General features: G+C 45.9%; 4 protein-coding genes and 2 pseudogenes across 5 annotated transcripts in view; 2 read left to right on the forward strand and 4 right to left on the reverse strand.

Moving 5' to 3' along the window:
* LOC123155901 (disease resistance RPP13-like protein 4) overlaps positions 1-5,058 on the forward strand; it is a 7,305-nt pseudogene extending 2,247 nt beyond the window's left edge.
* Positions 5,059-13,974: 8,916 nt separating this feature from the next.
* On the reverse strand, positions 13,975-24,239 carry LOC123158846 (putative disease resistance protein RGA3; annotated as a pseudogene).
* Positions 24,240-31,194: 6,955 nt separating this feature from the next.
* LOC123155903 (putative disease resistance protein RGA1) lies at positions 31,195-36,834 on the forward strand. Of its 2 annotated transcripts, XR_006477667.1 has the most exons (5): positions 31,195-31,389; positions 31,519-31,673; positions 31,843-35,741; positions 35,857-36,101; positions 36,209-36,834. XR_006477667.1 is itself a non-coding variant. In XM_044574054.1 (4 exons), the coding sequence occupies exon 3, from the start codon at positions 32,246-32,248 to the stop codon at positions 36,062-36,064; it is 3,819 nt and encodes a 1,272-aa protein (XP_044429989.1). In that variant the 5' UTR covers positions 31,195-31,389; positions 31,519-31,673; positions 31,843-32,245; the 3' UTR covers positions 36,065-36,101; positions 36,209-36,834. The 2 variants fall into 2 exon arrangements, 1 of the variants encoding a protein (XP_044429989.1); XM_044574054.1 differs by having other exon boundaries at positions 31,843-36,101.
* A 2,742-nt stretch (positions 36,835-39,576) lies between these two features.
* On the reverse strand, positions 39,577-45,368 carry LOC123155905 (disease resistance RPP13-like protein 4). The gene is made up of 5 exons (XM_044574055.1): positions 45,102-45,368; positions 43,946-45,010; positions 41,100-43,218; positions 39,862-40,851; positions 39,577-39,735 (listed from the first exon to the last, which is right to left on the reverse strand). Exons 2-5 carry the CDS (start codon positions 44,990-44,992, stop codon positions 39,602-39,604), a joined length of 4,290 nt encoding a protein of 1,429 aa, XP_044429990.1. The 5' UTR covers positions 44,993-45,010; positions 45,102-45,368; the 3' UTR covers positions 39,577-39,601.
* A 5,820-nt stretch (positions 45,369-51,188) lies between these two features.
* LOC123155907 (putative disease resistance protein At1g50180) lies at positions 51,189-53,484 on the reverse strand. Its single transcript, XM_044574057.1, has 2 exons — positions 52,442-53,484; positions 51,189-51,660 (listed from the first exon to the last, which is right to left on the reverse strand). Exon 1 carries the CDS (start codon positions 53,459-53,461, stop codon positions 53,051-53,053), a length of 411 nt encoding a protein of 136 aa, XP_044429992.1. The 5' UTR covers positions 53,462-53,484; the 3' UTR covers positions 51,189-51,660; positions 52,442-53,050.
* A 9,192-nt stretch (positions 53,485-62,676) lies between these two features.
* The window catches only part of LOC123155908 (putative disease resistance RPP13-like protein 1), a 4,201-nt gene continuing 2,563 nt past the window's right edge, over positions 62,677-64,314 (reverse strand). The window contains exon 3 of the mRNA XM_044574058.1: positions 62,677-64,314. This exon is cut by the window's right edge and continues 374 nt beyond it. Within this exon, the coding sequence (XP_044429993.1) occupies positions 63,504-64,314 (811 nt within the window). The 3' untranslated portion in view covers positions 62,677-63,503.

Raw genomic sequence — 64,314 nt, forward strand, 5'->3', positions numbered from 1 at the left:
GTATGTTCACAGGTATGCTCAAGTGAGATAGATGAAGACCAGATCAATATGCTAAAGGATATCGGACTGAAAATTATTCAGAAATGTGGTTGTTTACCAATTGCTGTTAAAGTGATGGGAGGACTCTTGCGTGAAAGAGGAGGGCTACGTCGTTACTGGCAGCAGATTTTCGATGATTCTAAATGGTCAACAACTAAAATGCCCGATGATCTCAACCACACAGTATACTTAAGCTATGAATATATGCCATCTTACTTGAAGCAGTGCTTTTTATACTACTCTTTTCTTCCTAAGAGTAGACGTTTTCATATGGATAAAGTCGTGGCAATGTGGATAAGCGAAGGATTTATTCATGGAAACTATAGTGATTTAGAAGAACTGGGAAGAAATTACTACATGGAGTTGGTATCTAGGAACCTTATAGAGCCAAATAAATTGTATGCTGATATATGCTTTTGCAGCATGCATGATGTTGTTCGCTCATTTGCTCAGTATATGACTAAAGATGAAGCACTCGTAACTCAAGACGGAGACAATGATATTTTTGGTAAACTTGGTTCACAAAAGTTTCTTCGGTTGTCCATAGAAACTAATCAATCACAATCAGGTGAACTTGATTGGAAATCTCTACACGCGCAACAATCAGTGAGAACATTGATCTCAACTGTCCAGATTAAGATGATGCCCGGTGATTCATTGGTTACCTTTTCTAGTTTGCGGACTCTACATATAGAATCTGCGGATATGGCTGTAATTGTTGAATCATTGTATCAACTCAAGCACCTGAGGTATCTAACACTAGTAAATGTTGATTTATCTGTACTTCCATGGAACATTGGCAAGATGAAACTGTTGCAATTCCTTGATCTTGGTGGATGTACAAAATTGGTGAATCTTCCTGATAACATTGTGAAGCTTGGCCAGCTGAGGCTTCTTTCACTTCCAGAAGGATGTATGGTACCCAGAGGGTTTGGTGGTCTGACAAATATGAGGAGACTTGGTATGTTTGGAACCCACATGGATGGTGATTGGTGTAGTTTGGATGAGTTGGGGCATCTTTCACAGCTTAGTTTTCTTGCATTAACTGAATTAGAGAATGTATCTGCTGCCTCGTTTGCTTCTAATGCTAGGCTCGATGAGAAGATGCATCTTATCAGGCTATTCCTGGACTGCACCAGTAAACTGGGAGATGATGGGTTTGTCAAAGAGAAGGAATGTGTCTCTGAGGAAGAGCAGCAACGAATTGAGAAGGTTTTCAATAAGCTCTGCCCTCCATCTGGTGTAGAATATCTTGAAATCAAGGGGTATTTTGGTCGGCAACTGCCGAGCTGGATGATATCCACATCAATGGTGCCCCTCGACAACTTGAAAACTATATTTTTTCATGATCTGGCTTGTTGCACACAACTTCCCAATGGGTTGTGTCAGCTCCCCAGTCTGCAGGTTCTACAGGTCTGTCGTGCTCCATGCATCAAACATGTAGGGACTGGATTCTTGCATGGGGCAGCAGCTTCATTTCCGAGGTTAAATGAAATGATCTTGGACGGAATGGTGGAATGGGAGGAGTGGGAGTGGGAGGAGCAAGTACAAGCCATGCGCCGTTTGGAGAGGCTTGTGCTCAAACTATGCAGACTGAGGCATGTTCCTCCGGGCCTTGCCTCCAATGCAAGCTCTTTGAAAATATTATGTCTACGAGCTGTCAAGCACCTCAGCTACATTGAGAGCTTTCCTTCTGTTGTTGAGCTTCTAGTGAATCAATGCCCTGACCTGGAGATTATCACCAATCTCCCCAATCTGCAGAAGCTTACCATCAAGAACTGCCCAAAGTTGATGGTGTTGGAGCATATCGCTTCACTCGAGAGGATGGTCCTGGAGGATTACAACATGGAAAAACTCCCAGAATACATGCGAGACATAAAGGCAAGGCATCTGCAGTTATTCTGCAGGCTATGGTTGCTCTATGCGGTTGCCGCAGGACAATCTGGCACTGAGTGGGACAAGTTCAGCCAAGTGGATCATGTCAAGGCATATGCACATGATGGAGACAACCCAAGAAAATGGTACGTTTTGTACACGAGAGGAGACAATTGCAAGTTGGATTCAAATATTAGCCACTCTAATGTGTTTGAAGGTACTGCCTTCATTTGTTTGGGCACTTTGACTGTGCTTGTTTATAAGTTCATTTCATTTTATCCATATATATGTGCGGCATGATGACTGAATATATCATGTATAGGACATGCAACTAATTAAGTTTTAGCCACACAGCTGTACATGTGGATTCTTCAATTTATGTTAATTTTGTTATGTGGCTATCATTTTCTGAGTTGGTTGCACTCCCTTGTGTTGCCTCCTAGGTTACCTTGAGTCTAACAAACCTAGAGCAGTAACGAGAGGCAGACTGGGCCTAGCTGTACTAGTCCGAGCAGCACTCCAACTAATAACTGAGTAGTATTACCTGTAGTACACCAAGTCGGATACTAGCTACTACTCCCTCCGTTCCAAAATAGATGACCCAACTTCGTACTAACTTTGTACTAAAGTTAGTATAAAGTTGAGTCATCTATTTTGGAACGGAGGGAGTAGTATGCAAGCACATGAGTAGTATTACATGCATGTATCCCTCACCAAGAATTTGATTGATCAGCCAACCACTAGTATGCAAGTGCATCAGTTTGCAACTTTGCATTGGCACCGGAAAACTTAGTATACTTGATGCTCTGATCACGGGATTAATTGTTTTTCTCCAATTTGAGTACATAGAAATAGAGGATGAAATGGATAATGGGGCTGAGTGCATTTTCATACAGGCCCATGTCATCTTAATTTCATCAGCTTTTGTGGTGGTGTTATTTCACTACTACGGTTCAGCCCTGGTCATGCCCGAATCCTGGGTCCACCACTGAGAGTGATATATGTTTGCTCTTTCCTTACTAATTAGAGATTGTGTATAACATGTTCTGTGTTTGTCTTTTCCATGCAGAAACCCTGTCATCTCGTATGGTGGACGCACAAGGATTTGAGAAGTACCTTCAGTTACGTCTGCGGCTTGGTGAAGATCCCATTTTTCGAATACATGATGTCAAAAGGTCACACCTTTGCTGACGGGAAAATGATGTCTTTACAAGATGTTGTGGCCATCGCTCTGAGAATGCTGAACTCCGGTGAGCCATCTGAGGCTGTAGGATCCTCTCTTGGTTTGAATGAGTCAATTGTCTCTCTGGTAACCCAGGTGTTTGTTGAGGCTATGTGCCAGCGAGCAACGAACCACTTGGAGTGGCCAGGCTATGCTAAAATGGAGAAGATCAAACACAAGTTTGACAAGATTCATGGCCTGCCAAACTGCTGCGGTGTTGTACATGCAGCTCAAATCACGTTTGGATCACAAGACCATGACCATGAGGAGAACGGCGACGTCCTACTGCAAGCCGTTGTTCATCCAGATATGAGGCTCGCAAACATTTGGTGGAATCTCTCAGCAGGTAGCATGAACCAGTCGATCATTTTGCAGGACTCCAGTCTCTTCAAGTCCAGCGAGAGGGGTGCTGGGCTGAATGGTAGCAAGCTGAAGGTATCATCTCGTGGTGGATTAGAAGTCGGGGAGTACATCATTGGTGATGCTGGATATCCTCTTCGACCCTGGCTCCTCACACCTTACCCGCTAGAGAATGACCGCTCACTCTCAGACTCCAAAGTCGAGTTTAACTGGAGACACTCTGCAGCTACAGCCGTCTCGCTGCGGGCATTGGCAAGTTTTAAAGACACATGGAAGTGCATGCAGGGAGAAGGCTGGCATCCAAGTAATAAAGATGAAGTGTTCTGGAAAATCAAAACGTGCTGCATCTTGCATAACATAGTGATAGACATGGAGGAGGAGGAAGAGGAGGAGGAGGGTGCAGGCATGCCGAGCGATCATGAGTATAATTACATCAAGCAAGTACGACAGGTAGCAGAAGAGGACGCTGTTGGGGTGAGGGATGCACTGTCCCAGTACTTGATTGAATCTAGAGGTAAACTAACGCAACTTTAATGTATTTTTTCAGATTAGTGTTTTATCTATTCGCTTTATTTGTTTCATCGTATCCTATTGTTCAATCTTAACTTGCTCTGCTTGGTTAGTCCTCACAGTGGCTGCAGAGGAGGAACAACAATCAGCAGCAGTTGCATCTGGTTCAGGAGATGGAAGCAAGGAACAGGACGTGCACCGACAACGAAAGGCAGATCGAGGAAAGGAGAAGGTGGATGATAGCTAGATATGGAGATCAGCAGATGGCCCTCTTCACCTAGTGATTTTGGTATATATTGTTTCTCTGATATCAACAGTTCTTCAAGTCGCAGTTCCTGTTCCTAGTTCCTTCTTCTGCTATGACACTGCTTAATTTATGTCACTAGGAAACATATTATATCCTTTGGTGATACATTAAACTAGCTGGAAAGAAACTAAGTCCATGAATACTTGCATTTATTAGCAATATGCCGAAGCAAAACCTATAAACTGACTGTCAACTATATATTTTCTTCCTGTATTGGCTATATAATGCTTAGTGTCCATTCGCTCATTAACACTGCATGATCTGAACAATCAAGCTAGCAGCTTTATAGTACCAGTATATACTTTGACAATGGGAATCCTTGATATATATGACTTAGAACTGCGCATGAAGTGTCGGTCGCGTCTCTCATGCATGTACTTTTAATCTTATGTGAGCAGGTGGAAGGGGATGTCTAGTTACAGCACATGGGGGAGGTCCAATCCAGTCACACAGAGAGTTCAGCTTGCACCAGGCAACCAGCCCATATGAGATATTATGTACTGTATCCCTAGTTATCCCTAATAGTTCAGAGTATTAGTTTAGAAGTAAGAATTTGGACATGGAAAGGTTCGTCCCGAAGAAGGTTTTCCTGCTGTTTTCAAATTCAGTTAAGAGTTGTTTCCTTTTAATTCAAGTTGTAATTGGCTTTATAAACCCACTGTAGTTGTACCAAGAAAACAATTTAATGATGTAACTGCATGGAGACAGAGTGTCTGTGATTTATATTCTTTCAGTTGCTTTGCTGCAACCTGAAGAAACTGTAACTGTAATGGCTGTGAGTTGAGTCTTGTGCAAACTTCGTAATGAAAATCCACTTTCATAATGAAAATGGGGGCTGTGTAGCCTCTTTGCTCTAAAAACAAATGGTTCTCAGAATTCTGCTGCTTGTTTTCTTTCTCCTTGTGCAAACTTGTTCTCGCTAGTTGCGGGGTCACTTTTATAATCGCCGCACGGCCTTCTCCTGCTAGCTGGAGCTGCTGTGGCCTGAACGACGACCAAAGAGGTCAGGAGAACATGTTCTTTGTCATCGTCGTCAAGCCAAGCCCCGGGCTTCTTCTTGGGAGAACAATGGCATAGCAGGCACCACCGTTGGTAACTAGCTTAGGCTAAGTTTTTCTGTTTTACCTTTTTCTGATGGTCTTTTCTCGGTGGAGAATGGTCACTGTAGATGTGTTGAAGGTGGCATCTTGCTTGTTTGCAGTTGTTATGGTTGTATATGATGGTGCGATCATATGGATGTCGACTGGATGCATGTTCAGTTTACAGTTACACTCATGGAACTGGTTGATTCAGAAGAAAATAATGTGCGACATTGAAACATTGACATGATCTCACAAGAAAGAAGGGAGCAGAGTTGAATCCCGCGCCGATCCGCCCGCGCGGGATTCCGCGCCTGTGCCGTGGCCCGCATTGTTGGAGCCACCTAGGCCCCGCCTCCTGTAGCAGACAGGCCGACCGCCGAATCGGGACTCGCCTGCACCCATGGCACGCGGCCACGCGGCAGATGATGGTTGGTGGGAGGCTGGGGCCGCATCTCGACGAGTGGGAGAACTCCGCGCGTCCGCCACGGAATCGGAGGTAGCGGCGCTTGCGCCTGCGCCTGGTCCGCCTGGTCCGTCTGCGGCAACAGATCCCGAGGAGGATCTGATTCTCTGGCCTGGAACTGATCCCGAGGAGGATCTGCTTCCTGATTCAGGACACATGAAATGAGGCCGAAGCTTTGCACTATTTTCATCATTTTGAGCTGCATTTTCTGCAGTTTCTTCGCTGTTCGCTCCTGTATCATCACAATGCTCATGCACACTATCAGTGGGATTAGTCAATAGTTAATCATCAATATTGTTCCCCCCTTGATCAGAACCGGTAAGGTGTGAAAGGTAAAAGGAGAATTTCTTGGCGAAGAAGCGCACCGGCGTTTGGATGGAGATCCGCAAAGGGAAACTTAGTTTCGTCAAAGACAACGTCACGGGATATGTAGACACGGCCCGTGGAGACATCTAGGCATTTCACTCCTTTGTGTTGAGCACTATATCCAATAAAGACGCATTGTTTGGAGCGAAACATAAGTTTGCGATTATTGTATGGACGGAGATTAGGCCAGCAGGCACATCCGAACACACGGAGAGACTTGTAGTCAGCTTTGATGTGGAGAAGGCGTTCGAGGGGTGTTTCATTCTGAATGACACGACTAGGAAGCATATTGATAATATGCACAGCAGTGAGGAACGCTTCGTCCCAAAACTTGAGTGGCATGGAAGCTCATGCTAACAGGGCAAGTCCAACCTCGACAATGTGGCGATGCTTGCGCTCGGCCGAGCCATTTTGTTTGTGAGCGTGAGGGCAGGAAACATGGTGTGATATGCCAAGAGTTTGGAAGAAGGAGTTGAGTTTTTTGTACTCCCCCCCCCCCCAATCGGATTGAACAGCAATAATTTTACTATTAAACTTGCGTTCAACAAGAGCTTGAAATTTTTTAAAGACTTGGAAAACGTCTGATCTCTTCTTAAGGAGATAGATCCAAGAGAATTTGCTGTAATCATCGATGAAACTCACATAATAGGTGTGTCTACTCACAGAACTAGGGGCGGGACCCCAAACATCAGAAAAAATTAATTGCAAGGGTTGTGTGGAGACACTAGTAGATATAGCGTATGGTAACTGATGACTCTTAGCACGTTGACATGAATCACAAATAGTTTCAATATGCCGCTCACCAACAAACGGGAGCTTATTTTTCCTAAGCAATTTTTCAACTAGAGAAAATGAAGCATGTCCTAGACGATCGTGCCACCGTGTTGACGAAAGCTTGACAACACCATAGGCTTGTTTATTGAATCTTCTACACTCCGGAATCAACGGGTAAAGCCCTCGAACACATCTACCTCGATAGAGGATTTTCTTCGTGGCCTGATCCTTTATCAAAAAGAAATAAGGATGAAACTCGAGGAAGACATGATTATCAATGGCAATTCTATGAACGGAGAGAAGATTTTTATCGGCACTAGGAACATGTAGAATTCTCCTAAGATGAATTTTGCATTTAGGGGTACTAAAAATTGAATGACCAACATGACATATCCGCATACCTTCGCCGCTGGCAGTGTGGATCTGGTCCTTGCCGCGGTATTTTTCTTTCATTGTCACCTTCTCGAGCTCGCTGGTGATGTGGTTTGTAGCGCCGCTATCGACGTACCAGTTGGTGTCGATCCCATAGGAGCCATCAGCTGCGTTGGCGACCTTGTCCTCGTCCTGGGAATCGTCTTCGTCTTCGTCGTAGCGGTACCAGCAATCTTTTGCTGTATGTCCCGGCTTGCCATAGATCTGGCAGCGAGGACTGTCCGCCCGAGCGCGACCAGAGCCACGACCGCGGCGACCCCTGGTGCCCGAGCGCCCGCCTCCGCCACCGCCTTGCCCGCCACCTGAGGACCGCCCTTTGCCACGAGAGGAGCCACGGTAGTGGGAGCCACCACCACGGCCCCTAGAAGCAGCGTTTGCAGATGACTTGAAGCCGCCGCCGCCGGAGTCGTGGAACTGAGCCATGCGTTGATCGAAGTTGCTGAGCATGGAGAAGATCTCGTCGAGGGAGGCAGGGGTGACACGGGCATCGAGGGCCGAGACCAGGGGCTGATAGTCCTGGTCCAGTCCATGAAGGATATAGGAGATGAGTTCATCGTCCTAGATCGGCTTGCCGGCCGCGGCGAGTTCGTCCGCGAGGCCGCGCATTGAGGCGAAGTAGGAGGCGACGGACTGAGTGCCCTTCTGGGCGTTGATGAGGCTGGTGCGGATGTTGTTGACGCGGCTTAGCGACTGCGACGAGTACATGGTCGCCAGAGTCGTCCAGAGCGCAGCCGCCGTGGTGACCGTGGTCACCGTGATGAGGACTTCCTTGGAGAGGTTGCTCAGCAGGTAGCCGAGCACATGTTGGTCCTCCCTGACCCATAGTGGGTGGAGAGGGTTGGGCTCAAATGTCTCCTTGCCTTCCTTGTCCTTGGCGGCGAGGAGCTTGGCCGGTTCCGGCAGGGTGCCATCGACATAGCCGAAGACCCCGGCGCCACACAGCTGTGGGATGATCTGTGTGCGCTATAGCACATAGTTTGTGCGGGAAAGCTTCTCGGTGACCTGACCGCTGAGGGTAGGCTGGGAGATAGCGCCGGATGAGGAAGACATGGCTAGGCACAGATTGGAATCGTGGAAAGCTTGGATGGGAAGAGGTTAGGCTCTGATTACCATGTGCGACTGGCAGAAACGTCTTACCCTAGCTTGGGCGACGTGTTGCGTGTTATATAGCAGGGGCGCAATATCCCTGACAGCGCATACATCGTTCGGTTACAAGGAGATAAGATACATCTTGGAGAGAAAGAAAAGAGGAGGAGATAGGTTTAGTTACAACAAGAATATCTAGCCTAAACTACCTCCTGAACTTTATCCCATGCGCAAGGCATATCTCCTCTACGTGACAGTAATGCGCCTGGTTTAACATGATGTTCCTCGTTGCTCACCACTACTCGGTGCGGACCGGCTGATCTTGGATGACGCGTATCATCCACCTTTTAAAATTCTAGCAATAACTTCAGCTAAATATCTAACGATTCGACAAGTGCCGGGAGGCAGAATTGGGACAAAAAAAATACAGTTCAATATTTTTTAGTCAGGTTACTCTGCTAAATTTTTTTAGTCAGGTTACTCTGCTAATTCTTTTAGGGGTTGCTCTGCCCAATTTGCTTAGTGCAGACGAGCAACTGGGTTTCTACCGCACACATGAATGTTCAGTTTCAGGTTCACTAGATGGCAGTTTCTTGTACTACTAAGCAATATCAAAGTTTATTCTGATGTCATTCTTGAAAACGAAAGTTCAGTCTATTCTGATGCTTGTCACTGAGAGAAACAATCATGCATGCTGTCAACTTATTCAGAAAGCAGTCGAGCTGATACACCTAATTAAGCTACTGCTTCCTTCAGCTGTCATGCTTTGGACCTGGGATCTGGTATACTTGCAAAAAACTGTCAGCACAATGGTGGCCGTTTTTTGAAAAAAAAAACCCCAAGGTGGTGGTTTTTTGCAATTTACTCCTCAGACTCAGACTCGGAAGTAGAGTTCAGTAAGAGAGTAAACTGTGCAACAACGAACATGAAGTACGCCGACGATTAACAATAGATCATGGAAAGGAGAAGGTTCATGATTGCTAGCTCGAAAATCAGATCAGGTCGCCCTCTCCATCGAATTAATCTGGTATTCATTTTGCTCTGCTATTAACAGTGCTTCAAGCCGCATTTCTGTTCCTAGCTGGTTGCTATATATGGTGCTAACTAATTATTCTCAGTGGGAATCATTACATCCTGTGGTGATATGTTGTTAAATTTACTTGGAAAGAAACTAAGCCGGTCAGTTTGATGCACCTATTGTATTAGCAATGTGCGAAGCAAAACGAGCGTTACCAAGACTGGCCCTCATGTATTTCCCGTTGTGTACGTGCAGGCCCTGCCTGTAGACTGGAGTAGAAAGAATAGGCAATGCACCTTGGGTGCTGCCGATGCATTCATCAGTGTATATATGGAGAGTTACAACATAGGGCGCGGGGCGCCGGTCGTGGCTACGTGCATGGGATCGTGGAGATCGTGCATGCGGTATGAGCGCTGGAGAGAGAGAGGAGGGGGCTGACTAGCTAACTACTAACACCCCGCCGCAGGTTGAGCGTCCGGTGGACGGATGCACAAGCTGGACCGGAATTCCTCGAACGCTGTCGTAGGGAGCCCCTTGGTGAGCACGTCGGCGAACTGCTGTGTAGTGGGTACATGGAGCACACGGAGCTCGCCCAGAGCAACCTTCTCGCGAACGAAATAGATGTCGAGCTCTATGTGTTTTGTGCGCCTGTGATGAACCGGGTTCGCAGCCATGTAGACCGAGGAGATGTTGTCGCAAAACACCACACTCGCCTGGGACAGCGGCATCGCGAGCTCGACGAGAAGTTGGCGAAGCCAGCAGCATTCGGCGACGACATTGGCGACGGCGCGGTACTCGGCTTCAGCGCTCGAGCGGGACACCGTTGCTTGCCGTTTAGACGACCAGGAGACGAGGGAGTCGCCAAGGTACACCGCGTACCCGCTGGTGGAGCGACGCGTGTCGGGGCAGCCGGCCCAGTCCGCGTCGGAGTACGCGATGAGGTCGAGCTTGGCGTTTCGCCGGAGATGCAGCCCGTGGGAGGTGGTGCCGCGGAGGTAGCGAAGCACGCGTTTGGCCAATGCAAGGTGCGGGGCACGCGGGTCGTGCATGACCAGGCAACACTGTTGGACGGCATAGGCGATGTCGGGCCGTGTCATGGTCATGTACTGCAGCGCGCCGACGAGGCTGCGGTACTCAGAAGCGTCGGTGACCGGCGCCCCATCGCCTGCAGAGAGCTTGGAGCGCGTGTCCACGGGCGTCGGGGCAGGTTTGCAGGACTGCATGTTGGCGCGCTCCAGTAGCTCCTCGGCGTACTTGCGCTGCGAGAGGAAGAAGCCCTCGGCAGTGCGCGTGACGGTGATGCCGAGGAAGTAGTGGAGGGGTCCGAGGTCCTTCATGGAGAACTTGGCGGAGAGCACGCGCTGGATGTGGTGTAGGAGCTCTGTTGTCGAGGCGGCGAGGATTATGTCATCGATGTAGAGTAGGAGGTACGCCGAGCCGGCACCGCTGCGTAGAACGAACAACGACGGGTCCGCGCGCGAGGTGATGAAGCCGATGCCGCGGACGAAGTTGGCGAACCGAGCGAACCATGCGCGCGGCGCCTGTTTCAGTCCATAGAGGGACTTGTCCAGGAGGCACACATGATCCTACTTGTCCGTGTCAACGAAGCCGACCGGCTGTTGGCAGTAGACCTGCTCAGAGAGAGTGCCGTGGAGGAAGGCGTTGTTGACGTCCATTTGATGCACGGGCCACTGCTGCGACGCGACGATGGTGAGGACGACCCGGATGGTGGCAGCCTTGACGACGGGGGAGAAGGTTTCGTCGAAGTCGACCCCGGGGCGCTGGGAGAAGCCACGAACAACCCAACGCGCTTTGTAGCGCTCGAGCGTACCGTCAGCTTTCAGTTTGTGCCGGAACAGCCACTTGCCGGTGACGATGTTGGCGTGGCGCGGTCGCGGGACGAGGCGCCAAGTCTTGTTCTCCATCAACGCCCGATACTCCACCTGCATAGCATGAAGCCAACAAGGATCCCGTAATGCAGCACGCACAGTCTTGGGGATGGGTGAGATGGCTTTGGTGGTGACAGTGAGGTTCTGTTGGTACTTAGGGTTTGGGAAAAACTTGCCGGCATGTGCTCGTGTGATCATGTTGTGTGTGGTCACTGGCACGGAACGGCCGCGAGCAGGTGGAGAAGGCGAGGTGATGGGGGAGACGGTGGGAGTGCCAGCGTCGTCGGCGTCAGGTGTGAGGTTGGGAGAGGTGGCTGCCACGGCTGCGGGTGCGTGGCTAGATGGCGAGGGCGTGGGTGTAGGTGTTGGCACCAGGGCGGGGCGTGGTGAAGGTGTTGGCTCGGCTACGGGGTTGATGCGTGGATGCTGTGTGCGAGGCTGGCGCGGAACGGGCGGCATGGTGGCGAGGGCTTCGTCGAGGAGAGAGTCGACAGGCGGGCTGAGTGCAGTGGTGGCATGGAAAGGAAACGAGTGCTCGTCGAACACGACATGCCGAGAGATGACGACACGTCCTGTGGTTGGGTTAAGGCAGCGATAGCCCTTGTGATCGGGTGAGTAGCCGAGGAAAACGCATGGGGCTGACCGAGGGGCAAGTTTGTGCGGTGTGGTAGCGGTGAGGTTGGGATAGCACAAACACCCGAACATGCGTAGAGACGTGTAGTCAGGGTGAACGCCATAGAGTAGGTAGAAGGGAGTGTGGTCATGGCGTGGGCGGCAAGGTCGCTGATTGAGTAAGAATGTAGCAGTTTGTAGAGCTTCAGCCCAGAAGGAGTAGGGCGTGTGGGCGTGCGAAAGCAGGGAGCGGGTGATGTCGTTGAGCGTGCGCAGAGCGCGCTCGGCGCGCCCGTTCTGTGGAGAGGTGTGAGGGCATGACATGCGGAGTTTGGTGCCAGTGGCCGAGAAGAGAGCGTGTGTGGCAGCACTGTCGCGATGTCGGTTTGGATGGTAACTATGGGTAGGTTGAACTGGGTGATGGCAAAGGCGAAGAAGGAGCGTAGTGTGGGGAGAACGTCAGATTTGTGGCGTAACGGAAAGGTCCACGCAAAATGACTGTAATCATCAAGCAAAAGCAAATAGTACTGACATCCAGAGTTGCTAGGGGACGGCGAGGTCCATACATCACAGTGCACAAGTTGAAACGGAAAGTAAGATACATGATCTGATGATCGAAACGAAAGCCTAGTGCTTTTCCCTAATTGACAGGCATGACAGACGCCGGCGGACGCAGGGGTGTCGGTGATGTCAGAGCAACGGAGAGTGCGGTCGAGCGCGTCGCCAGACAGGTGACCGAGGCGCTGGTGCCACAGCGCGCGCGAGACCGCAGTGAAGGCGTGGTGAGCACGGGGTGGTGGGGCGGGCGACGGCGTCATGGGGTAGAGCTCGTCGTCAGCAGAGTTACATCGGAGGATCACCTTCCTCGTGCTTCGGTCCTTGACAGAGAAACCACGATCGTCAAATTCTACATTGAGAGGGTTATGGCGAGCAAGGGCCTTAACAGAGAGAAGATTGCGTATGATGTGCGGGGAAACGAGTACGTTGTTGAGGTGGATGGGTGAGGAGGAGGTGGGGATGGTGGTGTGGCCAATGTGCGTAACTGCAAGAGAGGTCCCGTCGCCAACAACTATGCGGGAGGAGTCGTACGGGGAAGAAGAGGAGAGCATACCTGGGGACGACGCCATGTGGGAGGTGGCACTCGTGTCAAGGTACCAGGGGCCTGGGGATGACGCGGGCTGCTGCTGCTGGAGTGACATGTTGTTCAGAGCGGCGACAAGCGCGGTCTGATCCCATGCCGGCGTGGTGGGCGCGCCACTCGGGGGCGCGCCAGGCAGCGGGAACGGCGGGAATAGGCCGGGCTGCCAGACCACAGGAGGAGCGTTGCTCGGGACGCCTGGAGGAGCCGCGTGGTGGGACGCCGTGCCGGCAAACACGGAGTCGTGCCGGCTGGTCGCGGCCCAAGGATGCCGGCGCCAGGAGCATGGGGGCGCCACGGCATAGGCCAGGCATGCACCACACCGGTCCATGGGGCGGCGGTTGGAGCAGCAGGGCGCGGTGCAAGCGCGCCCCCGCCGGACTGCGAGGACTGCCCCCCGCCGGAGTTGGGCGCTCGCCCCCGGCCCCTGTTGCGACCGCCACTGCCGCGGTTGTTGCCACCGCCCGGTGCGCCGCCAGGCCCCCCTTGGTTGGAGGGGACGCGAGCGGCATGCAGGGCGATCTCAGAGTTGGAGTCGGCGGAGAGGCGGCTCTCCTCAAGCAGCAGGAAGGCACGGCAACGCAGGAGCGTGGGGAATGGTGTCTGCATAGTCAGGATGGGGACGGCGTAGCGGAACCGAGGATGAAGACCGCGGAACATGTTCAGTACCTGCTCGCGGTCGGTGACGGCGGCGCCGAGCTCGGAGAGACGATCGGTGCACTCCTTGAGATGTGCGAAGAACGCGAGGATGGAGGACGAGCCTTGCTCGATGCGCCGGAACTCGGTGGAAAGGAAAACCACCTAGTGCTCGGCGTTCTCGAGGAACAGGGTGCGGATGGCCTCCCAGACGGCGGCAGCAGTGGCGCCGCGCTGATGGATGAGACCGAAGACCTCGGGGCTGACGCGATTGTAAAGCCAGGAGACGATGTGAGCATCATCTTGCATCCAGGCAGGGTCGAGGGAGCGCGCAGGGCCGACGATGTGATCCAGCACCGCATGCTTCTGGAACATGACCTCGAAGAGAGTGCGCCAGTAAGAGAAGTTCGGCGGGTTGAGCTGAAGGACGATCGGGACGTGGTGGTTGATGAACACGCCGGCGAGAGGGGAGAGGTGTGGGTTTGTGGTGGAGGAGGAGGCAGTGGGATCGGTGACGAAGAGTGTGCCGCCGCGGGAGAAGGCCGAGGGGGTGAGCAGGACCTGAGAGCGAGTCTGGGAAGCAGGCGTAGTGGGAGTGCCGCCAGCAGAGACAGGGGGACGTGGTGGCGGCGGCGGCGGGATCGCCATGGCGATGCGGTGCAGAGAGGGCAGCGGAAGCGGTTTACAGGCGCAGGAGATGACCAGCGTCTGATACCATGTAGACTGGAGTAGAAAGAATAGGCAATGCACAACTTCAAAAAAAAAAGAATAGGCAATGCACCTTGGGTGCTGCCGATGCATTCATCAGTGTATATATGGAGAGTTACAACATAGGGCGCGGGGCGCCGGTCGTGGCTACGTGCATGGGATCGTGGAGATCGTGCATGCGGTATGAGCGCTGGAGAGAGAGAGGAGGGGGCTGACTAGCTAACTACTAACACTGCCTGTCAATGGAGGCAAGTTTATGCTGCAGCACGGATTAAAAGCTGGATCCGCGAATTTGTGTTGTTTGGTTTTGTCATACCTTTGGAAAATACACGGGGTTTGTATTGTATATAGTATTAGCCGTATGCTTTGATGCGTTGAGACAACAACTAATAACATAGTCGCATAGTGTTGTTTGGTTTTGTCATACCTTTGGAAAACGTATATAAGTGATTTGTATATTGTATGTATACTATTGGCAGTAAGCTTTGATGCGTTGACACCACGTGTGTGCAGGCTCTGCTTTAATAACGTAGCTGCATAGAGGATAAAGGCTATTTGTGATTTCTGTATATTCTTTCGGTTGGTTGTTGTCACCACTCCTGTAATCCGAAGGAAAAATCTGCAAGCAAAAAATGCGGTGAGGGTGTCATGTGTGTGTGTTTATGCACGATATGTGTTTGGTCATGATTCATTCATTCATTCAGCTGCAGCAGGAGTTAGCGCTAACCGCATTGTCGATGATATTGTCATCGTAGTCTATTTTCTTCTGTCACAATTTAGAGAAGACAGTGCAGAGTTTTCTTAACAGCTGTTGAAGAACAGAGTTTTGTGCCTTCCGCAGCTTGTTTTCCTTGTCAGTGTGCCAACTTGTTGCCGGATGTGAGGGCTTGAGCACCCTCGGTAAATAAATATAATAGCGTTAAGATCAGTAAAGCAGTGATCTAAATGCTCTTGTATTAATTTCTTTACGGAGGGAGTAATTGACAGAGCATCATCCCAGAGAGTATTACATTATATAATTGACAGAGCTCCTTCTCCTGCTGCTGACTGGAGCTGTACTCAACAGAAACCAAAGAGGAGAGGAGAAATATAGCATAGCAGTCACCACCGTAGCCAGCTAGCTTAGGTTCACTTCTTTTTTACGTTCTTATGATGGTCGATTATCCGTCGGGAATCGTCATGGCATATGCATGTTTCATCACTGTGCATTGATAGCATTTGATTTTAAACGAACTGCTATTGAATGGGTAATGCTATTGAATTGTGGTTGTACATACATGATGGTTGGATCATATGGATGCGAACTGAATGTATACACCAAATGGAACAGGATTCAGAAGAAGAAAAAACGCTGTCTCTGAGTTACTATATTATTTAGTTAGCCTCTTTTTTTTTTGGAATAGGCGTGAAAGTGTAGAGGGTAGAAATGGTAACTGAATGGGTGCTCTCTTTTTACGCAAGTATTCTCCTCCTGATCTTGCTATTTATGCATGTCCATATGTCATTGGTATTCTTCCGATTTGCATTGATTATAGGAAGCGAGCGTACGCATGAGTTGAAATTGTTCTACTGATTCCTTGATGCTCTGTTCATGGCTTTGTTCTTATTTTATCCTTCTTTCTTTGCTTTGTTCTTTCCTACAAGAAGATGCCGAATTGTGTAATATGTTCAAAGAAGAGAGAATCGGCATTTATGAATGATTTCTTCTTTCTTCATTGTTACCTCAAGTTAGTGAATTTAGTTAAGTTTTACTGAGCAGCTTCATACGCATGGTTTCTCCATCTACACATCTTATTCAGTCAAGAGGCCATTAAGATCTTTTGCCTTTTAGAAAAAGGGAGATGCCATTTAGACCTTACTCTGTCCAACTTGATCTTTAACTTGCTACTATACATTATTCCCTCAATCTGTTTATACGCTGTAGAATTGATGCTTACTTTAGACGCCTGCTTCTCAGCTGCTATATATATATATATTCTTGTCAGCTGTTGGTGGAGATTGTTCATTCTCAGCTGCTGCCGATGCACCTGGGTTCTTAAGTGTATCACAGAACAGTTCAGGTTCAAAGTATCAGGATTTTTCACTTTCCATGTCTACATCAGAGCAGCTGGTATCTTAATTGCTGCAAATAAGTATAGTACGTAGCTTCTTTCTGAACAAGTTGAAATGATATTGCTATAATCCAATAGGCTATACACTATTTATGTCTCTTACTCAATTTTTGTTAGGGGTTGCTCTGCTCAATTTGCTTAGTGCAGACGAGCAACTGGATTTTACCGCACACATGTTCAGTTTCATGTTTAGTGGTTGGCAGTTTCTTGTACTAGTACCCAACCACCATATATATTGCTAAAAGCTAGGTGTGTCAGGTTAACTTTCTTCTCAAGAAGTTGACAAAGTTCAGAAGAATTCAGAGATAATAAGTTGAGCACTATAGCATGAACCAACAACAAGTTGCAATCTGTGCCATAAGATGGGAGGCCTGTTCTATAGTGTCGATTTCTTTGGAAACTTTTCAGAGTTTCAGCTTCTCACAGAGAGTACGTAGTCATCTCTGTCCACCTCTGCAACCACTGTGCAGTTGGCAAGATACAAAACGGAACCCTTCCAGGTGAATGCCAAATCTGTTGACCTTCGACTGTTACAGATACGCTACTACACAACGTAGTACTACAAGTGACATGGCTCAGTCAAAAACTTCAAGTGAACACATCAGTCAAAAACTTCAAAACACAAGTGACATGGCTCACTCAAAAACTTCAAACCTGAAAAAACTGTTCATTCCAGGAAAGAAAAATGCCCCGCCATGCATACGAGGTGAACACATCAGCCACAGACAGTGGATCAATAAGTATTTTTGCAACCACAACATCAAAACCCTGTTTCGTTTGTGCAGGCCAGTTGCTAGTACCTGTTGTAGCATATACAGAATCAGGTTTCATGACAATAGTAGGCACAGCAACAGTTTCAGTCCGCCCGCATAAAAGAAAAAAAAAACAGCAGTTTCAGTTTCTTCGGCTTACACCCTGATGGTCAATTCTGTCATCAGGTTACAGAAACCAACTCAAAGAATGTAAACACAAACACAAGTGCTCTGCAGTCTCTGTGCAGCTACACTATTAACTGTTCTCACCTGAAAACACGCCTCACTTGTCTTAACCAAACATTTGGAGAAAAAAGAAAAACCAAAGAAACAAATTCACCGATGCAACTTTATGTTTAGTGGTGTAGATAGCCGCATCCCTTCCGCAGGTGGCGATTTGATTTGATGTAGCCGAGCAGCAGGATGAAGATCCGTCTAGTACAAGCTACTCTCCCTTCGGCCTGCTCACATGCATCAACATTTAAACTGGATGAGATACTAGTAAATGACTCTGCATGCATACTGGACACTCAAAAGTTATACAGCCGGTCAGTTAGGGGCTGTTCGACATCGCTCCGCTCCACAGCTCCCGGAGCGGAGTTGGCGGAGCTGTAGGTCAAAATGGTGGAGTTGCCATTTACCCGCTCCGCAGATTCCAGGAGCGCGGACCATTACCGAACAGGGCCTTAATATGCAGTGTGTTCTACTGACCATATTGCTAACCAGGTGCATTGATAAGACTAGTTTCTTTTGCCAACAGGTGTATTATCAGCTCACTACTCTCTTTCCATCAAGTAACTTAACAAATCACCAAGGGAAATAGCAAAAGAATGAACTAACAACAGAACTGCGACTTGAAGCACGATTAATATAGCAGAGAAAAAAGAACAGTAGAGTACAATCTGCTCTCACCTCCAAAGCTAGCTATCTATCATGCACTTTCTCCTTTCCCCGATCCGCTGCTGTCTGTGGTCGGCGTGCACCCTGTTCCTTGTTTTCATCTCCTGAACTGGATGCAACAACTGCTGCTGCTGCTTCGTTTTCCTCCTCTGCAGCCAAGCGGGTGAAGTGAAATTAGCATGTTCATCTCAAATAGAGTAGCAGGGAATTGCAAAAGGAGAAATTAAGAGAGACAAAGCTAGAGTCAGAACAGACACAATAACAGCCGTGCTGATTTACCTCTAGATTCAATCAAGTGCTTGGCCAGTACGTCCCTCACCCTCACGGCGTCCTCGTCAGCTAACTGCCGCACCTCCTCCTCCTCCTCCATGCCTGCAACTTCCTCCTCCTCCTCCTCTTCCTCCCCCTCTTCCTCCCCCTCTTCCTCCCCCTCTTCCATGTCTATCACTATATTATGCAACATGCAGCACGCATAGATTGTTTCAACAAGTGGACATGAACCAATCGCTCTGTCTAGGATCCTCCAATCGGCTTTCAACCTCGTGAGCGCAGCAGTCATGATGGTTGACGCTGCAGCGTGTCTCCTGTTGAACTCGGCTTGATAAGGCAGAACATCTGGAGAGTGGTCCTTGTCTTCCAGGTTATAAGGTGTGAGGAGCCAGGGGAGAAGAGGGTATCCTGCATCACCAATTATGTATTCCCCAACTTCCAAGCCATCTGATAAATTCAGCGTACTGCCATTCAGCACAGTACCCTCCTGGCAGGACTCAAAGAGCCAAGAGTCGTGTAAAACGCTCAATTGGTTCATGCTACCCGACGGCCCCAACCAAATATTTGTGAACCTCATATCTGGATCAACCATGGCTTGCATTAACGTGCTGTCATTCTCCTCATGGTCACCGCTTTGTGATCCAAATGTGATGTGAGCTGTTTGTACAATGCCACAACAGTTTGGCAAACCATGTATCTTGTCGAACTTGCGCTTCATCTTCTCCATTTGAGCGGAGCCAGGCCAGCTGATGTGGTGAAATGCTCGCTTCCATAAAGCCTCAACAAACACCTTAGTTACCAGCAAGATAGTTGACTCATTCACACCAAGAGAGGATCCTATGCTAACCGGAGAGTCACCAGAATTCAGCATTTTCAGAGCGACAGCTACTCTGTCTTGTAAAGACAACACTCTCCCATCGACAAAGATGGGCTCCCTTGCCATCATATCTTCATAAAATGGGATCCTCACCAAGCTGCAGACGTAACTAAAGGTGCTTCTTCTCATTTTATACATAGACTCAAATCCTTGTGCATCCACCATAGAAGATGATAAGGTTTCTGCATGGCAAGAAAAACACAAAACTGGTTACATGATATTCTAGATCTGTTAAACTCGAGAAAACCTAGAAGAACAAGTAAGAAGACAAATACTGAGCAAGATGCACACTAGGAAGGTACATAACAAATACGGTCATCATGCAGCATATATGGACGAAAAGCAAGAGATAAAATCAAACGACCATATAAACTGGCAGAATCAGAGTGGTCAAACAAATTAAGAGAAAGCTTGTATGTATGTTTGATTTTCTGTACCTTCAAATATGCTAGAGCTGCTGATATTTGAATCCAACTTGCAGTTGTCTCCTCTGGTGTACAAAACGTACCATTTTCTTTGGTTGTCTCCGTCACGTGCATATGCCTTGACATGCTCCACTTGGCTGAACTTGTCCCACTCAGTGCCATATTTTCTGCAGATTGTCCTGCGGCTACCGCAGAGAGCAGCCATAGCCTGCAGAATAACTGCAAATTCCTTGGCTTTAAATCTCGCATGTATTCCGGGAGTTTTTCCATGGAGTAATCCTCCAGGACCAGCCTCTCGAGTGAAGCGATACACTCCAGCACCTTCAACTTTGCGCAGTTCATGATGATAAGCTTCTGAAGATTGGGGAGATTGGTGATCATGTCCAGGTCAGGGCATCCATGCACTGTAAGCTCAACAACAGAAGGAATGCCCTCAATGTAGCTAAGGTGCTTGACATCTTGTAGATATAATATTTTCAAAGAGCTTGCATGGGAGGCAAGGCCTGGAGGAAAATGCCTAAGTCTGCATTTACCGAGCACAAGCTTCTCCAAACGACGCATGGCCTATACTTGCTCCTCCCACTCCCACTCCTCCCATTCCACCATTCCCATGAAGATCAGTTTATTTAACCTCGGAAATGAAGCTGTTGCCGCCTGCAAGAATCCAGTCCCCACATGTTTGATGCATGGAGCACGAGAGACCTGTAGAAACTGCAGATTGGGGAGTTGGCACAACCCATTGGGAAGTTGAGTGCAACAAGGCAGATCATCAAAAAATATAGTCTTCAAGTTTTTGAGAGGCGCCATTGATGTGGACATCATCCAACTCCGGAGTTGCGAGCTAAAATACCCCATGATTTGAAGATATTCTAAACCAGGTGGAGGGTAGAGCTTATCGAGAACCTTCTCAATTCGTTGATGCTCTTGCTCAGAGACACCTTCCATATCTTTGGCCAATCCATCACCTCCCAGTTTACTGGTGTAGTGCATGTATAGACTGATAAGATGCATCTTCTCGCCGAGCCTAGCATTAGCAGCAAACAAGGCATCAGATACATTTTCTAATGTAATTAATCCAAGATATCTGAGCTGTGAAAGAGGCCCCAACTCATCCAAACTACACCAATCACCATCCACGTGGGATGGGAACCTACATAGTCTCCTCATATTTGTCAAACCACTAAACCCTCTAGGTACCGTACTTGTTGCGGGGAGTGAAAGAGACCTCAACTGGCCAAGCTTCACAATGCTATTAGGAAGATTCACCAATTTTGAACATCCACAAAGGTCAAGGAATTGCAACAGTTTCATCTTGCCAATGTTCCCTGGAAGTACAGATGTATCAGCATTGACAAGTGCTAGATACCTCAGGTGCTTGAGTTGATGCAACGATTCAATCAATGCTACCACATCTGCAGATTCTATATGCAGAGTCCGCAAACTAGGAAAAGTAGCCAATGAATCACCAGGCTTGATCTTAATGTGGATAGTTGAGATCAATGTTCTCACCGATTGCTGTGTCTGAAGAGATTTCCAATCAAGTTCACCTGATTGTGATCGGTTAGTTTCTATTGACAACCGAAGGAACTTTTGTGAATCAAGTTTAGCAATAATATCATTGTCTCCGTCTTGAGTAGTTACAAGTGCTTCATCTTTAGTCATATACTGAGCAAATGAGCGAACAACATCATGCATGTTGCAAAACCATATATCAGAATACAATTTATCTGGCTCTATCAGGTTCCTAGATACCAACTCCTTGTAGTAATTTTCTCCTAATTCTTCTAAATCATTGGAATTTCCATGAATAAATCCTTCACTAATCCACATTGCAACAACTTCAGCCATAGTAAAATTTCTACTTTTAGGAAGAAGAGACTAGTACAGAAAGCACTGCTTCAGGTAAGAAGGCATATATTCATAGCTTAAGTATACTGCATAGTTAAGCTCATCAGGCATTTTAGTTCTTGACCATTTTGAATCATCCAAAACATGCTGCCAGTCACGACGTAGCCCTCCTCTTTCACGCAAAAGTCCTCCCATTACTTTGATGGCGAGTGGTAAATAACCACATTTTTGAATAATTTTGAGTCCAATATCCTTTAGCGTATTTATGTGGTCTTCATTTATCTCACTTGAGAGTACCTGCAACCATGCAATACAAGGGGCAGCTACAGTTAATTAACCATGAACCAAGCTCCTTTAAGGCACTCAAATTTACCTTCTAAGAGACAAGAATACTAATTGATTTATCTGTCCATTTATTAAGCTAGGTTTGACAATGTAAATATTCATATCACAGAATGTACATGTCAAAAAATGTCATGAATGCATTTACCTATCTTGCTCCTACATACAAATATTTGCGATATGAATTCGACAAATAAAATACATATTTTATACCATTATTAGAAAAAGGCATGCCAGTCTCTGAGCGGTAGCAAAATGACCAGCACATAATGTGCGCATAATTGCACTTAAGTGTGTGCTTTGGTCATAAAAGAGTAAGGCGGTGGCCAGATGCAATGCCTAGCGCTTTTAAAACTTTACTTCGTACCTAGAAAACAATTCTTCCTTTCCTCTTTTTTTTTCAAAAACTGAATGTATTACTAGCAATATATTTTTGCAGTACTCCCGTCATTGAGATAGAAACTTGCACTCAGATTTAGTAAAATCATATAATATTTATTATCTTCCTTATTTTACAGGCACGTGAAGCTATATATCCATCTTCCCATCACCTAAAATGCATAGTACTTACTAGATCAAACAATGTTGGCCAAACTATATAGTGATATATTTCCTTGTTTAGCACAATGCTTTGTTGGCACTAGCAAAGTAATATTAGCCCTGTGAAATTATTGACAGCCTCTTAAGGTAGTAGTAGCACATATAAGCGATTGAAACCACACCTGATTAATTTTGGAAGCATCCTAACATTTCTATGAAAGAACTACTTTATACACCTATTAATAAGTAGATGTAGATAGATTATTTGCTTGATAAAGGTAATGTTGTTTAATAGCATACTGACCTGCGTCTTGAGCAATAACCAAGCATCGTCGGGTGCTAATGTGTCGACATGATGGTACGGCCATATAGCTGACACCCCTCGGGCTACACCTTCATCTCTAGTGGTGACGAGGACACGGCTGCCTGGAGCAGCAGCATTGACTAATGGTGTTTTGAGCACATCCTCCCATGCTCTATAGTTCCAAACATCATCCATTATCAAGAAGGTCTTGTGACCAATCAAGGCTTCCTTGAGGGTTCATTGAAGCGTGGCCTTTGCATTTCCAACTGGCTGAGTGTCTCCTCTGACTTCGATGATGGCTCTTCTCAGCAGCTCAACCTCACTAAAGTTTTGGTTGACGCTCAACCATATCTTTTTGCTGAAGTCACCTTGGAGGGCCTCGTCGTTGAAGACCTTTTGGGCGAGGGTGGTCTTGCCAATCCCACCAACACCTACAATAGCGACCACCATAATGTTGTTGCTGGCCTCATTTCCAGTGCGTGTGATCCGGGCCACCAGTGCTCTTGTGTCTTCTTCGATCTTGTCCCCAACCACGCCTGACCTGTCGAGCTCCCCTGACGTCTCACGGCTGGGATTACCATGACGAGAGCTGCTATGTTCCTCGTAGGACCCAAGATTGATGAAGTTAAAAGCAGCACTCCGCTGCTTGATGGAATCAAGCCTCTGGCTGAGCGCCTTGATGCGAGTGCCGATCTCACGAGCATGGAAGGGATTCCTCATGCAGAAAAGAAAGGGATTGTAACACCCTGCATCTGAGGAGGATGACCCACGCTTCTCCATGGCCTTGAGCTGGCAGAGGTCAAGGATATCAGCAGCTTCATACATGGCACGCTTGAGCTGCCCCACCCAGACTTTGACAGTGTCGTCGGTGATGTTCCTCCTATCAGCATCAGTGAGGAAGTTCTTAAGGTCGAGAAGCTTGTCGCCCAACTTGTCGATCTCGCTGGAGACGCCCAGCATCGTTCCGAGCTCATCTTGTACCACCTGCTTGAGGTAGTCCCCGATGTAGGATGCAAAAGCATCCAACACCATCGCCATTGGTCAACTTGTTGGCCTTGTGCTGTGATTACAATTGGAGGCAATTAAAGTGAGTTTTAAGCAGCAGACAGAGACAAGGAAATAAAACTTGAACACTAACTAACTACCTCAAGCACAGAAACTACGTCACCAACCTTTGAGATTGATGGGGTGCACTGCGCGGCACAGCAGTCGGCGGCGACAAATACCAGCGGACGGCGGTGGCGGCGGGAGCGATGGCAGTGCTGGGGAAGACCTGGAGCCTGGAGGGATTGGTATCTGGGAAGCAATGCCACAGCCACAGGGTACTCGTTGGCAGCCGGAGGTGGGTAAAGCATCAGGCGGAGAGAAGCAAAGCATCCCATTCCCATCGATGGAGCAAGCAAAGCAGCTGAGCTGAACAGAAGAGGGCATTGATATTTTTTTTATGGCCACAGGGCAGCTGAGCTTTTCCTTGATGCCAAGATATGCTATTGCCTCATGCGCACGCCAAATGACAGCGGCGCGCGCTGGGCCGGTTGACACTTCAAGACTCATATATTTCGCATATTAAATAAACGTAACAATTTGTTGTATTTGCAATTCAAATGGTTACAAAACAAGTCCCTATTGAGATAATAAAGAAACGGTGAAACTTAAGCAACAACTACCATCGCTATTGTATTGTATAACTTGCTGTGATAATAAAGCAAAGGTGAAACTTAAGCAGGTGGGACTTAATTAGCGCTAAGTGTAATTAGAGAAGACGAATATTAAACTCGATCGAATTACCTCACCAACCTTTGAGATGGACGAGATGTCCTCCTGCTCCTTCAGATCAGGAGGACATTCAACTCAATCATGTCACAAGTGATTTGGTGTTGGAAAGTGAAAATAAAAAAGTGGGACAGCAGTGCACATTGTCAAAAGTGAACGATCTGGTGTTGGAGAGCAAATCTGCTTAACAAGTTTTAACTCTGTCTTATCACAATATTCTCTAGATCAGGTAAACAGATCACACATTTGTAGTGTGAGTGGATGCAGCTTATTTCCTCCCGCATCCGTCCGTGGACAGGGGGGGGGGGGGGGGGTCAGTCCGCGGACACGGATGCGGGAGGCGGGCATCCAACGCTGCCCGCATACAGTTAATTACGCAGATGCCAAGCCACCGTAGCAGTTACACAGCAGCAGTTAAGATGATATGGGGGCAAAAGTTGGCAGCTGGAGCAAAGCATCCCATTCCCAGTCCCAACAGTGGAGAGAAGCAAAGCATCCCATTCATATTTTCACCCGCGAAGACAAGCAAAGGAAAGCACCATGGAACGCTATGTGGGGTTTGTGCCACTCTTTGCCTAGCATATGGGAGGGCTGGACCGGAGCAATTCGGCTTACAAGTTGAATGATGAAATCCGAGCGTACCACCCAACACCGAAATGCTGTCAAATAGAAACAGAGGCAGTCATAAATTTAACCGCCACAGATCTATAATCCAGTCCAGTGAATACCGACCATTCAAGCCGCAAAGGAGTCCTCCACTCTTGTTGCAGACACTGCAAGGCAGCACATCGTTCAATCTTTTTTTTAACCAGTCTCAAGTTAACTTGTGCAATAAAAGTTACCCTACACTTTCCTTCTGAAGAGTCGCTTATTCCAGTCTCAACAAGGACTAGACCCACCAAAACACAACCATGTAAGTACAGGCATTAACGTACACAGCAGCATATAACAACAGAGACCATAAATGTTCAGGGCTATGTATGCAGGTTTTTGAGCACTTGTGTCGCTTATTCAGAGTAAAAAAGGGTACCCCCACCCAGAAAATTTAAACATATTCTGCTACACAGAACCATGAGCTACACATTTAGCTAGAAGGGTGCAGGAACAGACCATGAGCTATCCATCCAGCATATTATGCGCGCGCGTCAAGATACTCGGGTGGTATACTTAACTTGGGTTTAGTACCCAGGTACAGTTTAAAAGCATATCAAATCAGGTATACAAGCATGCACCTGGGTTTAACTTATAAAGGTTCTTCACTTTCAATTTACACAGCACAGCAGCTAAATGGATTGCCCAAAACATGCATGCTACTGATCTACTGGAAGCATCGCAAAGTTAATGTTTTACTTTCCACACTGCTACCAGCTAGGTCTATCAGCTTAATTGCTTTCGGAATAAGTGAACAGATAAGAGAAACATGGGCATACTCGTGAGCACCGGATTAATAAGTATTAGTCGGCCTCCTAAGACAGGAGTTTGCCCTTCCAGCAACTTAGTTTCTTCTCAAACCGGTCTTCAATGCTCTTCCATTCTCTGCTCGTCAGCTTACGATGGTGAATGGGTATACCTAAGTAAGTGAAAGGTAATGCCCCCAATTCGAATCCAAACAATTGCCTATAAGCCTCTTATTCCGCATTGGCTCTACCAAAGCAGAACAAGTCGCTTTTATGAAAATTGATCTTTAGTCCGGTCAATTGTTCAAATAAGCATAACACCAGCTTCATATTTCTCGCTTTCGCCAAGTCGTGCTCCATAAAGATGATTGTATCATCAGCGTACTGCAGGATTGACACACCTCCATCAACCAGATGAGGCACCAATCCGCCCACCTGACCAGCCTCCTTGGCCCTTCCTATCGGAATTGCCAACACATGTCAACCACAATGTTGAACAAAATAGGAGACATTGGATCACCTTGTCTCAGGCCCTTGTGTGTCTGGAAATAATGACCAATGCCATCATTCACTTTAATTCCAACACTCCTTTTTTGCGTGAAGGATTCAACCTGGCGTCGCCAAGCTTCATCAAAACCCTTCATGCGTAAGGCCTGCTGAAGGAAAGGCCATTTGACTTTGTCGTATGCTTTCTTGAAATCCACCTTGAAAACAACTCCGTCTCCTAGATCCGCTCTTAACCGTCGAAGTGTTTCTTGTTCCACTACTTAAGGGATGTTACTACCAGTGCCAAACAAGGAGTAGCGATGCTTTATTTTGCCCCAGGTGAATCCGCGGAAGCGTGCCTCGATCGTGCCAAGGCATGCTGGTGGCAGCAGAGAGCAAGGCATCCAGGTTCAGGTTTATTATTTGAAGGACAAAGGGGTCCAATGCCCCCCCCCCCCTCCCCAACCAAATTTAGTTTTCACATAAGCATGTAATAAAATAGATGGTTTATTATTTGAAGGACAAAGGGGTTGCAAGAGAATAGACGGGTTCGTCAGCTGCTCAACTGGGCTTCTCCCAAACCGAGCATCCGACACTCGAAAGAGAAACAAAATAAACCAAAGAAAAAGGAAAATGAAAAATAAATACAAACAAACAAACAAATGCAAAAAAGTGGAAAAACTGATAAAAACAATGAAAGAAACATTAAAAAGCGAAAAGAAAAAACAAAGAAACGAAGAAGATATAACAAAACCAAACAAAAAAAGGAAAGGAAAAAGCAAAAAACCATAGAAAATCGAATAAAAATGAGGAAGAGAGAAAGAACTGTAAAAGGAGGGAAAAATAAATGAAGAAAACCTGATGAAAAAAACACACAGAACCAGTATAAAATGGCTATCAGGGTAACGAAGCAAGTCAGTGGCGGTGGTAGAGGGTGGCCAGGGTGGGCCCACCCTGAGATTTGAAAACAGCATTTGTATCATAGGAGAAAGCTAAAAAAAATTAAAAAGTAAGTGTATATGTATAGTACACTGCTGGCCCACCCTGGCCCAGTGGGCTAGGTCCACCAATGGAAGCAACCATGTGATCCCAGGTTCGATCGCTGAGGCGCTTCCCTTTTACTCAAATTTTTGAAAAATATCACTAGTGCGTTGGCCCAATTACTCCAACGCTTCAGCAAGAGATCCGTACGTCCTCTTGATTTTCAGGAGTGGGCCCACCTCACTTATCTAAATTCAGGCCCGTCGAGAGGCATGTGCCAGCTGTGCATGCGCACAGGGCTCCTGAAAAACTGGGGCCCTCAAATCGCTGTGTCGTTATTCATTATACCTCCCCCTTCCCCCCTCCAAAAATAAAATAAATGTATCAAGTCACGTTTTAGTATTAGATACATTCATTTCTAGACAAATCTAAGACAAGAATTTTAGGACAGAGGGAGGCCAGGCCAGGCCATCAAGGGATAGCACGAGAGAAAAAGGCCTGCCCACTCTTCCACCCTTATTCACGAGTCGCCCAAACGCCGGTCCAGCCGTCGCGTCGACGTTTCATCTGCGCGCTGTCTGCCCAGCGGCCATGTTCTATGTCTTAGGTCTTCATCTGCAGATCTACCCGTTTCCTCCGTTGGTCCGTTTTGAGTCCCCACGACATGAATTTGTGACCCGTTCATCCGAGCTGCAGATTGCTTGGACAGGGCTGTTAGAAAAAGTCAAGGACGAGAAGCTCTCCGCCTCCACGTCTGTCAACTGATCCACGCATGTTCTTTTTTTTTTTTGAGGGAAGATCCACACATGTTCTAACGGTATTACGGAAGCAAACACAAAAGGGATCACTAAAATTTTGTGATTCAAAAGTAAAGGCAATCCATTGTTTATTGGCTCGATCAGTGGTTTGATTGTTTCTATAACTTTCCAGGTAGCTACTTGACCTGTTGTTGGTGATGTGCAGTAGAAGAATTTCTCACTGGATCTAGTCTATCGCACTACAATTCACAGCAGTGGAGAACGGATACATAGACCAGTTTGATGATGCTTTTCAGTAAAACATGAGGTCTCTTTTTTATTTTATTTTATTTTATTTTTAGTACTACCTTTACTCTTTTTAGTTATATAATTAAGTGATAGTATGTTTTGCTAATTATGTTAGTTTTAGTTATATGATTTGTAAAATAAAAAGTAGGGCCTCGTTTTGCATTTCGTATTGGGGCCCCAAATTCCTGGAGACGGCCCTGTCTAAATTCCAGCCAATTAGCCTTAACCACCCCGTAAATTCTTCGTAGACTGCCCGTGAGTCTAGCATTACTCTTAATCAATTTAATTAATATTTACGAGCGGTTCCTTTTGAATGGAATCCCTAATTGATTTTTTTTTAAAACGGAGGTAATGTTTTGCCTCGTATCATATAATAATTAAAAAGAGAATTGTCCAGCTAATTAAATAAATAAGACAAAGTCGCCATAACAAGCCAACACATGGCCCCGCCTGGCTACTCACACACGACACCGAACAACGGCTGTCATTATCACTCCGCGATCAAAGCGACTTCGAATTCAGAGTGCCCAGCCATTGGCTGGGCCCTCACCACAACAAGCACAAAAGAACACTGCCAGCCAATTCCAAACAACCGGTCACATGTGCTAGTTGCAAGGCGACTCCCAGTCGGAAAGAGAGCTTCAACGGAGAAATATGCAAGATTGGCATCGTCAAGGATCTCCTGCGAACAATGCGGAACGAGCGAGGTGCCAACAAGGACATGTATAAGGTAGGAGGAAGGCAAGATGGCCTCACTCTAGAGTCGAAGAGGCCTCGAGTAGGGATCCAACCTAGCCACACCAATGATGACGTGGTACGAAGGAGATGAACCCGGGCTCCCTGACAACGCCATGAAGAGTGTGACGGCGTATCGCATCATCGCTGTTGAGACCAAAGAGACAGAAGCAGGTAACAATAATACTGCTAGCGCAATTTGTCATAATATGCCTCTAGTGTTGTTCCTTTGATGCATATCATTATCATTGTTTCCCATTTGCTATTGTATGTCGCCGTTGATTCCCTGTATGTAAATCAAAGGCATAAGAGATGGTATTTTATTGTTTGTCGTAACTTTCACAACTCGAGCGTAGGAAGGCGCTTCGAAATCACAAAGGGCCCAGTGATGGTGATGGAAAACAAAGAGAGAAGAAGCAAGTAAGGCGACCTACCTACCATTTTTGTTCGTACGTACTCTTTAAAACAAACTTCACTGACTTTCTTGCTTTTGATGTGCTACCACCAGGTCCGTCCTACACTACGCGGTATGCAAACTGACAAGATTCAAGCTGGTGAGTCTTCAGGTTAACAACTCACCTCAATCCCAGACCTTCCTGTTTTGTGACTTGCCTCCTGTTTTCAGCACAACCGCTGCTTCTAATTAATTGCCGACTGATATTCATCCCTGTTGAAACAGTGGTTACCTCGGTTTACTCCATCACGCCAACAACACTCTTTGTTCGAGTAATATCAAAACATGGCACCAACAAACACTCTTTGATCGTATAACACCACAAAAAGAGGAACGAATGAGTACTTACTTCTTATTAAAGTATAGCTTAGGCCGGCAGCTTGGGCCACTTGTTGTGTTTTAAACGTCATTTGATTAGTGAGTGCGCTACGGAACACTGGGTACCTGCTACTTTTTTCCGCAAGTTGAGCTCAGCTCAAGTTAAAACACGTAACTAGCTGGATCAGATCGCTATGGTCAGTTCAGATTAGTATTATTCCACACTTGGCTCCATGTATCGGAGGTTGGTGTTGGTGGCAGGGGAGAAACAATTACCTTAGCAGAGTTTGCTTGCTTCAGCATGCCCGGGGCAGTCAGTTAACCTATGTTGAGGCAATTTGTTCCATGTAACCACTGATTCTTGCCTTGACAACTCAATTTGGGTCACCAACAGTGGGGAAAAACCCATCCGATTTACATGCAATCGTTGTTCTTTCTTTTCCGAGGAGGATGAAACATGTTGGGTACCTATGTTTACTGTTGATCATGCTTCGAGGCAGTTAGTTAACCTCTCACCTATGTTCATGCAGGGATGTGGCCTACCTGCTCCAGCTTGTTCTTGGAAACTATGAAAGGCCAGTGATGGCGATGGAAAAAAGAAGAAGGAGAAGCAGGTAAGGTGACCTATCTTCAGGCCCAAACTGCTACAGTTGTCATAATCTGTCTTATCCCCCACTTCCTCTGTGTTTCACGTTGTCATGTTCTGTCTTCATTGTTGTTCCTTCAATGCACATCATATTACCCATTTGCAATTGTCAATTGCCATGGATATCCTGTAAATTGAAGGCATATGAGATCATAATTTTATTCTGTGTCATACCTTTGAGAACTGGAGCGATGGTTCTTGGAAATCACAAAAGGGCCAGTCATGATAATGGAAAAGAAAGAAAGAAACAAATAAAGAGAAGCAGGTAAGATGACCTACCGTTTCATTGTTAAAAAACATGAGTGGATGGGCACTTTCTTTTTATTAATTATACCTAAGGCGGCCACTTCATGTATTTTAATCATCATTTGATTAGTGAGTGCGCTAAAGACAGTGTGTACCTATTAGCTTTTCAGCAAGTTGGGCTCAGCTCAAGTTAAAAAATTCGACTAGGTGGATCAGATCCATTCATGTCTTCTTGACCCCCATTTGGAGTGTCTTGCGTCCTATTTCTCTTATGGTCTAGTGCTGCCTCCAATTCGCCTCGCCCGCAACCTCCCATTCCCCTTCATCATCACACCGGCTCTAGCGATCGCTCGCTGCCTTGGTCATCCTGCAGCTCATCATCTGTGGAAGCTCGCTGCCCTTTGTTTTCTTCCTTGTCCCTGTTAGTATTCTTCTTCAAATACATCTACTTGCCAAAGGCAAGAAGAAGAATCAGTGTGCAGCGGCACTGTTTACAGTGTGTTCTATGATGCAGCTCTCTGATTTATTTCCCTGTTTTTTACTCCTGCAGGTTTTTCAACTATTGCTATCAAAAACCTTTGATTTCACCCCATCGGTCTTGTGTTGCCTCCAATTCGCCTCTCCCGCAATTTCTCATTCCCCTTCATCACCGCACCTGCTCCTGCAATCGCTAGCTACCTTCATCAGCCTTCACCCTTCATCAACGTAAGCTCTATGCCCTTCGTTTTCTTTCTTGTCACTGTTAGTCTTGCTCTTGCCGTTTTCTTCTTCAAATATACTATTAACTTGCACAAAAGCAGGAAGAAGAATCAGCTTGCAGCGGCTCTGTTTGCTGTATGTTCACTGATTTATCTCCCTGTTTTCGCTCATGCAGGTTTCCCATCTATTGCTGTCTTGAACCTTTGATTTACACTCCAGAAGCCATCTTTTTCTTTTTTGAGGAATCTTTAGAGTTAGCTATTGTTTACTTCTCCGTATTGACCCTACGGTTTAGTGTCTTCACCCATTCATTCTGTCTCAGTGTCCCCTCCAGATACACTTCTTTGCATCATTTTTTCATCTTCTCCACCAACCACCAACCAAATTGAAGATTCTGTGAATACACACACAAACACAATCTGCCTTCAGAGTAATTTTACCTATTTCCCATATTTGCTCTGTTATATTCCCGATTTTCATTCCTCAAAAAATCCCAATTTTCCCACCGTGCCTTTCTACTTCCAAGAAACACACAAAAAAAAAAGATACACCCCCCTCAATACCACGGTGTGCTTTCAATGGCGGAAGTGGCATTGGCTGTGGCTGGTGTACGGGCTGGCTTACAGTTGGTGGTATCACCGATCTTGAAGAAGCTGCTAGCTGACCCCGCAAGGTGTCTTGGTGTGGACATGGTGAGTGAGCTCCATGAACTGGAGACCAACATCATGCCACAGTTCACTCTACTGGTTGAAGCAGCTAACAAGAGCCCTCACAGGGCAATGTTGAACAACTGGATCCAGCAGCTCAAAGACGCATTCTGTAAAGCTGAGGACCTGCTAGATGAGCATGAGTACAACATCCTCAAGCGCGAAGCAGAGAAGGGGAAGGATTCTTTGATAGAACATGCATCTTCTAGTGGTACTATTATGAAGCATGTGCATACTGTGTCGAGCAGGCTGTCCAATCTGCGCCCAAAGAACAAAAAGCTACTCGACCAGTTGAAGGAACTGAAGCTCATCCTTGCGAAAGCCAAGGGCCTCCGTGAACTACTTTGCTTACCTGCTGGGGCCTCCACAATGCCAGCAGCTGTTATTCGAGTGGCCACATCAATAGCACCTCCGAAAGTGATTGGTCGTGACAAGGACCGCGATGATATTATAGGTCTTCTTACCAAGCTGATTGCTGCTGAGTCTGATACAAGTAGGTTTTCTGGTCTAGCCATTGTTGGACTTGGAGGCATGGGAAAATCCACCTTGGCGCAATATGTTTACAATGACGAGAGGGTAAAAGAACATTTTCAGGTCAGGATGTGGGTTTGCATCTCGCGCAAACTTGATGTTATTGGCCATACACGGTTGATTATTGAATCAGCAAAAGGAGGGCAGTGCCCACCTGTTGATAATCTTGATACTCTCCAATGCATATTAAGGGACACCCTGAAAAAATCAGAGAGATTCCTGCTTGTGTTGGATGATGTCTGGTTTGAAAAAAACAGCAATGAGGACTGGGAGCAACTACTGGCTCCTCTAGTTTCTCGACACACAGGAAGCAAAGTTTTGGTAACTTCTCGATCCGAGACACTTCCAGCTGCTCTTTACTGTAAGGAAATTATTATTTTGAAAGAAATGAAAAACACTGATATCTTAGCACTCTTGAAGGAACATGCCTTTTCTGGTGCAGCAATTGGAGACCAGAGGTTGCATGAGCAGCTAGAAACGATTGCAGAGAAGCTTGCTAAAAGACTTGGAAGATCTCCTCTGGCAGCAAAAACTGTGGGTTCACAACTAAGCAGGAAAAAGGATAAGGCAGCATGGGAAGATGCTCTAAGGATTGACAACTTAAGTGATCCCAGTAGAGCACTTTTGTGGAGTTACGAGAATTTAGATCCAAGTCTGCAGAGGTGTTTCCTATATTGCAGTTTATATCCAAAAGGCAACAGCTTTATCATGGAGGAGTTGGTTCGCATGTGGGTAGGAGAGGGACTTTTTGATTCGTGCAATGTGAACAAAAGAATTGAAGATATTGGGAGGGACTGCTTTGATGAGATGCTCTCAGTTTCATTCTTTCAACCAGTTTACAATGATGGTATAATTATGGACTGGTATGTTATGCATGATCTCGTTCATGATTTGGCAGAGTCATTGTCTAAAGAAGTCTGCTTCAGATTAGAAGATGATAAGATGGCAACAATACCACAAACTGTTCGACATCTGTCTGTTCGTGTTAAGAGTTTGAAGCAACATCAGCGTTTGATCTGCAGGCTACATCATTTACGTACCTTTGTCTGCCTTGAGCCAGTTACAGATGATGCAAGAGACATTTTCCAGCAGGTGGTGCAGAATTTGAAGAAGTTGCGTGTACTTATTCTGGAGTTCTATAACAGCAGCAACCTGCCTGAATCTGTTGGTGAATTGAAGCACCTTCGGTACTTGAACCTCACAAGAACTTCAATCTCCAAATTGCCAGGATCATTGTGTGCTCTTTACCACTTGCAATACCTTCAGTTCAGTCCCCAGGTTGAAACTTTTCCTGAAAAAATATTCAGTTTAAGTAAGTTGAGAAATCTTGAAGGGCGTGGCCAAATCCCTTACATAGGCAAGTTAATTTCACTCCACAATCTCGATCAATTTTGCGTGAAAAAACAGAGGGGCTACGAGCTGCGACAACTGAAAGACATGAACAACCTTGGTGGCAGTTTAAGTGTCTCAAATCTTGAGAATGTTGCTGGGAAGGATCAAGCTTTAGAAGCAAAGCTACATCAGAAAAATCATCTCGAGAGATTGCACCTTGAATGGAGTGAAGAAAATGACATGACTGCACCTGATAGTTTACATTTGGAAACCCTGGAAGGTCTGGTGCCACCACCGCAAATAAGGGGCCTTACTATCAAAGGTTACCGATATGCAAAATACCCAGGCTGGTTACTCAGGGATTCTTATTTCCAGAATTTGGAATCATTTGCACTTGTTAATTGCAGTGCCTTAGAAATCCTACCATCAAATGCCGCTCTCTTTGGGAATTGCTCCTCACTTCACCTCAAGAATGTCCCATACTTGAAGACATTACCTTCTCTTCCAGCTAGCCTTGAAGAGTTAGTGATTAAGAAGTGCATATTGCTTATGTTTATTTCCAGCGATGAGCTAAAACAATATGACGAAAGGGAGAACACCATGATGACAGACAGCCTGAAGTCACGTCTTTCTTCCACATGGGAGGTGGATTCGGGATCAAACATCAAGGACATACTGTTGTCAGAACATTCATCTCTGAAGCGCTTGATGAAATTGATGGATGTTGATATTTCTCATCTTCAAACCATTGAAAGTACTCTAAAAAGAGAGGGGAGTGAAGCATTGGTGAAAGAGGATATCATCAATGCATGGATATGTTGCCATGTGGAGAGGATAAGACTCATATGTAAAAGGAACATCAGCCTACAACTGGTTCCACCATCAGGGCTTTGTCGGCTTCACCTTTATTCATGTGTCGTTGCAGATGAAGCATTAGCGGTTTGCCTTGTTGGTCTCACTGCATTGAGAATATTGTCACTAAAAGAGATTATGACTTTGACTACACTTCCGTCACAGGATGTTCTCCAACAGTTGACAAAGCTTGATGAATTGTTCATCAACTCGTGCTGGTGCCTTAGATCATTAGGGGGGCTGCGAGCTGTTTCCGCTCTTTCAATATTTTCTTTATGTAGCTGCCCTTCTGTAGAGTTGACACATGAATCAGATTTTTTGCCATTTTCCCTTGGGATGCTCAACATACGACACTGTGTGGTCGCAGCTGATTTCCTCAGTATTGACTTGCCACACCTGAAATATCTTGACATGAGTCACTGCAGAAGCTCTTCATCATTGTCGATTGGTCATTTAACCTCCCTCAGAACATTGTCACTAGAAAATCTACAGGACTTGTGCTTTCTTGAAGGGTTGTCTTCGCTGCAACTTTTCGGTGCAGAATTTGTGCATGTCCCGAACCTCAGTATGAAGTGCATCTCACAGCTGCGAGTCCAGGAGTACCTATTTGTTAGCAGCCCCGTAATGCTCAACCACATGCTCTCTGTTGAAGGTATTAAAGCTCCAAGATATTTGCGTCTTATAGGATGCAAGGAGTCCTTTTCATTTGAGGAGTCAGTAGATTTCTCATCTGTCATCAACCTGTCATTTATGGATTGTGAAATCAGTTCATTGCCAGGAAATCTGAAGTCCTTTTCATGCCTGTCGGAGCTGCGAATTCATAGATGCCCCAATATATCATCTTTACCTGATTTGCCATCTTCCGTCCACGGAATATACGTGCGGGATTCTGAACTCTTGAAGAAGAGCTGCCAATCACCTCATGGGGAAAGCTGGCCAAAGATTGAGCATATCTGCATAAAAGATTTTCTCTAGTCTTCATCCAGATTTGCAACTGTATAGAAACAGAAAGGTAAAGACCTCACCTGCCCTCACTCAAAGAGATAACGTTTTGTAATTTTTATTTCACAACACCTTTTGATCTTTCAAGTATCTTATGTATTCATTTATTCGTAACAGCATGGCTCCAGGGACCACACCTCTTGTCCACTGTCTCTCAATGAGGTGGAGTGAGTTTCTCAGGCTCTCATCATGTGTAGTAGGTCGACCCCTCAGTTTACTCCATCGCCGATTTCTGCAATTGTTGCCAAGACGTGTACATAAATATGTACTCCCTCCGTCCGGAATTACTTGTCGCATAAATGTATAAAAATGGATGCATATAGAACTAAAATACATCTAGATACATTCCCTTTTATCCATTTTGATGACAATTATTTCCGGACGGAGGGAGTATGTTGTTATATTATTACGGTTGTTTTGTTATCCTTGGAGTGACACATTTGGTTGGTACTGGTTGTAGCTGCTATCTTTTGTATGCTGTGGTCGTACCTGAACTTGGGTAGTTTCTTTTGGATCAACGTGGAGGTTGCTTTATTTATCCTTTGGATAGAATAAGGTTATTTATCTATACATTATTCCCTCAATCTGTTTATACGCTGTAGAATTGATGCTTACTTTAGACGCCTGCTTCTCAGCTGCTATATATATATATATTCTTGTCAGCTGTTGGTGGAGATTGTTCATTCTCAGCTGCTGCCGATGCACCTGGGTTCTTAAGTGTATCACAGAACAGTTCAGGTTCAAAGTATCAGGATTTTTCACTTTCCATGTCTACATCAGAGCAGCTGGTATCTTAATTGCTGCAAATAAGTATAGTACGTAGCTGCTTTCTGAACAAGTTGAAATGATATTGCTATAATCCAATAGGCTATACACTATTTATGTCTCTTACTCCCTCCGATCCAAAATAAGCGTTAACCTTAGTTCGAAACTGTGACACTTATTGTGGATCGGAGGGAGCAGTATTTTTCTTGTTTGTTTTCTGTTTATTAGAAGGCAAAAAGATGAAGAACTGTTCAACAGACGGTGCAACTGATTTAGTTACAATTTTCATGAGAGCTCCTCTCAACTGCGTGCTCCTTTTGAGGCTCTATATATAGTGTCGTCTTCAGGTTGTAATCCAAATTTCTGAGCCAAGGCGAGATCGCAGTTGGCAATCCGAGCGTCTGGTGGCACTGTCTAGAATGATACATCATTGTCCACTTGCCAACTGATGTCACTGTTGACACTCGGGCAGCAATATCAGAATGGACAATGCCCGGGCGCGTCGCTCACCATGTGCTGTCATCTATTCAATCCTTCTCTAACAATTACTCCCTCCGTCCCAAAATTCTTGTCTTAGATTTGTCTACATATGGATGTATCTATTCCCATTTTAGTGTTAGATACATCCGTATCTAGATAAATCTAAGACAAGAATTTTGACATCAGTAATTGTTCTCACGAAGCATAAAAGCTTACTGCCAATAGTATACTCCAATACAAAACACTAGTATTTGCCAAACATAAATCTTACTAACATAGACTTTTTGTTAGTCACAATCAACGTGGACCGTCTCAAAATAACAGTGTTGGACAGACTGTAGAGCAGAGCCTATTTAGTTGTCAACCTGCTAATCTCACCCCGCTCAGTTGTGGTTTCAGGAGATGGGTAAATCGTTAGATTGGTCTCAACTGAAAACCTGATGGATTTTGCGAAGAACAACACGGGTGTAGCTGCAAGTAAACAGGCTGGCAACTTCAACTCTGCTCTCTTCTTTCTTGTGAGATGTTGGCAATGTCGATCAGTTCTTTTTTCTGGATGAATGAATGAGTGTGAATTCGAAGGAAGACTTCCAGTGAAGGAAGGGGGTCCAAAATCTTGATGCCAGCAAGTTTGCTTAATGCAGAGTCAGATCGACGAGGCCAAGTTCGACGCCATCTGTATGTGGCATTTTCTTCTTCAGAATCAGGTTACATCGGTGTAACCTGGACATAGATTCAGTTCACATCCATCTGTTGAAACCATCATGTACAACCGCAAGACTTGGAAATAAGCAAGATACCCAAGTTCATTCATAGTCAAATGTCATCCATGCACAGGCATATGCCATGAAACTTGTTGTCAGAGAATACACCAAAAGCATAGCAAGCTTAGGTTCAGTTTCTTTTGCTTAGGACAGCATGCACATATATATGTGTGTATATATATATATATATATATATATATATATGGAGCAAGCAAAATTACAAGAAAACCTGACCACGTGAGCAAGAGCATGCATGATGCACAAACTATTGTAAAACGAGTGTCGTGAATAAACTGTGAATCACACTCGCATCGATCATGCTCTTGTTCACAGGGAAGAATGACCCAAACTTTCCTTTGGCAAACTAACCTGAATTCAAATGCAACAACCAGACCAACATACGTGAAGAAGGATCACGTACGTATCATCCGCCAAAGCCAATGATACTCAAACTGTATCATCCGCCCCACCATCTGCCTGAATTTGCTGTCTTATCTTCTCCTTCATGTACAAAGCACTTGGCTATATATGGACTTCCTTCCTGGTGAGTGCAAAATCAGTCGATGTGTCTCCTCCCCACTCTGTGTGAAAGTTAACCTAGTTGTGTACGTATAGGATTAGGAGTTAGGCTGAGTCCTAGTAGTATTATGTTTGCTAGTCCGAGTCGACTTCCTAGTCTTGTATGAACGTGTATATAAGCACCAGCAGGGTAGCTTTGTACAACCAACGAAAAAAGAAAAGAAAAGCAATATAGAGAAGTATTTAACAGGACCGACAAGGTCCTGTCGTCAAGTTACTTCAGAGTTCCGTCGACGTAAATCCATCGGAGCGATTAGAGCACTAGCAAGCCAGCTTCACGTACGGGAGGTTGGTTCATCAATCAAGCTACTAGGCTGTGTGCTTGCTAGCTTTGCACACGCGTGTTGCTCCGGTTACTGGTGAATTGATCTACTGATCAAAACCCAACACTCTGCTCTGTTTTGAACATCTGTATGTCGCCAAAGCCCATGATACTCAAACTGTACAACCACTCGTCTCTCTTATATTCTCCCTCTGTAAAGACACTGCTCCTGTTGAGTGCAAAATCATCTCCCCACTCTGCTCTGTAGACTAGGGACAGCCAACAACATTGTAGTTGCAGGCAGGGACATATCTATCTATCCACAATGCGCATAACGCTACAACGTTGGGAATGAATCATGCCCAACGGCCCAGACGCATATATGTTGCCTATAAACAACATACGTATAACTGAATGACTCTGCTCCATTTGGTTCCTTCCTTCCTGAGGGTTACAGCTGCAAGGACATGAAAGAATACATATATAGAAAATCACAAATAGTATCGATCAACTTAATTTCTGTCCAAGTAATTTAAGCAACATATATATCACCAAAGAGATTAAACACAACTTCCAGTTTGAAAATGGTAGCAGAGAAAAAAAGAATGCCAGATTAATTCTCTGGAGAAGGCGGTTTGATCTCATCTCTTTATCTAGCTATCATGCATGCACTTTCTCCTTCCCTCGATCTGCTCTTTGTCGTCGGCATGCTCCTTGCTCATTGTTTCCATCTCCCGAACCAGATGCAACTGCTGCTGCTTGTTGGTCCGCCTCTGCAACAGCCATTGTGTGGCCTAACCAACAACAGATAAAAGATGGAATCAATAGGAGGGAATTAGAAACGAGAGAAAAGTAAACAGACAAAGTGTTCGAACAAACACATAAGAAGGAGCAATCAGCGTGCAGTTGTGTTAATTTACCTCCAGATTCCATCAAGTGCCGGGACAGTATATCCCTCATCCTGACCGCATCCTCGTCTGCTAACCGGCGCACCTCCTCCTCCTCCTCCTCCTCCTCCTCCTCCTGCATGTCTATCACTATATTATGCAATATGCAGCACGCACAGATTGTTTGAGAAGGTGGACATGAACCAACCCCTCTGTGCAGGATCTTCCAAGTGTCTTTCCACCTCCTCAGCGCAGAGAGGGTGATGTCTAATGCTGCAGAGTGTCTTCTGTTGAACTCGGCTTGATAAGGAGGGAAATCTGCAAAAAGGAGGTCCTTGTCTTCCAGGCGGTAAGGTGTGAGAAGCCAGGGGAGAAGAGGGTATCCTGCATCACCAATTATATATTCCCCAACATCCAAGCCATCTGATAAATTCAGCTTCCTGCCATTCAGCACAGTACCCTCCTGGCAGGACTTGAAGAGCGAAGAATCATGCAAAAGGCTCAACTGGTTCATGCTACCTGACGCCCCCCGCCAAGTGTTTGCGAACCTCAGATCTGGATAAAACATGGCTTGCAATAGCACACCATGGTCATGGTTTTCTGATCCAAACGGGATGTGAGTTGTATGTACAACACCGCAACAGTTTGGCAGGCCATGGATCTTGTGAAACTTGTTCTTGATCTTCTCCATTTTGGCAGAGCCTGGCCAGCCCAAGTGGTGCATTGCTCGCTGGCACATAGCCTGAACAAACAGCTGAGTTACCAACGAGACAGTTGACTCATTCACACCAAGAGAGGATCCTACGGTAAGCGGAGAGTCACCAGAGTTCAGTACCCTCAGAGCGACAGCTACTCCATCTTGTAAAGACAACAATCTTCCATCAACAAAGGTGTGATCCCGTGCCATCATACCTTCGAAAAATGGGATCCTCACCAAGCTGCAGATGTAACTAAAGGTACTTCTTCTCATTTTATACAGAGCGTCAAATCCTTGCGCATCCACCATAGAAGATGATAAGGTTTCTGCATGGAAATAAAAATACAAAACTGGTTACATGATACTCTAGGTATGTTAAGCTCAAGAAAACCTAGAAGAACAAGAAGGCAAATACTTAGCAAAATGCACTAGGAAGGTACATAATTTATCTAGTCATCGTGCAGTATATATGGACGAAAAGCATGAGAAAAATCAAAAGAATTTGTAAACTGGCAGAATTAGAGTGCTCAAACAAATTAAGACAAAGCCTGTACAAATGTTTGATTTTCTGTACCTTCAAATACGGTAGAGCTGCTAATATTTGAATCCAACTTGCAGTTGTCTCCTCTCGTGTACAAAACATACCATTTTCTTTGGCTGTCTCCATCACCTGCATATGCCTTGACATGCTCCACTTGGCCGAACTTGTCCCACTCAGTGCCAGATTGTCCCGTGGCAACCACAGAGAGCAACCATAGCCTGCAGAATAACTGCAAATGCTTTGGCTTTATGTTTCGCATGTATTCTGGGAGTTTTTCCATGTTGTAATCCTCCAGGACCAGCCTCTCAAGAGAAGCGATACGCTCCAGCACCTTCAACTTTGGGCAGTACATGATGGAAAGCTTCTGCAGATTGGGGAGATTGGTGATCCTCTCCAGGTCAGGGCATCGATTCACTAGAAGCTCAACAACAGAAGGAAAGCTCTCAATGTAGCTAAGGTGCTTGACATATTGTAGACCTAATATTTTCAAAGATCTTGCACTGGAGGCAAGGCCTGGAGGAACGTGCCTCAGTTTGCAATTCATGAGCACGAGTTTCTCCAAACGGCGCATGGCTTGTACTTGTTCCTCCCAGTCCCACTCCGCCCATTCCACCATGGCGAACAATTTCATTTCATTTAACCTTGCAAATGAAGCTGCTGGCGCCTCCAAGAATCCAGTCCCGACATGTTTGATGCATGGAGCACGAGAGACCTGTAGGAACTGCAGATTAGGGAGCTGGCACAACCCATTCGGAAGTTGTGTGCAACAAGCCAGGTCATCAAAAAATAAAGTCTTCAAGTTGTTGAGAGACACCATTGATGTGGACATCATCCATCTCGGGAGTTGCCGGCCAAAATACCCCTTGATTTGAAGAAGTTCTACACCAGGTGGAGGGCAGAGCTTATCGTGAACCTTCTCAATTCGTTGCTGCTCTTCCTCGGAGACATCTTCCTTCTCTTTGACCAACCCATCATCTCCCAGTTTACTTGTGCAGCACAGGAATAGCTTGATAAGATGTGTCTTCTCGCCGAGCCTAGCATTAGAAGCAAACGAGGCAGCAGATACATTCTCTAATTCAACTAATGCAAGAAATCTGAGCTGGGAAAGAGGCCCCAACTCATCCAAACTGCACCAATCAACATCCATATGGGCTCGAAACATACGTAGTCTCCTCATATTTGTCAGACCACCGAACCCTCTAGGAACCATACTTGCTTTGGGAAGTGCAAGTATCCACAGCTGGCCAAGCTTCACGATATTGTCAGGAAGATTCACCAATTTTGTACATCTAGCAATGTCAAGGAATTGCAATAGTTTCATCTTGACAATGTTTCCCGGAAGTACAGACATACCAGCATTTACTAGTGTTAGATACCTCAGGTGCTTGAGCTGATGCAATGATTCAACCAATACAACCATATTTGTAGATTCAATATGCAGAGTCCGCAAACTAGAAAAATTAACCAAGGAATCACCAGGCTTCATCTTAATCTGGATAGTTGAGATCAATGTTCTCACTGATTGTTGTGCTTGTAGAGATTTCCAATCAAGTTCACCTGATTGTGATCGGTTAGTTTCTATGGATAACCGAAGAAACTTTTGTGAACCAAGTTTAGCAAGAATATTTTTGTCTCCGTCTTGAGTTACAAGTGCTTCATCTTTAGTCATATACTGAGCAAACGAGCGGACAACATCATGCATACTGCAAACCCATATATCAACATAAGATTTATCTGGCTCTATCAGGTTCCTAGATACCAACTCCTTGTAGTAATTTTCTCCCGATTCTTCTAAATCATTAGAATTTCCATGAATAAATCCTTCACTAATCCACATTGCAACAACTTCATTCATAGTAAAAATTCTACTTTTAGGAAGAAGAGAGTAGTACAGAAAGCACTGCTTCAGGTAAGAAGGCATATATTCATAGCTTAAGTATACTGTGTGGTTGAGCTCATCGGGCATTTTAGTTCTTGACCATTTAGAGTCATCCAAAACCTGCTGCCAGCCACGACGTAGCCCCCCTCTTTCACGCAAGAGTCCTCCCATTACTTTAACAGCAATTGGTAAACAACCACATTTCTGTATAATTTTCAGTCCGATATCCTTTAGCTTATTGATGTGGTCTTCATCTATCTCACTTGAGCGCACCTGTGAACATACAATAGAAGGACTGATACATTTAGTTAACTATGTACCAAGATCCTCTAAGGCGCTCTTTTTACCTCTTAAGAGGACTAGTTGATGTATGTGTCCATTTATCAAGCTACGATTGACTGTAAATACTCAAAGTGCAGAAAGTACATGTGAAAAAGAAATGTTATTAATGTATTTACTTATCTTTCTCCTACATACCGAAGATATGTGCATTGGCTTCCACATATAACAACTTTTCTTTCCTTCTCTTTATTACAAAATGGAACATACTGCTAGAAAAATATACTTTAGCACTACTCTCTCATCACTGTTATAGAAAGTAACTCCAAATTTTGCAGGAATCATATATTATTTTTATTTGTTTTCACATTTTATGGTCACGTGAAATGATCGTGTCCCTCAAGCGTCTAAAATGCATAATACTACACCAAACATTATTTACTAAAATTTGAGTGCCAATTTTCTAGCAAACTTACTACCAACTTCTAATCTAGTTATTTTCGTGTTTTATTCTTTTGTTTTATTGGCAGGGATTTACCAAAATTGTTGACAACTTCTTACGTCCAAGAGGCAATAGTAAATACAATTCACTGACTTACACGCAATAAGTGGCTCATATTAATTTGGCAACTTCCTAACATTTATTTTAACTAACTACATAGTATTGCTGATAAGTAGATGGAGATAATGAAAGAGATTTAGCGTTTAATTAAGTACAGACCTGTTTCTTGAGCAATGACCAGGCATCTTCAGGCGCTAATGTGTCGACATGGTGGTACGGCCAGATAGCTTTCACCCCTCTGGCAACAACTTCATCTCTAGTAGTGACGAGGACTCGGCTGCCTGATGCAGCAGCATTGAGTAAGGGTAATTTCAGCACGTCATCCCATGCTCTATGGTTCCATACATCATCCATTACCAGAAAGGTCTTTTGGTCAATCAATGTGTTCTTGAGGGTTTCGTGAAGGCTGGTCTTTGAACTTTCATGTGGTTGGGCATCTCCTCCGGCTTCGATGATGGCCCTTCTCAGCAAATCAACATCACCGAAGTTTTGGTTAACGCTCAACCATATCTTTTTGCTGAATTCACCTTGGATTGCCTCATCATTGAAGACCTTCTGGGCGAGGGTGGTCTTGCCGATCCCACCAACACCTACGATAGCGACCACCTTGATGCCATCATTGACATCCTTTTTCGTCTGCATGATCTGGGCCACCAATGCTCTCGTGTCTTCTTCAATCTTGTCTCCAACAATAGCAGACCGGTCAAAGTCTCCTACCGTCTCCCGGCTTGGATTACCATGGCGAGAGGCATGGGTATTGTTGCTATGATCCCCATCGGACCCAAGATCAATGAATTTAAAAGCAGCGCTGCGTTCCTTGATGTCATCAAGCCTCTGATTGAGTGCCTTGATGCGGGTGCCGATCTCACGGGCATGAAAGGGGTTCCTCATGCAGAAGAGCAAGGGATTGAAACACCCTGCATCTACTGAGGATGATCCACGCTTCATGGCCTTGAGCTGGCAGAGGTCAAGGATGTCAGCAGCTTCATACATGGCACGCTTGAGCTGCCCCACCCACTCTTGAACAGTCTCCTCTGTGATGTTCCTCCTATCGGCATCGACGAGGAAGTTCTTGAGGTCCCGAAGCTTGTCTCCCATCTTGTCGATCTCGCCGGAGACACCCAACATCGTCTTCACCTCATCTGCTGCTGCCTGCGTTAGCATGTCCACCAGGTAGGACGCAAATGCATCCAGCACCATCGCCATTGTTGCCGGCTAATTTTTCTGCAATAACAAGGTAACTTCAAATTCAAGCAGGAAGCTTAGTTAGCTATGTGTAAAGAGAGACAAATCACACTTGAACTGCCCAACCAACCTCTGAGATGGATGGACAACACAGACGGCGGAGAAGACGTGGGGGTCAGCGTGATAGCAGCGCCAGAGAAGACGTGTCTCCTCCAGGAGCGGAAGCTCAGATCTTCCTCCGACGCGATGCCGCCGGGAGCAGCAGTTCAGCTCCTCCTCCAGCGAGTTGCCTCCGCGAGCAGCAGGTCAGATCCTCCTGAAACTAGCAGCAGCAGCAGCTAAACTAGTAGTCGGACGCAGAGTAGCAGCAGGCAGGTGCTCTCCGGCGGCTAAGGCAAAAGGCCACAGCACAGCTGGGTGGAAGTGGACGGGAGCGACTGAGGAGTGAGACTATGAGAGCCATTGAACGGTGTAATAACAGTGGCAGACAGCTGCATTGAACGGAGCTAATTAACTAATTAGCTAACGTGGGCTACTGTCAGATATACTGATCCATCTTGTTTGATCTGTTTAGCCATTGGTTGAACTTTGCATCCACATTGCCAATTGATCCATCCACGTGCCCACCACATGCAGTTTGCAACAAAAGGAGAGCTAGCATAGTGGAGGGTGGAGTGCTTTATTTATGGATTATATAACTGAACTGAAACTTTGAACACAAACTTTATATAAACCGATGCAGTATAAACGTAGCCCAATTCATGTTCTACAGACTCATCCATGAGAACCAAAATTCAGATAAACAAGTGTTCAAAATCAACAACTTACATTACAAATTCATGAGGCATCAAATGCATGACGGAGTTCGAAGTCCTGACAAAATATTCTGCATAGATTATTGGCAGCATCCTGTAGACGGAAAAGCGACATTACCTACTGGATCTCAAACTTAGCCAAGAAAAGAAAAGTCACATAGCATTAAGGTACCTAGCATCTAAGAGAACAGTGTGCACGTGGTTTATTTTTCAAGCCAGAGCAAATTTAAGGAGACCCTAGCCTTTCCGTTCTTCCTTTCATAAAGAGAAAAGATTCTACAGAGCAATAAACTGAACAAGATACTGCAATTTGTGAACAACAATATGCATGTCAAAAATGCAGTTTGCGGTTTCTTTTTTGGCATTTGGGCTGATCTCTCCATGATAATTTATCTCTGGTTCAGGGTCCAAGCAAACAATAGAACAATTTCAAGGCAAAAGCATGTACTAGCTCATGGCAAACTTGGTAAACGTTTTTCATTTTTGGTTGTTTATTATGTGGGTCATATAGCCAAAGTGTACAGGTTTATACTACATATATAGACAATTTATCCGACTCATGACCCTCCTCTGGTCATGGTTACGAACATGTTATGGCACATCATAAAAGCTTGCTTACGTTTCCATCTGCTATAACCTATGGTCTTTGGGAATCTTGAAGGCTGGTAGCTGTATCATGACCCCTAGGTCATGTTTACGGACCTATTTTCAGATAGCACATGCAAACTTTCTCTAGATCTGCCCAAAATTGTATGCTAGCTAGCCAAATAGTTTACTCTGCGTGCTCATATTTCAAGTATCTTTCTCAAGGAGCATCTTTCTCTTAATTAGTCCTCATGGCTACAAGGGACCAGATCGAGACAGTGTGCCGGAAAAAAAACTCACATCTCGTCATACATACCCTAGTACACTCGAACGTTAGCAGACAGCAACATTGGACGGAGCTAATTAACTAAAGAACATAACGTGGGGACGCAGAACACGGGGACTCGGCAAAAAAAAAGACTCGATGGGCCGGACGGAAACGGTGGGTGTCACGTGGCAGAAAACTTTGACGAATCCCTAAAGCAAGAACTTGGCGAACACATATGCTCTGCGGCCGCCACGTGGCCGTGACAGTGTGCCGAGATGTCGTCTTCACCGAGACCCCGTGAGGAAATACTCGGCAAGCGTGGATGTGTTTGCCGAGTTTTACACTCGGTAAAGCTTGTTGTATGGGCGGTCGACGCGTGGCACGGGCCATTCGCCAAGTACATCTGCAAAAACTCGGCAAAGACAACGACAGTTTGCCGAGATGCATACTCGGCAAAGAGATGTCCAGCGATAGCCCAGGTTACACTCTTTGCCGAGTTGCTTCCGGCCGGCACTCGACAATGACATATCCAAGAAACCAGATGGTGCCACGTGGCACTATAGCCGAGTTCCACACTCGGCGATGATATTTCACCGAGTACCGAACTTGGCAAATCATCTGGTAGTGGCAATTCTTTCATTTATTTTATGTTTGGCCTGCAACAAATCACATTGTGATAATATCTCACATATATACAACAAGCAATATCACTTCGCAGATGACTCAACCATTGCCACATTGTTAGAATAAATCCGAGGTGCGTAGTCGATCCACCGAGGAACAAGTAATCACAGACAATGACGACACCGAGATTTGTTAACGAGGTTCAGCGAACTCGCCTACTCCCCGGGGCAATGACTACAGGCGCTCCTCCCCGAGATACCGCAACACCGGCCACCCGGGCGCCGGCACATGCCGCCGGCACCCCCTTGCGAGCCTGTCGCTATCTAGTCGTCATAGGTTACAACGTGAGGTGCCTCCTCATATATAAGAGGCCAAGGGTACAACGTGTCCGACTCCGACACTACAAGTATCCTACCCACACTACAACACCAAGTCCAAGCGTAACCCAACTAGTACAAAATATTCGACACAAACACAACAAACTCCACCTTGGCGAATATTCTCCACCACCTTGAATTTGTCCATGCGTCAAACTTCCATGTACTCCGGACTTGTGTTGTCTTCTTCGTAGCTTACTGAGAGCTACTCGACGAGTTTGCCCCAGACCCGCCGCCGCCGTGAGACCCCGCTGCTACTCCCGCAACTCCAGTCTTCGTGACTCCACCTGCAATAGTGCTCCCTTGCAACTTGTAAAGATGTGAAGCCGTCCTCTCTCCAATCATCACGGTCACCTCATCTTCCATGATTCTCATGGTCTTCCTATCCCGATCACAACGGAATACCATACCACCATAATGAAGAACACCAAGCGAAATTAGATTCCTCCTTAGCCCTGGCACATGCCTGACTCCCCGAAGCATCCGCTCAACTCCGTCAAACATCTTGATTTTGATGTCACCTACTCCAGCAACACGATAACCTGTGTCATCGCCCACATAGGCTAAACCAAACTCACCAGACTTGTACGAAGAGAACCACTCCCTGTTGGGTGTCGCATGAAAAGAGCAAGCTGAATCCAACATCCATGCTTCACCTTTGGTTGACCGCCTGTCTGATACTATGAGAACATCACTACTGCTGCTGTCTGAGTCATCACCATGAGTTGCCTTATTAGCACTTGCCCCACCATTGAGTTCTGGACAGTCCTTTCTCATATGTCCCCACTGCTTACACTTGTGACACTGTATATTCTTTTTCTTTTTCTTGTTCTTCCCAGCCTCATATCCCTTCCGCCACTGCTCACCCTTGACTAGCAAACCTTCACCATGAGAGACTTCCACCGCGTTCTTCTTTCTCATATCATAAGATAGCAATGCCGCAGTAATATCCTCATTTTTGACGGTCTCCTTGCCGTGCGTCAAAGTAGTGATCAAGTGCTCATAGGATGATGGCAATGAACAAAGAAGCAGAATTGCCCTATCCTCGTCATCAACCATTGCACCCAAGCGTGCTAGATCCGTCACGACTTGATTAAAGGCGTTCATATACTCCACAAGAGTATATCCATTGCCCCGCTTCTCGATTTTGGATTCTTTCTCGGACGAGCACCTAGGCGACGTGTTGGAGGAGAGTGGAGTTGCACCAATCGGGGAGGGTGGGGTTAGCGAGCTAATCTCGCTGGTGCGCGCTAAGGAACTGGCTCAGGCGGCACTCGCAGCGGCGGCTGCTCAACACGCGGAGCGTATGGCTGTCGAGGAGGATCCCTCGACGTCGCTAAGTCTCCGGCCCGAAGGGGAGACAACAACAGGGGTTGCTGCTCCTCCCTCGCCTCGCTGCGGCAAGGCAAGGCGCGTGGCCAAGGCGATCACCTCTAGGGGGATCCGCCTGCGAAACCGCGTCATCTAGATGCGGATGCTCATTTGGAACATCCGTGGCTTCGGCCACTCGGGGCGGCGCACCCAACTCCGCGACTACATCAGGAAAGAAGGGATCGATATAGTAGGGCTCCAGGAAACCATTAAATCAGATTTTCGGCACCAAGACCTCATAGCCATAGACCCTTTGGAGCGTTTCATTTGGCAACACAGCCCGGCTAATGGGCATTCGGGTGGCATGCTGCTTGGCTTTTGCAGTGCCGTATATGAGGTGCTGTCCTGGGAGGTAGGCACCTTCTTCATTGCAGCCAATATTCGCGTGAGAGCTTCGCTACGCGAGCTCGCGATCCTGCAAGTCTATGGACCAGCAGATCACTCACGTTCGACAGAGTTTCTGGGAGAACTCGAAGCCAAGGTGCTGGCAGTTGCCGCATCCCAGGTCCCGCTCCTAGTGGGTGGAGATTTTAATCTCATCCGATCGAACGCGGACAAAAACAATGACAACATCAACTGGTCAAGGGTGACCATGTTCAACAGCGCAATTGCGTCAATGTCACTTAGGGAAGTGGCACGAACGGGGGCAAGATACACTTGGACCAACAAACAACTAGCCCCGGTGAGATCCGTCTTGGATCGCGCCTTCATGTCTCCGGAATGGGAAGTGGTGTTCCCATTATGCTCGCTCCTTGCTGAAACAAGGATCGGCTCGGACCATGTTCCACTCATCTTATCTTCAGGGGAAGATAAGGTACGTCGCAGCCCGCGTTTCTTTTTCGAAACAGCATGGTTCGAGGCCCCTGATTTCGACAACATCTTTCGGGAAAGATGGTTGAGAAGTGTTCAAGCCACGGGCCAGCAGCGCGGCCCTATGGAGTTTTGGACAGCGGTGGGGGGACGCTTGCGTGCAAGCCTCAAGGGATGGGGCACGAATCAGGGACGAGACGAGAAAGTTTCGAGGGCGAGACTTCTCGATGAGATCGCAATCCTCGACACTCAAGCAGACTCGCGTCCATTCTCGGAGCATGAATGGGCGCATCGATACGCCTTGGAAGGGCAAGTCGAGGAGTTGCTCCGATCCGAGGAGGAATACTGGAGGCACCGAGGAGGACTTAAGTGGACGCTCAAGGGAGATGCGAACACTGGATACTTCCACGCGTACGCGAATGGACGTCGCAGGAAATGCCTAATCCTGAGGCTGCAGACGGAGCAGGGGCTCCTGCTCCAGCAACCAGCGATTAGCAAACACATCTACGACTTTTACATAAGCCTGATGGGGACCGACGAGCCTCAGCGTGCCAGGCTGAGCGAGGACGCCTGGCTGCCAGCTCAAAAGGTCCTGGAGTCGGAGAACGAAGAGCTGGGGCTCGCGTTTCTCCCCAAGGAGATTGACGAGGCTCTCCAAAGCATGAAAACTGACACGGCACCGGGGCCTGATGGGTGGCCGGTGGCGATGTTTAAACACTTTTGGCCACTGTTACGCGAACACATCTTCGCGTTGTGCAATGGCTTCATGCGCGGTTTTGTGGACATTGCTAGGTTAAACTTCGGAGTGCTCTCCCTAATTCCAAAAGTATCCATGTGGGCTTGAAACATACTTAGTCTCCTCATATTTGTCAGACCACTAAACCCTCTAGGTACCATACATCCTTTGGGAAGTGAAAGTAACCTCAACTGGCCAAGCTTCACAAAGCTATCAGGAAGATTCAGCAATCTTGTACATCCACGAAGGTCAAGGAATTGCAACAGTTTCATCTTGCCAATGTTGCCCGGAAGTACAGATATACCATAATTTACTAGTGTTAGATACCGTAGGTGCTTGAGCTGATGCAATGATTCAAGCAATACAACCATATCTCCAGATTCTATATACAGAGTCCGCAAACTAGAAAAACTAGCCAACAAATCACCAGGCTTCATCTTAATCTGGAGAGTTGAAATCAATGTTCTCACTGATTGATGCGCCTGTAGAGATTTCCAATCAAGTTCACCTGATTGTGATCGGTTAGTTTCTATGGACAACCGAAGAAACTTTTGTGAACAAATTTTAGCAAGAATATCACTGTCCCCGTCTTGAGTTACAAGTGCTTCATCTTTAGTCATATACTGAGCAAATGAGCGAACAACATCATGCATGCTGCAATACCATATATCAGCATACGATTTATCTGGCTCTATAAGGTTCCTAGATACCAACTCCATGTAGTAATTTCTTCCCAATTCTTCTAAATCGCTAGAGTTTCCAAGAATAAATCCTTCACTTATCCACATTGCCACGACTTCATCCATATGAAAAATTCTACTTTTAGGAAGAAAAGAATAGTATAAAAAGCACTGCTTCAGGTAAGAAGGCATATATTCATAGCTTAAGTATACTGTGTGGTTGAGATCATGGGGCATTTTAGTTGTTGACCATTTAGAATCATCAAAAACCTGCTGCCAGTCACGGCGTAGTCCCCCTCTTTCACGCAAGAGTCCTCCCATCACTTTAACAGTAATTGGTAAACAACCACATTTATGTATAATTTTCAGTCCGATATCCTTTAGCGTATTGATGTGGTCTTCATCTATCTCACTTGAGCATACCTGCGAAGAGACGGTACAAGGGACAGATACAGTTAGCTATGTATAACATACATACTTTATGCCAAGAAAACAAATTTACTTTCTTTTTCTTTTTACAAGTAACTCCAAATTTAGCAGAATCGTATATTGTTTTATTCGTTTTCAAATTTAAGGTAACATGAAATTATCTAATGCATAATACTACGCCAAACATTAAGTACTAAATTTGTGCGCAAATTCTCTAGCAAAATTACTGCCAACTTCTAGTCTAGTTATTTCCATGTTATATTCTTTTGTTGTATTTGCAGGGGTTCACCGAAATTGTTATTTTTCTGTCTTAAAATAACTTTTAATTTATGTTATGTCCTATGAGACTGTTGAGTACCTGAGCACTTAGATCTTCATCTCATATGTTGGAAAACGAGACTGAGTATTCACAAAAGGTTACACTATACAAATATACGACCCATGTCTCTTCACTGGTAGAAATGATACATATATAATTATCCAAATTTCCAATTATTTCTCAGACTTGATTAAATAAAATCTAGGTGTCCTTGAATGTGTCTCAAATAGTGTTGTTGGCACTTGCAAAGTAATCTTAGCCTTACAAAATTACTGACAATCTCTTACCTCCAAGAGGTAATAGTACATAGAAGTCACTAAATTACACGTAATTAATGACTCATTAATTTGGGAGCATCCTAACATTTCTCTTAATTAACTACATAGTACTGTCAATACGTAGATGTAGATAGATTATTCACTTCACTAAAAGATTAGTATTTAATTAAGTACAGACCTGCTTCTTGAACAATGACCAAGCATCTTCCGGCGCTAATGTGTCGACACGGTGGTACAGCCAGATAGCTTTCACCCCTCGGGCAACACCTTCATCTCTGGTAGTGACGAGGACCTGGCTGCCTGAAGCAGCAGCATTGACTAAGGGTGTTTTCAGCACGTCATCCCATGCTCTATGGTTCCACACATCATCCATTACCAGAAAGGTCTTGTGGTCAATCAATGTGTTCTTGAGGGTTTCGTGAAGGCTGGTCTTTGCACTTTCAGGTGGTTGGGCATCTCCTCCGGCTTCGATGATGGCCCTTCTCAGTAGATCAACATCACTGAAGTTTTGGTTGACGCTCAACCATATCTTTTTACTGAATTCACCATGGATTGCCTCGTCATTGAAGACCTTCTGGGCGAGGGTGGTTTTGCCGATCTCACCAACACCTACGATAGCAACCACCATGATGTCATTGTTGACATCCTTTCCCGTCTGCATGATCTGGGCCACCAGTGCTCTTGTGTCTTCTTCAATCTTGTATCCAACAATAGCGGACCGATCAAAGTCCCCTACCGTCTCCCGGCTAGGATTACCCTGACGAGAGGCATGGGCATTGCTGCTATGTCAATCCTCGTATGACCCAAGATTGATGAAGTTGGAAGTAGCGCTGCGCTGCTTGATGGAATCAAGCCTCTGGTTGAGCGCCTTGATGCGGGTGCCGATCTCACGAGCATGGAAGGGGTTCCTCATGCAGAAAAGCAAGGGGTTGCAACACCCTGCTTCTGCAGAGGATGGCCCACGCTTCTCCATCGCCTTGAGCTGGCAGAGGTCAAGGATGTCAGCAGCTTCATACATGGCGCGCTTGAGCTGCCCCACCCAGACCTGGACGGTCTTGTCGGTGATGTTCCTGCTATCAGCATCCGCAAGGAAGTTCTTTAGGTCCAGAAGCTTGTCTCCCAACTTGTCGATCTCTCCGGAGACGCCCAGCATCGTTCCGATCTCATCTTGTACCACCTGCTTGAGGTAGTCCCCCATGTAGGATGCAAAAGCATCCAACACCATCGCCATTGGTCAACTTGCTGACCTTCTGCTGTGATTACAATTAGAGACAATTAAGGTGAATTTTAAGTAGCAGACAGAGACAAGGAAATAAAACTTGAACACTAACTAACTACCGCAAGCACGGCACTACGTCACCCACCTTTGAGATTGATGGGATGCACTGCACGGCACAGCAGTCGGCGGCGACAAATACCAGCGGACGGTGGCGGCGGGGGCGATGGCTGTGCTGGGGAAGACCTGGAGCCTGGAGGGATTGGGATTTGGGAAGTAATGCCACAGCCACAGGGTACTCGTTGGCAGCCGGAGCTGGGTAAACCATCAGGTGGAGAGAAGCAAAGCAAAGCATCACATTCCCGTCGATGGAGCAAGCAAAGCAAAGCAGCTTCTTTTCCTTTTCCATGGAGGAGTAGATTATTTGACAAAGCAAATCAGCTGATCTGAAGAGGGTATCGAATTGGATTGGACATAACTTTTCCTTGATGGCAATATATGCTTTTTCCTCGTGTGCACGCCACGCCGCCCTCTCTGCTTACCAGACTGGCCGGTGGCCAGCGGCGGCGCCTCCATCATACTTTACTCCCCGCCCGGTCGCCGGCACTCGGCTGCTCCTCTGACATTTTAAGACTTGTATATTTCCCATATTAAATTTTTTACATTCTTGAAACGTAGCAGTTTAATGTATTTGAAAATTAAAATGGTTACAAAACAAGTCACCTCAGTAGGATCCAAACACGTCCAGAACCATCGCCATTGTATTGTATAACTTGTTGTGATAATAAAGCAAAGATGAAACTTAAGCAAGTGGGACAAGGAAGACACAAGCAAGATGCATGACTTAATTAGCGCTAAGTGTAATTAGAGAAGACGAATATTAAACTCGATCGAATTACCTCACCAACCTTTGAGATGGACGGGATGTCCTCCTCCTCCTCCTTCAGATCAGGAGGACATTCAACTCAATCATGTTGTGTGCCAGGAAAGTGAAAATAAAAAAGCAGATCTGGTGTTGGAGAGCAAATCTGCTTAACATGTTTTTAACTCTGTCTTCTTATCACAATATTGTCTAGATCCGGTAAACAGATCACACATTTCTAGTGTGAATGGATGCAGCTCATTGCCACCATCACATCTCGTCATTATCTACACTTGATGACTTCATAGTGACAGTGACAAACAGCTGCGCTGGCCCGAGCTAATTAGTTAATCATATAAGGGCAACTCCAATGTCGACCCGCATCCGTCCGCGGACACGGATGCAGGAGGCGGCCATCCAACGCTGCCCGCATACAGTTAATTAATTACACAGATGCCAAGCCACCGTAGCAGTTACACAGCAGCAGTTAAGATGATATGGGGGCAAAAGTTGGCAGCTGGAGCAAAGCATCCCATTCCCAGTCCCACCAGCGAAGCAAAGCAAAGCATAGCAAAAGCATATCTCACTCCCAACAGTGGAGAGAAGCAAAGCATCCCATTCATATTTCCACCTGCGAAGACAAGCAAAGGAAAGCACCATGTTCTGGGATGAGAATCTTATGGCCCATGGAACGTTATGTGGGACTCTTTGCCTAGCATATGGGAGGGCTGGACCGGAGCAATTCGGTTTACGAGTTGAATGATGAAAACCGAGCCCAACACCGAAACCCTGTCAAGTAGAAACAGAGGCAGTCATAAATTTACCGCCACAAATCTATAATCCAGTCCAGTGAATACCGACCATTCAAGCCGCAAAGGAGTCCTCCACTCTTGTTGCAGATACTGCAAGATAGCACATCTTTCAGTATTTTTGTGTACCAGTCTCAAGTTAACTTGTGCAATAAAAGTTATCCTTACACTTGCCTTCCGAAGAGTCGCTTATTCCAGTCTCAAGAAGGACCAGACCCACCAAAACACAACCATGTACATACAGGCATTAAACGTACACAGCAAGACATAACAACAGAGAGCATAAATGTTCAGGGTTATGTATGCAGGATGTGGAGCACTTTTGTTTCTTATTCAGAGTAAAAAATTGTACCCCCACCCAGAAAATTTAAACATATTCTACTACACAGAACCATGAGCTACCATTTAGCTAGAAGGGTGCAGGAACAGACCATGAGCTATCGGCTAGGTCTATCAGATTAATTGCCTTCTGAATAAGTGAACAATATTGATTGCCATTGATATCAGTGGCATATCAAAAACACTAGGTTTTTATTTCGACGATGAAAGAATGAACTTTGATATCAGCTGCTAGTAGATCACGAAACAACAATTCGTGCTAATAGTAATAATTACCGCAGTGAGACTTAATGTGTAATAGGAAAAATGATACCAGATTGTGCAGTGAGGATGGTCTGATCAACTAGCTCTGCTTTGTGTTCCTTATCTTCATCCTCTGAGCCAGACGGAAGATGGAATCAACATGAGAACATTCATAAAACTACTAAGTGACTGAGAGCAGAGCAACCTGACTATAACAAATTAAACACTTGGCGGAATTTACCTCCAGCTTCAGGTCCCAACAATCTGCAGGCTAACGGGTGCTTCGGCGTCCTCATCTTCTAACTGGCGCACCCTGCTCCTCCCTGTCAATCACTTTGTATGCAACATGCAGTACACCTTGATGATTTGAACTGTCACAAACACTCTAGAGATACTGTCAATCACTCTGTTCTTCTCCAAATAGCGACAGCAGACACATTATGATGACATATCAAGAGCACGCTTAGCACTAACAGCTGCTACAATCGAATTTGGCCAAAAACACCAGTCATAAACACTGCAAATGAAGGATATAAACCACAAATGGCCTGTCTCCATGCAGCAACACTTGTCTTGCATATACACTTGTTTAATTCAGTAGCATGGGCTATAATACTCATCGCTCAAACGGTTGTATCTAGTACTGAAATGCATCTACATACTTCAATTTAAGCGACAACTACTTGTCCGTGAGTTGCAGCGGAAAAAAATTCAGTAGCATGGGCTAAAATACGAATTCATTATTTCAAAACACTGGCAGCTGCTACTGTCCAATAGTGCCAAAGCACCTATATAAACATACAGCACTCTGCCATTATGTTTGATGAATCTTCAGTTACAGCAACATAGCAAGGTTACTAATAATCATCAGTTCTTTAGCAACTTTTTTTTTTAGAAAAGGAGGATGACCCCCGGCCTCTGCATCTGGGAGATGCATACGGCCACTTTATTAATTATTCTCGAGGACCTTACAAAGTATTACAAACAATATACCTGAATCCACCATCTTGGCAACATATGCCGCTACTCTTATCCATATGATGAAGGGATGCTAGCTGGGCCCCTACCCAAACTACTCACCTAAACCTAACATCAAAAGCCGGAAGCCCCAGCCGAGCCACATACCGGGTCTGGGGCACAATCCGGTCAGACACACTCTTGCATCGTCGCCGCCATCTTCCACAGGTCCGTCTTCAGATGATATTGAGTCTTCTACCTTGTGAAGGCCACATCAGCCATCGACGTCACCATGACGCCAGACAGCTACCTCCTCCTGCGCGAGTCCATCTTCGCGCATCGGACGCCGAGCCTCCACGGCACCATGCCGCCGATCTCCGCCGCCATCAATGAGTGAGATGAAGTACCGCTCCACCACGGCAAGTACAAGGTGAGGAAGGGCGAGGTCGCCATCGGAGACACGGCCGGAAGATAAGCACCGCAGCCACGGAGCTGCAACGCGGTAGATCAGACGGGCCGCCACCAGGAACCAGACAAACTCGCCATGCACACCCAGCATCCCCAGGCCCAAATCGGCGCCTTCAAGAAGGTGACGACGCTGTGGCGCCGCCGCCGCTTAGCCACCGGGGCTAGGGTTTTCACCCGGGCGTAGGGGAAGGGGGGAGGCAGGGGAGGTATAGCCTCGGCGCCGCCACCAAGGAGGGAATGGCGTCCGGGTCGCCATCGACGCCGTGACCGCCACCGGCGGCCAAAGGTTTCCCCCGGCCAAGCACCTTGCCGCCACCTCCGAACCAGCCACAACATGAGCCAGGCCGGCCGGAGGTCATGCATCACGAGCGGCCCAGATCGCCTCCGATCTGACGAGGGGAGCCCGGGGCCTCCCCGTGCCATGACCAGCGCCCACCGGGACCTCGCTGCCCGCGCAGCCGAGGGGATCCGGCCTACCTCACCGACGAGCACTCCCTGCCGTCGGAGTAGTGTCGTCCGCACCAGCGAGGCCGCCGCCTCAGAGCCCACCAGCACGCGCCACCCGACGCGCCGGCCGCCGAGTTCCGCAGCCGCGCCCGAGGAAGGAACCCCCCGCGGCCCCTACTCCAGGTGAAGGCAGGCGAGATCCCGCCGCCGCCGGCACCGCGCGGGCTTTGCCCGGCGGCGCCCGCCGGCGGCGGCGGGAGGAGAGGAAGGAGGTGGGGTTGGGTCGGCGGCGGCTAGGGTTGGGCGCCCGGGTCGCCCGCGGGGGGCTGCGGGGGGGGACTATACAGTTATTAAGCATCTTCCATTGTACAAGTCAACTCAAAGATATAAATCACAAATATTTTTTACGTAGAACCCATGCAGCTGTTAGTAAAGAAGTAGAGAGATGTACTTGTAATGTACAGTACCTTGTTAGTAAAGAAGTACCCCCGATAACCCCTTTAGTGATCTAAACATTCTTATATTAGTTTATAGAGGGAGTACAGGTTATCCAACAGCTGGAATCTGGATTTCCTTTTCTTCCTTGCAGGTGAGGTGAATGCCGAATTAGTTAGTAGATCTTCTATTCTCCAAGCAGAGTGTTACCCGGTAGAATGTGCATAACTGCCACGTTATGTTTACAAAATTCTTCATTCAGATTGCAACCTGCAAGTATAAATCATTAAATAGTCCGTGCTCTCCCTGCAGCCGCACTAATAAATAATTGTTCTCCCAATCACAAAACCAAGCTTAGTATTGCCAAGAGTATAAGATACTACTCCCTCCGTCCGAAAATACCTGTCATCAAAATAAATAAAAGGGGATGTATCTAGATGTATTTTAGTTTTAGATACATCCATTTTTGTCCATTTTGATGACAAGTATTTTCGGACGGAGGGAGTACACAATATAACAACTTCACCTGATATAAACATGCAACGTGAACTCTTGGCTCCTCTTTCTAGTCTGATCATGGCAATGTCAATTTTTGTTTGATGCGGTGAAATAGATAGAATACAAAAGAATTCTGGGCAATGGATGGACTTTTCTTTTCTGTTGGACGCGAATGGATGCATGCATGCATGCACATTTTCTTTTCTTTTCTTTCACGGAACCTAATTAAGTAGCGCGCATGTGACCTGCGGAGATCAATATTACTTGTTTATGTACAAATTTTTTTTGGTTAGAATAAGAAAATGTGTGTTGCCCCCACTTCCCCTTTCGTTTCTTTTATTTATTATTATACTCCCTCCGTCCGGAAATACTCGCCGGGGAAATGGATGTATCTAGACATATTTTAGTTCTAGATACATCCAATTTTATCTATTTGTGCGACAAGTATTTCCGGACGAAAGGAGTACAACAGAAAAAAAAATATTCTTTTTTTTGGGGGGGGGGGGGGGGTCCCCTCCCTAACTTGAACAAGGTTCCTCAATCCAAAGTGTAGTTCACAGCTACATGCAGCTTATCAGCCGCATCCTCCTCACAACACCTCCTCTGGTTTGATTTTCCTCTGCTTGCAGGCTTTACTTCTTTGCACAACTTTTGCCATTGGAATGGGCATTGGCGGGGGGCTCTTGTTGCTCGCCGTCATTGCGGCCTGCCTGTGGTGCTTCTGCGTCCACTCGAAGGCCAAGAAAGCAGCAGCCGAAGCAGGGGATGCGAACATCGTTGTGCAGCCAGGTGCGGACATCAATCCGTCAGGCGATGAAGGTGACGTGGACATCGTTGTGCAGCCGCTAGCCGGATGCGGACCAGCTCAGGTGGCACCTAGTGACCGGCGTTTTTGGATGAGGGTTATTGGGCTTGTTTTGACAGGTCTGATCACTCTAGGTGGAGTTGGGTCATTCATTCTCAAGCTCGTGGAGTAAGAGCATCTCCAACAGCGGCACGCAACCTCTGTCCTACAGAGGAGGAGCCAATGAAGCCGTTGTCAGTAGCCAAAATGCTTGGACGAAGGGTATGGGGAGGAGACCGGTTGATGGAGTGAAGGCCAAAGGTGTCAATTGCCCCCCCCCCCTTCCCCAACCAAATTTAGTATTTTTACAAAAATACATAATATTTCCGTGCACCTCTCATTCATTCCAGTTTCGATACCCTTATCATGCTTGATTATTATTTTGATTGAACTCTATTCTCGCAAAGTACTGCTTGATGCAGGAAGATAGGAACAATTTATGTGGATACTACGTTTGCGAGTGAATTCACCAGACGACCTTTGAGAGGGGCAGATCTGAACGAAAATATGAAGTACATAAACAATATTCACATTTTATTTTTATTACCATCAATTGTGTTGAGTTATATATATTTCTTTCAATTAGATCATGCGGATGCGGAACGAACTCCTACCAACTGATCGCATACGAGCAATTCAAGAGGATTTCGCGGGATTCTTTGTTGAGCATGTCATACCTACAGACGGAGAATAGCATCTGGGTGTCCTTCTCGATCTTGGTGGATAGATATTAGCTAGTTAGGGATCGCCAGAGATGTTATATATTGTATATATGTATGAACACGTACTATATGTAGTAGCATCGACTAGATATACGAAAACTTGTTGTTTAACCAAGAACGGAGAAACAAAGGTCACTTCCTCTATATTCATGACCATGTCGTGTAACGGTTCCTTCTAACGGAGAACACTTAAAGGAGTGCTCTGCGGTTTTCCAAAGTGTGCGTACGGTTGTGGTAATGGTGAGGGATGCCATGCCATTATATTGGACACCCGCTTCAGCAAACACACCAATTGAAAAAGATCTCTGAAGGGGCAAGCTCGATCTGCATGCATGCAGGAAAGAGATTGCCAAATCATTACATTTGCATGAAGGGACTAGTATCTTTATGGTGAATTTAATGAACAGGGTGAAAATTCAAACCTCTGGTCGATGAAGACCATGTTGAAGCTTTCTTTGGCTATGTTGGCCCCGAGGTGGAGACGATGTTTGCGCCGGGGCCTTTTGCGGCATCGTGTATATATAGAAAAATTGAAGATTAGAAAAAATTGAAAAGAATTGAGGAGGAGAAGACGGAATTTGAGTTGCATGTTGCCGACGTCGTCGATGATCACAAGATCCAGATGGATGCAACACGCTTGAAGACTAGAAAGATTAGAAAATATGCCATTGAAAAAAAAGGCTTGATATCACTATATTGTTGGTTCAATTGTTACCTTAGTTGCGATTATGATCGCATTTGTTATTGCATTTAAATGTTTTACCCAGTTGTATGTTAGTTTCAATGTATGTTTTAGTTAGATGCTTTAGAGAGATATTCTATGAGAACAAAGTATGAACTTTATCTATTTTTTTTTTCATTTTGAACAGGCGTACAAGGAGGTATATATATATAATCTGGCTCGGACAATCGGGCTCCAGGCTTGAGCCAACTTACCTCCCGCTCCAGGTTTGAGCAATTTGCATGCCAACAAGCCCTGACGCCCTTCTCATCTGCTATTTCTCTTCTTGAGCCTTAACATTGCCATGACATATCCTGAAACGCACTTGACAATTTAATTGAATGCTGCCCAAACACGACACCTATCAAAACCATACAACTTGTACAACAGCCAACTCAAGGATAGTCATCATACATCTATGGTATTGTGTACTCATCAACCCATGAAAGCTTCAGGTTACAGAAAAGCAACTGAAAGAATACAAATCACAAACACTCCGCCTCGATGAAGCTACATTATTAATCGTTTTCTCAATCACAAAAGCTTACTAAAAATTGTCTTCGTCACATACATGGAAGCGAAAATAAAGGCATGCGATAGATGCAATGCCATAAAGGCAAGCAACTTGAGGAAAAATCTCAGCCTGGAAAAAGAAAAATTACTTATCAAGAATCAGAACAAACTTGACCTCGTAATGGACTTATAAAGTGATTTGAAACTACAGCAGTGAAGCACTAGACCCACAAAACATAACCATGCATGTAGACACATTAAAAATACATGGGAAGACATAACAACAGAGACCATAAATGTTCCGGCTAATATATGAAGCATGTTGAGTAGTTCTATTACTTATTCAGAGTCAAAAAATAAACATATCCTGCTACACAAAACTCTAGATGTACTGTCAATCACTCTGTTATGCATGCCTTAATCATTCAAACTTTCACAACGACTCTAAATGTACTGTCACCTATGTTCTTCTAGAACCAGCTAGTGACAGCGGGCGCATTACGATGACTTATCCATAGTGCGCTAAGCGCTGACAGCTGCTACTATCCAATAGTTCCAAAACACCTACCATAAGCAAACATGACTCGCTGCTATTGTATACTCCCTCCGTCCGGAAATACTTGTCATCAAAATTGATAAAAAGAGATGTATCTAGAACTAAAATACATCTAGATACATCCTCTTTTATTCAGTTTGAAGACAAGTATTTTCGGACGGAGGGAGTATTTTGTTGAACGTTCAGTTTACAATTTACAGCAACATACCAAGGATACTAATAATCTGCAGTTTTAATACAGCAACTAAGGATATAAGCATGTAGCAACATTATTAGTCAGTTTCTCCACCGGGTAAAAGTTTGGTTCACAACACTACCCGTACGTGCCTCAGCTGATCCCGGGGTTGCTGCACTGGGCGCTCCACTGATCCCTGGGAAGCTCCAGTCAGAAGAAGGGAAACAAGCAGCAGAATTCTGAGAATACGATGCTCTTGGCCTGAGGAAGAGGAGCAGCAGAAGGCTGCATCATCACCTCAGCGACATCAAAATGCCTACAGTAACATTAATTAGAGCCATTGCAAAAGAATGAACTAATTAAGAACTGCGACTTGAAGCATGATTAATACCAAGTTGATTCAATGGATAGGACCATCTCGTCTCAGCTCCCTCGATTGGTTGTCTGTCGTTGGTGAGCTTCTCGTTCCTTGTTTCCATCTCCTAAACCGGGTGCAACTACTACTGGTTCTTGTTCCTCCTCTGCAGCCATTAAATCGACTAACCAGGCAGATACTGACGGCGTCCTCTTTTGCTATCGGCCGCACTTTTCTCGTTTCGGAGCCATTTCGAGCCGCAAGAACGGTGGAGAAACGAAGAAAATCGGAGGGAGGGGTGGGAGTGGAGGGGGAGAGAGGAGTTGCTCTCTGTGCTGGGCGGCGCGGCGGGGGCGCAGGGGATTCATAACTGTGGGTGGGCCGTGCGCCACGGCCCCCGCGGATTTATAACTGTTCGGCTCCTACCGCCATTGTCCTTGGCGGTAGGGTTGCATAGGCTACAGTCGAGGACTCTGGCGGTAGGGTGGACGGCAGGAGACGGTTGCCGTTTACTCGGGCCGACGTGCATGAGTGAGCTACCGCCAAGGCCTATGGCGGTAGCCTATTATAGCCTACTGCCGAGGACCCTGGCGATGGGAATAAGGATCAAATCTCGAAATTCATTCATACCGAGGTTAGATCCGTCTAAACTTTTCGAAAAAGGTCAAAACACGAAAATTAGCCCCCCGTGGTAGCATATGCAAAGAAATCCGCCGGTGTTTGTCTCTAAACAAAAGCAACCAGCAGTGCAAAAGGTTATTTTTTAAACACAGTATAGACGCAAGCGTTCATACATACGCACATACACTCACCTCTATGAGTGCACACATGCACATCCTACTCCTATGAGCACCTCCAAAAGACTGAGCCAGCATATCATCTTGAGATTTACAAAGTCTCGCCAGAAATCCTGAAATAAATCCATGAATAATGCGAGCACCAGGACTTGAACCCTGATGGGCTAGGGATACCACTGCCCCTCTAACCATCCAACCACAGAACCACATGTTGGTTTGCATCGGTGCAAAGGGTTAAACATGTCGGTCAGAGGTTTCTGGTGTCACGGCCGGGGCAAAAACATCACATCTTAATTTTAACACAATCTTTACCAATGTCTAGTTCGATAAGATGCATCTTCTTACCAAGCCTAGCATTAGCAGCAAATGAGGCAGCAGATACATTTTCCAATTTATTTAAGAAAAGATTTTTGAGTTGGGAAAGAGGCCCCAACTCGTCCAAACTGCACCAATCACCATCCATGTGGGCTGGAAACCCAATTAGTTTCCTTATGTCTGTCAGACCACGGAACCCTCTAGGTATCATATGTATGTTGGGAATGTAAAGAAATTGTAGTTGGCTAAGCATCACGATGCTATCAGGAAGATTCACCAATTTTGTGCATCCACGAAGGTCAAGGAATTGTAATAGTTTCATCTTGCCAATGTTCCCAGGGAGTACAGAAATATGAGTCTCTAATAGTGCCAGATACCTCAAGTGCTTGAGTTGATGCAATGATTTAACCAGTGCAGCCACATCTGCAGCTTCTATATATAGGACTCGTAGACTTGAGAAGGTAACCAATGAATCACCAGGCTTCATCTTGATCTGAATAGTTGAGATTAATGTTCTCACTGATTGTTGCGCCTGCAGAGATGTCCAATCTAGATCACCTGATTGTGATCGGTTAGTTTCTATTGACAACCGAAGAAACTTTTGTGAACCAAGTTTTGTAAGAATATCATTGTCTCCGTCTTGAGCTACGAGCGCTTCATCTTTAGTCATATACTGAGCAAATGAGCGAACAACATCATGCATGCTACAAACCCATATATGAGCATATGATTTATCTAGCTCTATAAGGTTCCTAGATATCAACTCCTTGTAGTAGTTT

The sequence above is a fragment of the Triticum aestivum genome, chromosome 7B (assembly GCF_018294505.1).
Source record: "Triticum aestivum cultivar Chinese Spring chromosome 7B, IWGSC CS RefSeq v2.1, whole genome shotgun sequence".
Taxonomy (NCBI): domain Eukaryota; kingdom Viridiplantae; phylum Streptophyta; class Magnoliopsida; order Poales; family Poaceae; genus Triticum; species Triticum aestivum.

Coding starts and splice junctions, on each gene's coding strand:
- LOC123155907 (XM_044574057.1), bottom strand. CDS start 53,461: ATGGGGGACTACCTCAAGCAGGTGGTACAAGATGAGATCGGAACGATG.
- LOC123155903 (XM_044574054.1), top strand. CDS start 32,246: ATGGCGGAAGTGGCATTGGCTGTGGCTGGTGTACGGGCTGGCTTACAG.
- LOC123155905 (XM_044574055.1), bottom strand. CDS start 44,992: ATGGCGATGGTGCTGGATGCATTTGCGTCCTACCTGGTGGACATGCTA. Junction 43,219..43,945: donor GGTCATTGCTCAAGAAACAG/GTCTGTACTTAA, acceptor GTATGTTCACAG/GTGCGCTCAAGTGAGATAGA. Junction 39,736..39,861: donor GCACTTGATGGAATCTGGAG/GTAAATTAACAC, acceptor GTTGTTGGTTAG/GCCACACAATGGCTGTTGCA.